The sequence below is a fragment of the Oncorhynchus masou genome, unplaced genomic scaffold (genome assembly GCF_036934945.1).
Source record: "Oncorhynchus masou masou isolate Uvic2021 unplaced genomic scaffold, UVic_Omas_1.1 unplaced_scaffold_722, whole genome shotgun sequence".
In the NCBI taxonomy this organism is placed as follows: domain Eukaryota; kingdom Metazoa; phylum Chordata; class Actinopteri; order Salmoniformes; family Salmonidae; genus Oncorhynchus; species Oncorhynchus masou.
Window position 1 is genome coordinate 205,054 of NW_027013670.1, and position 72,089 is coordinate 277,142.

At 47.1% G+C, this 72,089-nt stretch overlaps 1 protein-coding gene and 1 pseudogene across 1 annotated transcript in view; one reads left to right on the top strand and one right to left on the bottom strand.

Annotated features, from left to right (window-relative positions):
- Positions 1 to 4,348: 4,348 nt before the first annotated feature.
- Positions 4,349 to 27,217, top strand: LOC135537185 (M1-specific T cell receptor beta chain-like; annotated as a pseudogene).
- Positions 27,218 to 55,455: 28,238 nt separating this feature from the next.
- LOC135537194 (papilin-like) overlaps positions 55,456 to 72,089 on the bottom strand; it is a 32,797-nt gene continuing 16,163 nt past the window's right edge. The window contains exons 6-10 of the mRNA XM_064963392.1: positions 64,655 to 64,801; positions 59,786 to 59,913; positions 58,618 to 58,726; positions 56,092 to 56,267; positions 55,456 to 55,730 (exon numbers count right to left, since the gene is read on the bottom strand). Of these exons, the coding sequence (XP_064819464.1) occupies positions 55,558 to 55,730; positions 56,092 to 56,267; positions 58,618 to 58,726; positions 59,786 to 59,913; positions 64,655 to 64,801 (733 nt within the window). The 3' untranslated portion in view covers positions 55,456 to 55,557. The remainder of the gene's footprint in view (positions 55,731 to 56,091; positions 56,268 to 58,617; positions 58,727 to 59,785; positions 59,914 to 64,654; positions 64,802 to 72,089) is intronic.

Genomic DNA, 72,089 nt, shown 5'->3' on the forward strand with positions numbered 1-72,089 from the left:
ATGAGGAGGTCTTTACTCCAGTGAGATTTGCTAAAGCGAACACCGCCATGTTTACAGAAATACGGAAAGTATTCAGACCCCTTCACTTTTCCCACATGCTGTTACATTCCAGCCATATTCTACAATGGATTTAATGAATGTTTGTCCTAATCAATCTACACACAATACCTCATAATGACATCACAATACCCCATAATAATGACATCACAATACCCCATAATAATGACATCACAATACCCCATAATAATGACATCACAATACCCCATAATAATGACATCACAATACCCCATAATGACAAAGCGAAAACAGGTTTTTAGAACAGAAATAGCTTATTTACATAAGTATTCAGACCCTTTGCTGTGAGACTCCAAATTGAGCTCAGGTGCATCCTGTTTCCATTGATCATCCTTGAGATGTTTCTACAACTTGATTGGAGTCCACTGGTGGTAAATTCAATTGATTGGACATGATTTGGAAAGACATACACCTGTCTATATAAGGTCCCATAGTTGACAGTGCATGTCAGAGCAAAAACCAAGCCATGAGGTTCAAGGAATTGTCCGTATTGCTCCGGGACAGGATTGGTCGAGGCACAAATCTGGGGAAGGATACCAAAATATTTCTGCAGCATTGAAGATCCACAAGAACGCAGTGGACTCCATCATTCTTAAATGGAAGAAGTTTTGAACCACCAATACTCTTCCTAGAACTGGCCGCCCGGCCAAACTGAGCAATCTGGGGAGAAAGGCCATGGTCAGGGAGGTGACCAAGAACCCAATGGTCACTCTGACAGAGCTCCAGAGTTCCTCTGTGGAGGTGGGAGAACCTTCCACAAGGACAACCATCTCTGCAGCACTCCACCAATCAGGCCTTTATGGTAGAGTGGCCAGACGGAAGCCACTCCTCAGTAAAAGGCACATGACAGCCCTCTTGGAGTTTGCCAAAAGGCACGTAAAGGACTCTCAGACCATGAGAAACGAGATTCTCTGGTCTGTCAAGCCAAGATTGAACTCATTGGCCTGAATTCCAAGCGTTACGTCTTGAGGAAACCTGGCCCCATCCCTACAGTGAAGCATGATGGTGGCAGCATCATGCTGTGAGGATGTTTTTAGAGGCAGGGTCAGGGAGACTAGTCAGGATCGAGGGAAAGATGAACAGAGCAAAGTACAGTGAGATCCTTGATGAAAACCAGCTAGAGAAGGTGTCCACATAATTTTGATAAGCTGATCTAGTGGTGTCCACTTACCTTTGTAAATATAGTGTATGTTGCGAATTGGTGACCTCTGACTGTTTCATCATAACATAGTTAGTGATGATGTAATGGGTTGAAAACAAAGTAACTAAAAACAGACACCCCTTTATTATAATTTTTTATAAACAATTTGTTTATGTATTTGTCTTAATTAATCTAAATTGTATATATATATATATCACTACATGCTTCAGCAGTAGTGAGGCCATCAAGCCAATAGATGGCGCTGTTGCACTGTGGTAGATGGAGAAACAACAAGTTCTGTTCAATCGCACGCACCATTCTTCAGAATAAAGAAAGTGCCCGAATTGTATCCGTTCTTTTTACAATTACAGGCCACCTCAGCTACAGACTGAGGCCGGTAACACTGAGATGGATGGACAATATCCCTATACCATGATCCTTTACGTCCGTAGGCCTGACCCCTGGTGTGGTAAATTATACACGATCGCTGGATGATTCTTTTTAAGTGGAATATTGCGGGTAATGAAGTCGCCAATGACGAGGGTTTTCAATTTGCCAGCGCTAATGATGGGAGGCTTCTGCGGCTCAGACCCAGTAACCGTGGAGGAACAACTAGTGGGGGAAACCAGTTGAACGTTTCTATCGGCTGAATGAGCTACACCGGTTGACCATGCGATAGCATTTCTTTCCAGAAGTCCGGCTGCAGGGACTGATCATTATTTACTGGGGGCACAGACGTTGTTTCATCTTTTTCTACACTTAAATTGCCCTTGCCTAACGATTACGTCTGAAGTCGAGCTTGCTACTCGGTTATCCTCACCTGTATATTATATACAGGCGATACCTGTACATTACTACTACAGCGACTGTAAAGCGGCTGATAAAATGGTACTTAGTCTTTTGGTCCGGACGAGGTCCTGCCAGATAGTGTCCTGGGTGAAAACGTTTAGTTGGAAACGTCATGTGAGGACAAAACTAAGATGTTGGTAAACTTGTTACATTTATATAAAGAAAAAAGCCAACTAGCGACAAATATCAACTATTATTTTTATATTTATTATTTTTAGCTGCTCTGATATATCTATCATGATGGGGTAGACCTAGAGACTGGTATAAATAAATACAGTATAGTTGGGAACAGTAGAAAGGGAAAATCTCAGAGATCATAACAGAAGAAAGGACTGTGTATTTATTTGCAGACAGTTTGACACAGCACTGAAAACCTCCTCTCTCTACTCAAACCCCTTGGTTCTGATCCACTTCCCTCTCTCTACTCAAACCCCTTGGTTCTGATCCACTTCCCTCTCTCTACTCAAACCCCTTGGTCTGATCCACTTCCCTCTCTCTACTCAAACCCCTTGGTTCTGATCCACTTCCCTCTCTCTACTCAAACCCCTTGGTTCTGATCCACTTCCCTCACTCTACTCAAACCCCTTGGTTCTGATCCACTTCCCTCTCTCTACTCAAACCCCTTGGTTCTGATCCACTTCCCTCTCTCTACTCAAACCCCTTGGTCTGATCCACTTCCCTCTCTCTACTCAAACCCCTTGGTTCTGATCCACTTCCCTCTCTCCCGACTCAAACCCCTTGGTTCTGATCCACTTCCCTCTCTCTACTCAAACCCCTTGGTTCTGATCCACTTCCCTCTCTCCCGACTCAAACCCCTTGGTCTGATCCACTTCCCTCTCCCCGACTCAAACCCCTTGGTCTGATCCACTTCCCTCTCCCCGACTCAAACCCCTTGATCTGATCCACTTCCCTCTCCCCAACTCAAACCCGTTGGTTCTGATCCAGTTGAATCCCTATGTGTACCGATGCTCATTCAAACCACCTGGCTGCTTAACACCATTGTAAATGCCTGTGCTGTAGGATGGTGCTTCTTGTGAACAGGTGAATTCATTCTGTAGTAGTGAGTCCCAAAATGGACCGTATGGGCCCTGGTCTGAAGTAGTGCACTTTATAGGGAGTAGGTGCCAGTTGGTATCCATTTGTGATTCACAATTTCTGTTTTTGTTTCCAGTGGGAGGGATCATTACTGTTACGCCCATGTTTTGGATTGTGATGTCATAGTGTTCTATATCCTCTTCCTGGTGCGTTCCGAATGACATTTTCTCTAAATATTGTTCTTGTTGACAGAGAAATGTTCCCATTTCTCATCCCATTCTCTGTCTCACTTATTTGTCTGACAGGTAATAACATTAGTCTAGGAAATTATGACAAGTATGAGAGTTTCTGTGTACGTATGTTTCAATTTAAAAAAGATATAAAAGTAGCTAAATGTGTTCTCTTCACCCCTTTCCAGGTCTCTCTGTCAGCCTTGAGGTTCACCAGACTCCCTCTGAAGTGTTACTCAAACGCGGAGAAAATGTTCAACTCTTCTGCCATCACAAGAGAACTAACTACAGACTGATGCAGTGGTTCCAGCAGTCACCAGGAGAAACAGAACTAAAACTACTAGCTTATTTATATTTCAAGTCTCAAACCTCATACTTTGAAGAACATCTAAACGTGACTGGGGATTTGGCTCAAAATGAACCAAAGAACGCTTCTCTGAACATGTTCAACCTTAAAGGTCCCGAACACAGTGCAGTGTATTTCTGTGTTGCAAGTGAAGGTGCTGCACTGTGTTGTAGTTTCCCTCTCTCCTACAACAAAAACCCTATGTGACACAGTCTGTCTCACTGTAGTATCCCGTTTAGCAGATTACCTCCCCTCCACCTGCATTGAAGGTTTGGATTTGATTCAGTGCCAATATTGTATAACCACAGAACCAGAACGAGTACAACGGGTCATCCCCGTGATGTCATAATGCTGTGCGCTGGCAGCCGTCCTTTTCTAGAGATTCTATTGGCTATGACTGTAACAGAGTTCTGTCAATTAAAACAACAAATGATGTCACTTCCTGTCTCCTCCTCCACTCCACTATTTACTGACTCCAACGATTGAGCGTTCATATGAACAGCGTGTCGGTAGGAGTGGGGATTTGAGTGGAGGAGGCCCAAAGAGTCTCTCTGAATATGTTCGGCTTGAGACGACCCCAACACAGCGCCGTGTATTTCTGTGCTGCTGGTGAATCACAGTGGGGCTCATTCCCCTCTCTACACTACAAAAAAAAAAACTTCTCTCATTCACTGTCTCAGTCGATTATACTGAAGCAACACCTCCCCTTACAGCTGCGTTTGAGGTCTGCATTCTGTCATTACATCACCGATGAGGTCACTTCCTGGCTCTCCACTCAGTAAAGATGAGATGTCAGTTGGTTTTCAACAGTCATTGAGAGTCAACATGTACAAACCTCTTATCATTATCACAGTCCCCCTCTTCTGGATCACAGGTAATTTAGCTACAGTTATTTATTAGTTTCCTCAAATATTTATTCAATATGAACGTGTAACAATGTGTATTAAATCTGTAACAATAATTACTTCACAGGTTTCATGCAATAATTTGTTATGCATTGTAAAGTTAAAGTAATGTACTCTTCCCATCTTTCACTCTGTCTCTCTCTCCTCTCTCTCACTCTCTCGCTCTCTCTCTCTCTCTCTCTCTCTGTCTCTCTGTCTCTCTCTCTCTCTCTCTCTCTCTCTCTCTCTCTCTCTCTCTCTCTCTCAATCACACTGTCTCTCTCTCATTCTCTCTCGCTCTCTCTCCCTGTCTCTCTCTCCTCTCTCGCTGTCTCACTCTCTCGCTGTCTCGCTCGCTATGTCTCTCTCCCCAGGTGTGTCTCTCAGTAATGTAGTGTACCAGTCTCCCTCTACACTGCTGGTAGAGCCTAATGCGTCTGTCTCTGTCTCTCTCCCCAGGTGTGTCTCTCAGTAACGTAGTGTACCAGTCTCCCTCTACACTGCTGGTAGAGCCTAATGCGTCTGTCTCTGTCTCTCTCCCCAGGTGTCTCTCAGTAACGTAGTGTACCAGTCTCCCTCTACACTGCTGGTAGAGCCTAATGCGTCTGTCTCTGTCTCTCTCCCCAGGTGTGTCTCTCAGTAACGTAGTGTACCAGTCTCCCTCTACACTGCTGGTAGAGCCTAATGCGTATGTCTCTGTCCCACTCAGCTGCAGTCATAAAATCCCTAACTATGACACTATCCTCTGGTACCAGTGTCCTGCGGGAGGCTCTGAAACTCATAGCATATGTATACTATACAGGTCAGACTGTTGAACCCTCATATAAAGGTTACGTTGACGTGAAAGGTGATGGAAGGAACAAAGCCTTCCTTCATCTCCTCTGAGACAAGTTGAAGACAGTGGGGAGTATTTCTGTGCTGCTAGTTATACACAGTGGTACAGAGACACCGTCTACTCTACAAAAACCCCTACCTATCAGACCCATCTGGTACTGTATCTAAACACCTGCATTAAACCACATGAACTAGGAGAGACGTGGACGATGGGGGGAGTTAAAGGGAGGGGGGGGGCATTTATCTGTCAGTGAGGACCAGTCACCATGGTATCACCATGGTATCACATTGTCTCACAGGTACTAAACATATAAACATGTGTAATGCTAAACATCCTCAATGCTAAACATCCTCAACGCTAAACATCCTCACTGCTAAACATCCTCACTGCTAAACATCCCCAATACTAAAACATCCTCAATGCTAAACATCCTCAATGTGAAACATCCTCAATGATAAACATCCTCAATACTAAACATTTGCAATGCTAAACATCCTCAATGCTAAACATCTTCAATACTAAACATCCTAAACATCTTCAATACTAAACATCCTAAACATCTTTTCTTCTCTCCTTCTCTCCTCATCCCTCCCCTTCTTCGCTCCTCCCCTCTCCTCCCCTCCTCATCCCTCCCCTCCTTCTCTCCTCCCCCTCTTCTCTCCTCCCCCTCCCCTCCTCTCCCCTCCTTCTCTCCTCCCCTCTCCTCCCCTCTCCTCCTGGGGAGTTACCATTGAGTTCCTACCTCAGCCTTTTCATTTGTCTTAGTATCTATCCGCACTAAAAAAGTCACCATGTTCAAAGTATTTTCCACGTTCCTCGTTTCTCTCTCCTTCCTCTCAGGTAAGTGTCGCAGAGATACGTTATATTCACTGTGGCGTCTCTGTAATGTCCTCTTGACTGTGTTTTCCTCCCCTCCGTAGAGGAGGTGGTGTTCTCCTCCTCTCTCCTCATCCGCCAGACTCCTCAACACCTCCTGAGGAGGACAACTGAACACAGAGAGGCACACCTGGACTGTCACCACGGCGACAACGACTACCCGTACATGTTGTGGTACCAACATAAGGAGAAGGGAGGACAGAAGACCATGGAACTCATTGGAACACTACACTATACAAACCCAACTCTTGAGAAGAACTATGAAACACGGTTCAACTTAACAGGTCATTCCAAGGCCAAAGCCAGCCTGGTCATCTCTGAGATAAACCCTACAGACAGTGCCGTGTATCACTGTGCAGCCAGTCAGCACAGTGCTGCAAATTCATTCCCTCACTAACCAAAAACTACTGGTCGTATCAACACGACACACCTGCACAACGTTAACTCTAACTGTCTGGTGAACAATGAATGTGTGGTTGTATATTTAGCTGGGTGGGTAGAGAAGGCAGTCCATACACAAGGCAGTCTGTTGTGTCTACACAGTCCACCTCAACATGGGTTATTCGGGTGATAAGTTAGCTTATACTGAATATCACAGCAGCATGTATGTAACGGGATTCTTCCGTTGGAGGAGAGGCGGACCAATACGCAGCGTGGTTGAAGTTCATGGTTTTTTTAATAAGAAAAACTATACATGAACAAACTACAAAACAATAAATGTGAAAACACAAAACCAGTCCCGTGTGGTACAAACACTGACACAGGAGACAATCACCCACAAAACCCAACACCAAACAGGCTACCTAAATATGGTTCCCAATCAGAAACACCTAACACCTGCCTCTGATTGAGAACCATATCAGGGCAAACACTGAAACAGACAAACTAGACATACAACATAGAATGCCCACTCAGATCACATCCTGACCAACCGAAACATAGAAACATACAAAGCAAACTATGGTCAGGGTGTGACAATGTAACTGTCTAGTAATCAGAGGCTACCTCTGGTACATGTAACTGTGGAGGAATTAGAGTCTACCTCTGGTACATGTAACTGTCTAGTAATCCGAGGCTACCTCTGGTACATGTAACTGTGGAGGAATTAGAGGCTACCTCTGGTACAACTAACTGTCTAGTAATCAGAGGCTACCTCTGGTACATGTAACTGTCTAGTAATCCGAGGCTACCTCTGGTACATGTAACTGTGGAGGAATTAGAGGCTACCTCTGGTACAACTAACTGTCTAGTAATCAGAGGCTACCTCTGGTACAACTAACTGTCTAGTAATCAGAGGCTACCTCTGGTACAACTAACTGTCTAGTAATCAGAGGCTACCTCTGGTACAACTAACTGTCTAGTAATCGGAGGCTACCTCTGGTACAACTAACTGTCTAGTAATCAGAGGCTACCTCTGGTACAACTAACTGTCTAGTAATCAGAGGCTACCTCTGGTACAACTAACTGTCTAGTAATCAGAGGCTACCTCTGGTACAACTAACTGTCTAGTAATTAGAGGCTACCTCTGGTTCAACTAACTGTCTAGTATTCAGAGGCTATCTCTGGTACATGTAACTGTGGAGGAATTAGAGGCTACCTCTGGTACAACTAACTGTCTAGTAATCAGAGGCTACCTCTGGTACAACTAACTGTCTAGTAATTAGAGGCTACCTCTGGTTCAACTAACTGTCTAGTAATCAGAGGCTACCTCTGGTACATGTAACTGTGGAGGAATTAGAGGCTACCTCGGGTTCAACTAACTGTCTAGTAATCAGAGGCTACCTCTGGTACAACTAACTGTCTAGTAATCAGAGGCTACCTCTGGTTCAACTAACTGTCTAGTAATCAGAGGCTACCTCTGGTACAACTAACTGTCTAGTAATCAGAGGCTACCTCTGGTACAACTAACTGTCTAGTAATCAGAGGCTACCTCTGGTACAACTAACTGTCTAGTAATCAGAGGCTACCTCTGGTTCAACTAACTGTCTAGTAATCAGAGGCTACCTCTGGTACAACTAACTGTCTAGTAATCAGAGGCTACCTCTGGTACAACTAACTGTCTAGTAATCAGAGGCTATCTCTGGTACATGTAACTGTGGAGGAATTAGAGGCTACCTCTGGTACAACTAACTGTCTAGTAATCAGAGGCTACCTCGGGTACAACTAACTGTCTAGTAATCAGAGGCTACCTCTGGTTCAACTAACTGTCTAGTAATCAGAGGTTACCTCTGGTACAACTAACTGTCTAGTAATCAGAGGCTATCTCTGGTACAACTAACTGTCTAGTAATCAGAGGCTACCTCGGGTACAACTAACTGTCTAGTAATCAGAGGCTACCTCTGGTACAACTAACTGTCTAGTAATCAGAGGCTACCTCTGGTTCAACTAACTGTCTAGTAATCAGAGGCTACCTCTGGTACAACTAACTGTCTAGTAATCAGAGGCTATCTCTGGTACATGTAACTGTGGAGGAATTAGAGGCTACCTCTGGTACAACTAACTGTCTAGTAATCAGAGGCTACCTCTGGTACAACTAACTGTCTAGTAATTAGAGGCTACCTCTGGTTCAACTAACTGTCTAGTAATCGGAGGCTACCTCTGGTACATGTAACTGTGGAGGAATTAGAGGCTACCTCTGGTACATGTAACTGTCTAGTAATCAGAGGCTACCTCTGGTTCAACTAACTGTCTAGTACTCAGAGGCTACCTCTGGTTCAACTAACTGTCTAGTACTCAGAGGCTACCTCTGGTTCAACTAACTGTCTAGTAATCAGAGGCTACCTCTGGTTCAACTAACTGTCTAGTAATCGGAGGCTACCTCTGGTACAACTAACTGTCTAGTAATCGGAGGCTACCTCTGGTACAACTAACTGTCTAGTAATCAGAGGCTACCTCTGGTACAACTAACTGTCTAGTAATCAGAGGCTACCTCTGGTACAACTAACTGTCTAGTAATCAGAGGCTATCTCTGGTACATGTAACTGTGGAGGAATTAGAGGCTACCTCTGGTACAACTAACTGTCTAGTAATCAGAGGCTACCTCGGGTACAACTAACTGTCTAGTAATCAGAGGCTACCTCTGGTTCAACTAACTGTCTAGTAATCAGAGGTTACCTCTGGTACAACTAACTGTCTAGTAATCAGAGGCTATCTCTGGTACAACTAACTGTCTAGTAATCAGAGGCTACCTCGGGTACAACTAACTGTCTAGTAATCAGAGGCTACCTCTGGTACAACTAACTGTCTAGTAATCAGAGGCTACCTCTGGTTCAACTAACTGTCTAGTAATCAGAGGCTACCTCTGGTACAACTAACTGTCTAGTAATCAGAGGCTATCTCTGGTACATGTAACTGTGGAGGAATTAGAGGCTACCTCTGGTACAACTAACTGTCTAGTAATCAGAGGCTACCTCTGGTACAACTAACTGTCTAGTAATTAGAGGCTACCTCTGGTTCAACTAACTGTCTAGTAATCGGAGGCTACCTCTGGTACATGTAACTGTGGAGGAATTAGAGGCTACCTCTGGTACATGTAACTGTCTAGTAATCAGAGGCTACCTCTGGTTCAACTAACTGTCTAGTACTCAGAGGCTACCTCTGGTTCAACTAACTGTCTAGTACTCAGAGGCTACCTCTGGTTCAACTAACTGTCTAGTAATCAGAGGCTACCTCTGGTTCAACTAACTGTCTAGTAATCGGAGGCTACCTCTGGTACAACTAACTGTCTAGTAATCGGAGGCTACCTCTGGTACAACTAACTGTCTAGTAATCAGAGGCTACCTCTGGTTCAACTAACTGTCTAGTAATCAGAGGCTACCTCTGGTTCAACTAACTGTCTAGTAATCAGAGGCTACCTCTGGTTCAACTAACTGTCTAGTAATCGGAGGCTACCTCTGGTACATGTAACTGTGGAGGAATTAGAGGCTACCTCTGGTACAACTAACTGTCTAGTAATCAGAGGCTATCTCTGGTTCAACTAACTGTCTAGTAATCAGAGGCTACCTCTGGTTCAACTAACTGTCTAGTAATCGGAGGCTACCTCTGGTACAACTAACTGTCTAGTAATCAGAGGCTACCTCTGGTACAACTAACTGTATAGTAATCAGAGGCTATCTCTGGTTCAACTAACTGTCTAGTAATCAGAGGCTACCTCTGGTTCAACTAACTGTCTAGTAATCGGAGGCTACCTCTGGTACATGTAACTGTGGAGGAATTAGAGGCTACCTCTGGTACATGTAACTGTGGATTAATACAGGGAAGATAAGAGGAGAGGATAACAGAGCTGAATAAACTTGGAGAGAAAGATCATAATGTCTGTTTATGTTTTGAGTTTGTTTCTTTCCAGCATGGTTTCGGGGTCACAGTTGAGACTGTTCTGAAGTGATTTTGACAGAAACATAAATGTAATGTTTACTTTGAAGTTCTTAGTAAAAACCCATACATGTTGATCGGTCTTCAAAGATGTTATATCTGGCATCCCAGTAGGGGGCATAGTGAGAGCTATGAACCACAACCTCTGTAACTAAAGGTGTACCCTGACTGAAACCGTGAATACACACTCCTTCTCAACAACACAAGCGTCATATTTTGAGGATGAGACTAGAATATTCTGCTCCGTTCAGTTTACGAGACAATCTCTGTTTGTCTGTTGCCAGTTCTTCTTGTCTTGTCAAGCCTACCAGCTTGTTTTTCGTACTCCTTTTTTCTTGAGCCTGTGTTCTAGTTATCACGGTTTTGATCATTCTGCCTGCCCTGAGCCTGACCCTGACCTCTGCCTGCCCTGACCCTGAGCCTGACCCTGACCTCTGCCTGCCCTGACCCTGAGCCTGACCCTGACCCTGACCTCTGCCTGCCCTGACCCTGACCCTGAGCCTGCCTGCCCTGACCCTGAGCCTGACCCTGACCCTGACCCTGACCTCTGCCTGCCCTGACCCTGACCTCTGCCTGCCCTGACCCTGAGCCTGACCCTGACCCTGACCTCTGCCTGCCCTGACCCTGACCCTGACCTCTGCCTGCCCTTGACCTGTTGTTTGCCTGCCCCATGTTTATATAATAAACTAATAAATAATAATAAAAATAATAATAATAAAAATATCTATTTGGAGGGGGGGTAGTTGTGTTGTTTTTCCCAGTGGGAGTAGTTCAGCTAGTGGGGTTGATATCTCTGGGGGGGGGGGTAGTTCAGCTAGTGGGGTTGATATCTCTGGGGGGGGGGGGGGGGGTAGTTCAGCTAGTGGGGTTGATATCTCTGGGGGGGGGGTAGTTCAGCTAGTGTGGTTGATATCTCTAATTTGATAGTATTTTACATTAAACCGTCCTTCAGTTGTTGTTTTTGCATCAGATAACTGATCCTATGAGATAGGAGAGTACAGGTGCCAACCATTATACTGGAGTTGTTGTCCTCGTACCTGCAGTCAGTGGTTCTACACCTTCAAAGATAGATATAACAAACAGTATATGGGTGTTTCTCTGACTGTCTGACTGTCATCCAGGTGTCCCTGGTATATAGGTCTACCCTTGTATCAAATTAAACTATTTGATTAAAAAGGGAGACGTTTGTCAGAGTTGACCTTCCATTGACCTCTGGGGGGTAAATGTCAGATGACACAGAAATGAACCCAGGAGTCTAAACTATCCTGGATTATACACTGACCTCTGGAGGGTAAATTCCATGACTTGAGATATAAAACAAAAAGAAAACATATTTAAGATTCCCTCTAAATACATATTAATCCCTGATTGATATTACATCTTTCTGTTTTTACAAACAAAATGGAACAATATAATGGTACTGTTACTACAGCAGATATGATCAAATGGAAGTTACAAACACCTTAGATGGTTCTGGAAGTTTAGGACTGGGGGGGAGGGGGTAGTTTAGCTAGTGTGGTTGCTAAAAAATTAAAAATTAAAATAAAATAAAAGTATTTCACAAGAATATGATTGTCGCTGTCACATGATACTGCATGGAGGGGGGGTGTTGGGTGAAGAGAGGAGGGGGTTGGGTGAAGAGGGGAGGGGGGTTGGGTGAAGAGGGAGGGGGAGGGGGTTGGGTGAAGAGAGGAGGGGGGTTGGGTGAAGAGAGGAGGGGGTTGTTGGGTGAAGAGGGGGTGTGGTTGGGTGAAGAGGGGAGGGGGGTTGTTGGGTGAAGAGGGGAGGGGGTTGTTGGGTGAAGAGGGGAGGGGGTTGGGTGAAGAGAGGAGGGGGTTGGGTGAAGAGAGGAGGGGGTTGTTGGGTGAAGAGGGGAGGGGGTTGTTGGGTGAAGAGGGGAGGGGGTTGTTGGGTGAAGAGGGGAGGGGGTTGGGTGAAGAGAGGAGGGGGGTTGTTGGGTGAAGAGAGGAGAGGGGAGGGGGGGGTTGGGTGAAGAGAGGGGGGGGGGTTGGGTGAAGAGAGGGGGAGGGGGTTGTTGGGTGAAGAGGGGAGGGGGTTGTTGGGTGAAGAGGGGAGGGGAGGGGGTTGGGTGAAGAGGGGAGGGGGGGTTGTTGGGTGAAGAGAGGAGGGGGGGTTGTTGGGTGAAGAGGGGAGGGGGAGGTTGGGTTGGGTGAAGAGGGGAGGGGGGTTGTTGGGTGAAGAGAGGAGGGGGGTTGTTGGGTGAAGAGGGGAGGGGGGTTGTTGGGTGAAGAGGGGAGAGGGGGTTGTTGGGTGAAGAGGGGAGGGGGTTGTTGGGTGAAGAGGGGAGGGGGTTGTTGGGTGAAGAGAGGAGGGGGGTTGTTGGGTGAAGAGAGGAGGGGGTTGTTGGGTGAAGAGGGGAGGGGGTTGTTGGGTGAAGAGGGGAGGGGGTTGTTGGGTGAAGAGGGGAGGGGGAGGGGGGTTGGGTGAAGAGGGGAGGGGGTTGTTGGGTGAAGAGGGGAGGGGGTTGTTGGGTGAAGAGGGGAGGGGGTTGTTGGGTGAAGAGGGGGGAGGGGGTTGCTGGGTGAAGAGGGGGAGGGGGGTTGTTGGGTGAAGAGGGAGAGGGGGTTGGGGGGTTGGGTGAAGAGGGGAGGGGGAGGGGGGTTGGGTGAAGAGGGGAGGGGGTTGTTGGGTGAAGAGGGGGAGGGGGGTTGTTGGGTGAAGAGGGGAGGGGGTTGTTGGGTGAAGAGGGGAGGGGGTTGTTGGGTGAAGAGGGGAGAGGGGTTGGGGGGTTGTTGGGTGAAGAGGGGGGCGTTTTAGAGACTTAGAGGGAGGCGTCAACTCCCTTATAGGACGAAACAGAAACCAAACATTACCTGTCCCCTCCTGTTCCTCTGTCTTCTCTTCTGCTTCCTCCCCTCTGCTTTTCTCAGCGCTGTTGACAGAAATAGAAAGAGTCCGTTGGGAACAGGATCCCCCGTATCAACACACCTGCTGCTACAGACAGATACTGAGAAGGAGAGATGAGTAGGGAGATAGAGAGAGAGACCGGGGGGGGGAGGAAGGAGGGAAGAGAAAGACGAGAGAATGAGAGAGAATTTGTGTTTTTGTGTGATGCTTTAACACTGTGGGGACAGGGGGCCACGGTGATATATTCACATAGAGACGCCGTACAAAAACAACCTTCTCCCATTCACTTCCGTACAAAAACAACCTTCTCCCATTCACTTCCATACAAAACCCTCCTCCCATTCACTTCCGTAGAAACACAACCTTCTCCCATTCACTTCCATACAAAAACAACCTCCTCCCATTCACTTCCATACAAATCCTTCTCCCATTCACTTCCATACAATAACCTCTTCCCATTCACTTCCATGCAAAAACAACCTCCCATTCAAAACCCTTCTCCCATTCACTTCCATACAAAACCTTCTCCCATTCACTTCCATACAATAACCTCCTCCCATTCACTTCCATGCAAAAACAACCTCCTCCCATTCACTTCCATACAAAACCCTCCTCCCATTCACTTCCATACAAAAACCCTCCCATTCACTTCAATACAAAACAACCTCCTCCCATTCACTCCCATACAAAAACAACCTTCTCCCATTCACTTCCATACAAAACCCTCCTCCCATTCACTTCAATACAAAACAACCTCCTCCCAATCACTTCCATACAAAAACAACCTTCTCCCATTCACTTCCATACAAAACCCTTCTCCCATTCACTTCCATACAAAAACAACCTTCTCCCATTCACTTCCATACAATAACCTCCTCCCATTCAAAACCCTCCTCCCATTCACTTCCATACAAATCCCTCCTCCCATTCACTTCTATACAAAACCCTCCTCCCATTCACTTCCATACAAAAACAACCTTCTCCCATTCACTTCCATACAAAAACAACCTCCTCCCATTCACTTCCATACAATACCCTCCTCCCATTCACTTCCATACAGGATAGGCCTGGGGGCACACATTGAGGAGACTGTTAAGGAGCCTGGAGAGATGCTTGTCAAGAGATCAATAATACTGAACAGGTTTTTCTTCGTAACATCAAGTTAAATTCATTAGATATTGGAGTTTGTTTGATTCCTGCTTGACAACAAAACGTATTCTAAACCAACTAGGTGATGGTGTTTTAAATTCTCCAAGGATGGTCTGTTCATTTTCCCTAGAGGATGAATGACAGAGAGATCTGAGGTAGTGTCTGTTCTCTGTGTCTGTTCATTGTCCCTAGAGGGTGAATGACAGAGAGATCTGAGGTAGTATCTGTTCTCTGTATCTCTGAGTGTCTCTGTTCATTGTCCCTAGAGGATGAATGACAGAGAGATCTGAGGTAGTATCTGTTCTCTGTATCTCTGTTCATTGTCCCTAGAGGGTGAATGACAGAGAGATCTGAGGTAGTATCTGTTCTCTGTATCTCTGAGTATCTCTGTTCATTGTCCCTAGAGGATGAATGACAGAGAGATCTGAGGTAGTATCTGTTCTCTGTATCTCTGTTCATTTTCCCTAGAGGGTGAATGACAGAGAGATCTGAGGTAGTGTCTGTTCTCTGTATCTCTGAGTGTCTCTGTTCATTTTCCCAAGAGGATGAATGACAGAGAGATCTGAGGTAGTATCTGTTCTCTGTATCTCTGAGTATCTCTGTTCATTGTCCCTAGAGGGTGAATGACAGAGAGATCTGAGGTAGTATCTGTTCTCTGTATCTCTGAGTGTCTCTGTTCATTTTACCTAGAGGGTGAATGACAGAGATCTGAGGTAGTATCTGTTCTCTGTATCTCTGAGTGTCTCTGTTCATTTTCCCTAGAGGATGAATGACAGTGAGATCTGAGGTAGTATCTGTTCTCTGTATCTCTGAGTGTCTCTGTTCATTTTCCCTAGAGGATGAATGACAGTGAGATCTGAGGTAGTATCTATTCTCTGAGCATATCTGTTCATTTTACCTAGAGGGTGAATGACAGAGAGATCTGAGGTAGTGTCTGTTCTCTGTATCTCTGTTCATTTTACCTAGAGGGTGAATGACAGAGAGATCTGAGGTATTTTTGGAATAGGAGAGTAGCGATGTGACACTGGAAGTGTGCCCTACTTTGGAAATGGAACAAAGCTCACTGTTTTAGGTAAGTTAACTTCTTAAAGATTCATAATATGTATGTGAATATGTAACCCTGAAGATGTTTCGTTGCCAATAAGAGTCTCCTAAAGTGGTCAAGCTGAACTAAAGGGTTGATGTGAAAACGCTGTGACTTTAAACCAACCAGCCTTCTTTGGCAAAGGAACCAAACTCACTGTTTTAGGTAAATACTTCCTACTTTCTTATCGTGAAATGTATGATTTTTTTATTTTCTTTCTTCTTAAAAACATGAATAATTGACTAAAAGCAAGCATTCTTAAAGTATTTCTGATGCCAAAAGCATAGAACAAGGCAGTAGTAGTTGGTCCATTACTGCTCAGTATGTCCGCACTGTGACAACTATAATCCTGCATTCTTTGGAGCAGGAACCAAACTGACTGTTCTGGGTAAGAGAATATTCCCCACGATGGAACTAATGGGTCTCTATGTGTGGTGTAGTAGCATAGTGATGTGAGGAGTTAGTTGGTTGTGGATTCAGTGCATTAGATTAGTTCATACTAGTGTTACTCCACTCAATGCTTTCTGATGCTAAGCCTGTACACTGTGCCAACTATGAGGCACATTTCGGTTCAGGCACCAAATTAACAGTTCTCGGTAAGTCATCCGTACACTATGTTTGCCTTTACGTGTCGTTTGAGTTAGACAGCATAATTGTGAGAAGAGAGATGTGATATCCTAGTAGATTATAGTATGTTTGTCTCATCTATGTGTTCTAAACCGGTAAGAACAGGGTGTTGGTTGGTATTAGGAGAATAGATTTATCAAAGGTCGTGATCGGGGATGGAAAGTTCTAGAAAACAGCACAGCTAGAGTTTAAATCTATATTAGAGCAGTGTTCCACTGTACTGTGTTAATGGTGCCAGGCTCAGCACGTCTATATATCTATATTAGAGCAGTGTTCCACTGTACTGTGTTAGTGGTGCCAGGCTCAGCACGTCTATATATCTATATTAGAGCAGTGTTCCACTGTACTGTGTTAATGGTGCCGGCCAGGCTCAGCACGTCTATATATCTATATTAGAGCAGTGTTCCACTGTACTGTGCTAATGGTGCCAGGCTCAGCACGTCTATATATCTATATTAGAGCAGTGTTCCACTGTACTGTGTTAATGGTGGCTCAGCACGTCTATATATCTATATTAGAGCAGTATTCCACTGTACTGTGCTGATGGTGCCAGGCTCAGCACGTCTATATATCTATATTAGAGCAGTATTCCACTGTACTGTGTTAATGGTGGCTCAGCATGTCTATATATCTATATTAGAGCAGTGTTCCACTGTACTGTGCTAATGGTGCCAGGCTCAGCACGTCTATATATCTATATTAGAGCAGTGTTCCACTGTACTGTGTTAATGGTGCCGGCCAGGCTCAGCACGTCTATATATCTATATTAGAGCAGTGTTCCACTGTACTGTGTTAATGGTGCCAGGCTCAGCATGTCTACATATCTATATTAGAGCAGTGTTCCACTGTACTGTGTTAATGGTGCCAGGCTCAGCACGTCTATATATCTATATTAGAGCAGTGTTCCACTGTACTGTGCTGATGGTGGCTCAGCATGTCTATATATCTATATTAGAGCAGTGTTCCACTGTACTGTGTTAATGGTGCCAGGCTCAGCACGTCTATATATCTATATTAGAGCAGTGTTCCACTGTACTGTGTTAATGGTGGCTCAGCACGTCTATATATCTATATTAGAGCAATGTTCCACTGTACTGTGTTAATGGTGGCTCAGCATGTCTATATATCTATATCAGAGCAGTGTTCCACTGTACTGTGTTAATGGTGGCTCAGCATGTCTATATATCTATATTAGAGCAGTGTTCCACTGTACTGTGTTAATGGTGGCTCAGCATGTCTATATATCTATATCAGAGCAGTGTTCCACTGTACTGTGTTAATGGTGGCTCAGCATGTCTATATATCTATATTAGAGCAGTGTTCCACTGTACTGTGTTAGTGGTGCCAGGCTCAGCATGTCTATATATCTATATTAGAGCAGTGTTCCACTGTACTGTGTTAATGGTGGCTCAGCATGTCTATATATCTATATTAGAGCAGTGTTCCACTGTACTGTGTTAATGGTGGCTCAGCATGTCTATATATCTATATTAGAGCAGTGTTCCACTGTACTGTGTTAATGGTGCCAGGCTCAGCACGTCTATATATCTATATTAGAGCAGTGTTCCACTGTACTGTGTTAATGGTGGCTCAGCACGTCTATATATCTATATTAGAGCAGTATTCCACTGTACTGTGTTAATGGTGGCTCAGCATGTCTATATATCTATATTAGAGCAGTGTTCCACTGTACTGTGTTAATGGTGCCAGGCTCAGCATGTCTATATATCTATATTAGAGCAGTATTCCACTGTACTGTGTTAATGGTGGCTCAGCACGTCTATATATCTATATTAGAGCAGTATTCCACTGTACTGTGTTAATGGTGGCTCAGCATGTCTATATATCTATATTAGAGCAGTGTTCCACTGTACTGTGTTAATGGTGGCTCAGCACGTCTATATATCTATATTAGAGCAGTATTCCACTGTACTGTGTTAATGGTGCCGGCCAGGCTCAGCACGTCTATATATCTATATTAGAGCAGTGTTCCACTGTACTGTGTTAATGGTGCCAGGCTCAGCATGTCTATATATCTATATTAGAGCAGTGTTCCACTGTACTGTGTTAATGGTGGCTCAGCATGTCTATATATCTATATTAGAGCAGTGTTCCACTGTACTGTGTTAATGGTGGCTCAGCATGTCTATATATCTATATTAGAGCAGTGTTCCACTGTACTGTGTTAATGGTGGCTCAGCATGTCTATATATCTATATTAGAGCAGTGTTCCACTGTACTGTGTTAATGGTGGCTCAGCACATCTATATATCTATATTAGAGCAGTGTTCCACTGTACTTTGTTAATGGTGCCAGGCTCAGCACGTCTATATATCTATATTAGAGCAGTGTTCCACTGTACTGTGTTAATGGTGGCTCAGCATGTCTATATATCTATATTAGAGCAGTGTTCCACTGTACTGTGTTAATGGTGGCTCAGCATGTCTATATATCTATATTAGAGCAGTGTTCCACTGTACTGTGTTAATGGTGGCTCAGCATGTCTATATATCTATATTAGAGCAGTGTTCCACTGTACTGTGTTAATGGTGGCTCAGCATGTCTATATATCTATATTAGAGCAGTGTTCCACTGTACTGTGTTAATGGTGGCTCAGCATGTCTATATATCTATATTAGAGCAGTGTTCCACTGTACTGTGTTAATGGTGGCTCAGCACGTCTATATATCTATATTAGAGCAGTGTTCCACTGTACTGTGTTAATGGTGGCTCAGCACGTCTATATATCTATATTAGAGCAGTGTTCCACTGTACTGTGTTAATGGTGGCTCAGCACGTCTATATATCTATATTAGAGCAGTGTTCCACTGTACTGTGTTAATGGTGGCTCAGCATGTCTATATATCTATATTAGAGCAGTGTTCCACTGTACTGTGTTAATGGTGGCTCAGCACGTCTATATATCTATATTAGAGCAGTGTTCCACTGTACTGTGTTAATGGTGGCTCAGCATGTCTATATATCTATATTAGAGCAGTGTTCCACTGTACTGTGTTAATGGTGGCTCAGCATGTCTATATATCTATATTAGAGCAGTGTTCCACTGTACTGTGTTAATGGTGGCTCAGCATGTCTATATATCTATATTAGAGCAGTGTTCCACTGTACTGTGTTAATGGTGGCTCAGCACGTCTATATATCTATATTAGAGCAGTGTTCCACTGTACTGTGTTAATGGTGGCTCAGCATGTCTATATATCTATATTAGAGCAGTGTTCCACTGTACTGTGTTAATGGTGGCTCAGCACGTCTATATATCTATATTAGAGCAGTGTTCCACTGTACTGTGTTAATGGTGGCTCAGCATGTCTATATATCTATATTAGAGCAGTGTTCCACTGTACTGTGTTAATGGTGCCGACCAGGCTGACTTCAGTGGAGGAACCCCGTTAACTGTTCTAGACAAAACACCAAAATAAAAATAATACAATTAACCAAATGACTGTTGGAGATGGAAACCACTTACATTTCATTCGAAAAATAGTCACAATAATGTATTTGTTTATAATTTAGATTATACCCGTTGCTGAGTTACTGTGAAAAGTATTTGAATGTACTTCTGACAGAGTAACAAAGGTTGAGAAAGTCCAGAGTCCTTGTCAGAACTAGAGACGTTAGGATGCAGCCTTGTCGCTCTGCGCATGTATGCGTGAAGCATACTTTGGAGCTGGCACCAAACTCACCGTTTTAGGTAAGAAAATATACTACCAAATGTTACGTACTAGCATGGAGAAAACATGTACAATATTCTGCAATATAAAAACAATTACGCTTTAAACTAAAAGGTTATTTTAATGTAACTGGATCACAGTAAAAACATCAGTTATCTTCCTCTAACATTTTACACAACAAGGTCTCAGAACCAGTATTGAGGTATACAGTGGTCTGGTTCTATGTTAGACCCAGTCTACATCTCTCATGGTATTGAGAAGTGGTCTGGCTCTATGCCCAGACCCAGTCTACATCTCTCATGGTATTGAGAAGTGGTCTGGCTCTATGTCCAGACCCAGTCTACATCTCTCATGGTATTGAGAAGTGGTCTGGCTCTATGCCCAGACCCAGTCTACATCTCTCATGGTATTGAGAAGTGGTCTGGCTCTATGCCCAGACCCAGTCTACATCTCTCATGGTATTGAGAAGTGGTCTGGCTCTATGCCCAGACCCAGTCTACATCTCTCATGGTATTGAGAAGTGGTCTGGCTCTATGCCCAGACCCAGTCTACATCTCTCATGGTATTGAGAAGTGGTCTGGCTCTATGCCCAGACCCAGTCTACATCTCTCATGGTATTGAGAAGTGGTCTGGTTCTATGCCCAGACCCAGTCTACATCTCTCATGGTATTGAGAAGTGGTCTGGCTCTATGTCCAGACCCAGTCTACATCTCTCATGGTATTGAGAAGTGGTCTGGCTCTATGCCCAGACCCAGTCTACATCTCTCATGGTATTGAGAAGTGGTCTAGCTCTATGCCCAGACCCAGTCTACATCTCTCATGGTATTGAGAAGTGGTCTGGTTCTATGTCCAGACCCAGTCTACATCTCTCATGGTATTGAGAAGTGGTCTGGCTCTATGCCCAGACCCAGTCTACATCTCTCATGGTATTGAGAAGTGGTCTGGTTCTATGCCCAGACCCAGTCTACATCTCTCATGGTATTGAGAAGTGGTCTGGCTCTATGCCCAGACCCAGTCTACATCTCTCATGGTATTGAGAAGTGGTCTGGCTCTATGCCCAGACCCAGTCTACATCTCTCATGGTATTGAGAAGTGGTCTGGCTCTATGTCCAGACCCAGTCTACATCTCTCATGGTATTGAGAAGTGGTCTGGCTCTATGCCCAGACCCAGTCTACATCTCTCATGGTATTGAGAAGTGGTCTGGTTCTATGCCCAGACCCAGTCTACATCTCTCATGGTATTGAGAAGTGGTCTGGCTCTATGCCCAGACCCAGTCTACATCTCTCATGGTATTGAGAAGTGGTCTGGTTCTATGCCCAGACCCAGTCTACATCTCTCATGGTATTGAGAAGTGGTCTGGCTCTATGCCCAGACCCAGTCTACATCTCTCATGGTATTGAGAAGTGGTCTGGCTCTATGTCCAGACCCAGTCTACATCTCTCATGGTATTGAGAAGTGGTCTGGTTCTATGCCCAGACCCAGTCTACATCTCTCATGGTATTGAGAAGTGGTCTGGTTCTATGCCCAGACCCCGTCTACATCTCTCATGGTATTGAGAAGTGGTCTGGTTCTATGCCCAGACCCAGTCTACATCTCTCATGGTTCTAGTTGTTATCAGCTCTGTTATGAGCGGTGAGACACAGACTTACTACGACAATGGAACTAGACTCACAGTCTGGGGTAAAGGCAAGACTCTGCCAGTGTTGAGAGAAGCACATTAGGGTGTATATAACTAGACTCTGCTAGTGTTGAGAGAAGCACATTAGGGTGTATATAACTAGACTCTGCTAGTGTTGAGAGAAGCACATTAGGGTGTATATAACTAGACTCTGCTAGAGTTGAGAGAAGCACATTAGGGTGTATATAACTAGACTCTGCTAGTGTTGAGAGAAGCACATTAGGGTGTATATAACTAGACTCTGCTAGAGTTGAGAGAAGCACATTAGGGTGTATATAACTAGACTCTGCTAGTGTTGAGAGAAGCACATTAGGGTGTATATAACTAGACTCTGCTAGAGTTGAGAGAAGCACATTAGGGTGTATATAACTAGACACTGCTAGAGTCGTGAGGAGCACATTAGGGTGTATATAACTAGACTCTGCTAGAGTCGTGAGGAGCACATTAGGGTGTATATAACTAGACTCTGCTAGTGTTGAGAGAAGCACATTAGGGTGTATATAACTAGACACTGCTAGAGTCGTGAGGAGCACATTAGGGTGTATATAACTAGACTCTGCTAGAGTCGTGAGGAGCACATTAGGGTGTATATAACTAGACTCTGCCAGTGTTGAGAGAAGCACATTAGGGTGTATATAACTAGACTCTGCTAGTGTTGAGAGAAGCACATTAGGGTGTATATAACTAGACTCTGCTAGAGTTGAGAGAAGCACATTAGGGTGTATATAACTAGACACTGCTAGAGTCGTGAGGAGCACATTAGGGTGTATATAACTAGACTCTGCTAGAGTCGTGAGGAGCACATTAGGGTGTATATAACTAGACTCTGCTAGTGTTGAGAGAAGCACATTAGGGTGTATATAACTAGACACTGCTAGAGTCGTGAGGAGCACATTAGGGTGTATATAACTAGACTCTGCTAGTGTTGAGAGAAGAACATTAGGGTGTATATAACTAGACTCTGCCAGTGTTGAGAGAAGCACATTAGGGTGTATATAACTAGACTCTGCCAGTGTTGAGAGAAGCACATTAGGGTGTATATAACTAGACTCTGCTAGAGTTGTGAGGAGCACATTAGGGTGTATATAACTAGACTCTGCTAGAGTCGTGAGGAGCACATTAGGGTGTATATAACTAGACTCTGCTAGAGTTGTGAGGAGCACATTAGGGTGTATATAACTAGACTCTGCTAGAGTCGTGAGGAGCACATTAGGGTGTATATAACTAGACTCTGCTAGAGTCGTGAGGAGCACATTAGGGTGTATATAACTAGACTCTGCTAGAGTCGTTAGGAGTACATTAGGGTGTATATAACTAGACTCTGCTAGAGTTGTGAGGAGCACATTAGGGTGTATATAACTAGACTCTGCTAGAGTCATGAGGAGCACATTAGGGTGTATATAACTAGACACTGCTAGAGTCGTGAGGAGCACATTAAGGTGTATATAACTAGACTCTGCTAGAGTTGTGAGGAGCACATTAAGGTGTATATAACTAGACTCTGCTAGAGTTGTGAGGAGCACATTAGGGTGTATATAACTAGACTCTGCTAGAGTCGTTAGGAGCACATTAGGGTGTATATAACTAGACTCTGCTAGAGTCGTTAGGAGTACATTAGGGTGTATATAACTAGACTCTGCTAGAGTTGTGAGGAGCACATTAGGGTGTATATAACTAGACTCTGCTAGAGTCGTGAGGAGCACATTAGGGTGTATATAACTAGACACTGCTAGAGTCGTGAGGAGCACATTAAGGTGTATATAACTAGACTCTGCTAGAGTTGTGAGGAGCACATTAGGGTGTATATAACTAGACTCTGCTAGAGTCGTGAGGAGCACATTAGGGTGTATATAACTAGACTCTGCTAGAGTCGTGAGGAGCACATTAGGGTGTATATATAACTAGACTCTGCTAGAGTCGTTAGAGTACATTAGGGTGTATATAACTAGACTCTGCTAGAGTTGTGAGGAGCACATTAGGGTGTATATAACTAGACTCTGCTAGAGTCGTGAGGAGCACATTAGGGTGTATATAACTAGACACTGCTAGAGTCGTGAGGAGCACATTAAGGTGTATATAACTAGACTCTGCTAGAGTTGTGAGGAGCACATTAAGGTGTATATAACTAGACTCTGCTAGAGTCGTTAGGAGTACATTAGGGTGTATATAACTAGACTCTGCTAGAGTTGTGAGGAGCACATTAGGGTGTATATAACTAGACTCTGCTAGAGTCGTGAGGAGCACATTAGGGTGTATATAACTAGACTCTGCTAGAGTCGTGAGGAGCACATTAGGGTGTATATAACTAGACTCTGCTAGAGTCGTGAGGAGCACATTAAGGTGTATATAACTAGACTCTGCCAGTGTTGAGAGAAGAGGGCTCTTTCTGTAACCTTGTATCAGTGTCAACCTCAACCAGCCGTACTTCAGAAGGAGATAGACAGGACCAGTTTATAGAAGGAGAAAGACAGGACCGGTTTATAGAAGGAGATAGACAGGACCGGTTTATAGAAGGAGATAGACAGGACCGGTTTATAGAAGGAGAAAGACAGGACTGGTTTATAGAAGGAGAAAGACAGGACTGGTTTATAGAAGGAGATAGACAGGACCGGTTTATAGAAGGAGAAAGACAGGACCGGTTTATAGAAGGAGATAGACAGGACCGGTTTATAGAAGGAGAAAGACAGGACCGGTTTATAGAAGGAGATAGACAGGACCGGTTTATAGAAGGAGAAAGAGGACCGGTTTATAGAAGGAGAAAGACAGGACCGGTTTATAGAAGGAGATAGACAGGACCGGTTTATAGAAGGAGATAGACAGGACCGGTTTATAGGTGTCATTTCTGTCTCGTTTCTTTTAAAGCACTCAGGTTCAGGTCTTAGTGAACAACAAACAGAGCCATGGATTGAATGTTGAAGGTTAAAGCTTCTTCTATTTCCTCCCTGCAGAGGCAGACATCCCTGTCACTCCACCCAAAGTCAAAGTCCTTCCACCCTCCACTAAGGAGTGTGAAGATAGAAACAAGAAGAAGAAGAAGACCTTGGTGTGTGTGGCCACCGACTTCTACCCCGACCACGTCACTGTGTTCTGGCAGTTAAATGGAGGCGCCAACATCACCGATGGAGTGGGGACCGACAACACTGCCTTGAGGGATGAAAACAGACGCTACAGTATCACCAGCAGACTGAGAGTCCCAGCCAAGACATGGAACACGGCCTCGAACAGATTCACCTGCACCGTCCGCTTCTTCAATGGGACCCATGACATATATGTTGCAGATCACATTGACGGAGAAGAAGGTATGGTCAAATTATGAACTAAAACACTGTCCTTGTTTATGAGAAGAAACAGGTTTTATTGAACGACAATAGTATGCTTCTCTTTGTTTGTCATTCTCTAGTAAAACCGTAAGTCAACTAGTGAGCTTCTCTACATCGTTATGCAGAACTAGGATGTACATTCGCCTGTGTCATGGGAAACACTGCTTTTGTTTCTTCCATGTCAAGGTGGTGATGGAGGGATGACGACAGGTAAATGTGCCCATTCTATACTGAACTACTTATTGTTCATGCCAAATACATGGAATACATAGAACCTATACTTTACATAATACTGTTTACAATACTGTCATATTTAGTCATGCCTAATCTGCGGAACAATATTAACCTGACACCATCTTAGTCAAGGTCATTTCAATGTCTTATTGTCCTTGTAGAGTACTACGTGAAGAGCACCCAGACTGCCAAGCTGGCCTACAGCATCTTCATCGCTAAGAGTACCTTCTACGGCCTGGTCGTCATGGCTCTGATTTGGAAGTTTCAGGTGAGTTCACTGCTACTATGATGATGGACATCACACTGCCTTCTCTCTCTTCTTCAATCTATGTCTTGTGCCAGCTAGCCTGGTTCCAGATCTGTTTGTGCTGTCTTGCCAACTCTTATGGTCGGCATGACAACGACATACTGTAGGAGTTGGCAGGAAAGCATGAACAGATCTGGGACCAGGCTAGCTTTGTGCTAATAAAGGATCTAAGAGGGCACCATACTGTCTTTATCCTGTATCTCTGTGTTTCCATACAGACACCATACAGACACCATACTGTCTTTATCCTGTATCTCTGTGTTCCCCATACATTTACATTTACATTTAAGTCATTTGGCAGACGCTCTTATCCAGAGCGACTTACAAATTGGTGAATTCACCTTATGACACCATACAGACACCATACTGTCTTTATCCTGTATCTCTGTGTTTCCGTACAGCGCTCCTCAGACAAACAGATGTAGTTGATCCCTGACCGAGACCCGGCCACCCGTGGAAGCTGAGCTCGGTGGACTGGAGGGCGTCATGTGTGGCATAAAGCTCTGGTGAAATGTAGTGCACTATAAAGTAGTGCACTAAATAGTAGTGCTCTATAAAGTAGTGCTCTATAAAGTAGTGCTCTATAAAGTAGTGCTCTATAAAGTAGTGCTCTATAAAGTAGTGCACTATAAAGTAGTGCTCTATAAAGTAGTGCTCTATAAAGTAGTGCACTATAAAGTAGTGCACTATAAAGGGAATAGGATGCCATTTGGGACGAAGGACAAACCCATTTCTATCATGTGATTACAATGTAGTGTGCTGTCTATTATCTGTCACTTCCTATACAATGTGAGGATGTATTTTATCATCCCCAATAAACAGTATCTTTCTTCATGTATTCACTGAGTGTACAAAACATTAAGAACACCTTCCTCATCCTCCCCCTTGAATTCGTCGGCGTCATGGACTCTACAAGGTGTTGAAAGCGTTCCACAGGGATGCACAGGCTGGCACAGTTGTGTCAAGTTGGCTGGATGTCCTTTGGGTGGTGGACCATTATTGATAAACACGGGAAAATGTTGAGCGTGAAAAACCCAGCAGCGTTGCAGTTCTTGACACAACCAGTGTGCCTGGCACCTACTACCATACCCCGTTCAAAGACACTTAAATATTTAGTCTTGCCCATTCACCCTCTGATTGACACACACACACAATCCATGTCTCTATTGTCTCAAGGCTTAAAAATCCTTATTTAACCCGTCTCCTCCCCTTCATCTACACTGACTGGATTTAACAATCATAGCTTTCACCTGGATTCACCTGGCCAATTTATGTCATGGAAAGAGCAGGTGTTCATAATGTTTTGTTCACTCAGTGTATATGAGTTAATTCAGGAAGTGTGTCAAAAAAACATTTACATTTTCCATTAACTTACAAAACCTCCATTTATGTTCATTTTTGTATGATTTTTGCTGCAGGAATGACGTCATAGTGTGTACAATATAAATATATGTTGCTTTCCAATTTCAATGTTTTCCTGATGAACAAAACATTCAATAATGTGCAAATAGAGGCGTCCGGGTTTGGCCCCGGCAGGCCGACATTATAAATAAGAATTTGTTTTTTAACTGACTTGCCGAATTAAATAAAGGTTAAATAAAATATATATATAATTTGTCTGTTCAAGTGTCATTTTATCAGTCTGAGTTGTCAGGTAACGCTTTCTTTAACACGTTGTGACATCTGCTACAGTAGAGAAGGGCTTCCTAAAATACATTTGGTTGATTTTCATCATCACTTGTTACTATATACTCACTTGTTACTATATACTCACTTGTTACTATTTACTCACTTGTTACTATATACTCACTTATCACTATATTACTCACTTGTTACTATATACTCACCTGTTACTATATTACTCACTTGTTACTATATTACTCACTTGTTACTATATCACTCACTTGTTACTATATTACTCACTTTTTACTATATTACTCACTTGTCACTATATTACTCACTTGTTACTATATACTCACTTGTTACTATATTACTCACCTGTTACTACATTACTCACCTGTTACTATATTACTCACTTGTTACTATATTACTCACTTGTTACTATATACTCACTTGTTACTATATTACTCACTTGTTACTATATTACTCACTTGTTACTATATACTCACTTGTTACTATATACTCACTTGTTACTATATACTCACTTGTTACTATATACTCACATGTTACTATATTACTCACTTGTTACTATATTACTCACTTGTTACTATATTACTCACATGTTACTATATACTCACCTGTTACTATATTACTCACTTGTTACTATATTACTCACTTGTTACTATATACTCACTTGTTACTATATACTCACTTGTTACTATATACTCACTTGTTACTATATACTCACTTGTTACTATATTACTCACTTGTTACTATATTACTCACTTGTTACTATATTACTCACTTGTTACTATATTACTCACTTGTTACTATATTACTCACTTGTTACTATATTACTCACTTGTTACTATATTACTCACTTGTTACTATATACTCACTTGTTACTATATCACTCACTTGTTACTATATTACTCACTTGTTACTATATTACTCACTTGTTACTATATACTCACTTGTTACTATATACTCACGTGTTACTATATACTCACGTGTTACTATATACTCACGTGTTACTATATTACTCACTTGTTACTATATTACTCACATGTTACTATATACTCACCTGTTACTATATTACTCACTTGTTACTATATTACTCACTTGTTACTATATACTCACTTGTTACTATATTACTCACTTGTTACTATATTACTCACTTGTTACTATATTACTCACTTGTTACTATATTACTCACTTGTTACTATATACTCACTTGTTACTATATCACTCACTTGTTACTATATACTCACTTGTTACTATATTACTCACTTGTTACTATATTACTCACTTGTTACTATATTACTCACTTGTTACTATATACTCACTTGTTACTATATACTCACTTGTTACTATATACTCACTTGTTACTATATACTCACTTGTTACTATATACTCACTTGTTACTATATTACTCACTTGTTACTATATACTCACTTGTTACTATATACTCACTTGTTACTATATTACTCACTTGTTACTATATACTCACTTGTTACTATATCACTCACTTGTTACTATATACTCACTTGTTACTATATTACTCACTTGTTACTATATTACTCACTTGTTACTATATACTCACTTGTTACTATATCACTCACTTGTTACTATATACTCACTTGTTACTATATTACTCACTTGTTACTATATTACTCACTTGTTACTATATTACTCACTTGTTACTATATACTCACTTGTTACTATATACTCACTTGTTACTATATACTCACTTATTACTATATTACTCACTTGTTACTATATTACTCACTTGTTACTATATACTCACTTGTTACTATATACTCACTTGTTACTATATACTCACTTGTTACTATATTACTCACGTGTTACTATATTACTCACTTGTTACTATATACTCACTTGTTACTATATTACTCACGTGTTACTATATTACTCACTTGTTACTATATACTCACTTGTTACTATATCACTCACTTGTTACTATATACTCACTTGTTACTATATTACTCACGTGTTACTATATTACTCACTTGTTACTATATACTCACTTGTTACTATATTACTCACTTGTTACTATATACTCACTTGTTACTATATTACTCACGTGTTACTATATTACTCACTTGTTACTATATACTCACTTGTTACTATATACTCACTTGTTACTATATACTCACCTGTTACTATATTACTCACTTGTTACTCAATAATAAAGTTGGAAATGTGACTATTTGACTGACACTTTTTTCCACCTGAGAGAAGTTGGTAATGTTGAAACCTTTGAATGATTCATTACGACTGACTTCTCTCAAAGAGCTCATTTCATGACTCAATACCCAGTCATTATCAGGCTCTTTAAAACACATACTGGCAAGTAGTCCTGTTTACAGTCCCTCCCAGCATGTGGGTGATGACTGAACATGATACACTGTTTGTGACATTACCCAGATACAGGAAATGACACCTGAAATAAGGTCAAGACATGGTAAATATATAACTTCACCTGATGTGACGGTTCTCTTCCTCTTCTGATGAGGAATAGGAAGGATCGGACCAATGAGCAGCGTGGTAAATGTTCATATTATATTCATTGGAACAGAAACACTAAACAAAATAACAAAGAGAGTGAAACGAAAACAAAACAGTTCTGTATGGTGAAACACAGAAAATAACTACCCACAACCCATAGCGGGAAAACAGGCTGCCTAAGTATGGTTCTCAATCAGAGACAACGATCGACAGCTGCCTCTGATTGGGAACTATACCAGGCCAAACACAGAAATACAAAACCTAGAACACACAACACAGAATGCCCACCCCAACTCACTGACCAAACTAAAACAGAGACATAAAAAAGGAACTAAGGTCAAGACGTGACACCTGAAATGAGACAGACTCTTTCTACCATGTCTTGGCCTTTTTGGAGCAGAAACTCTCTACAATTTTGATTTCAACTGTTTCTTTCCATCGAGGGAGTATATTGTGATGTTTATGTCTGTATCACGCCCGATTTCTGAGAAACACACCGCTTCCTGCTTTCCTGCCCACACAGAGAGGAAGTTTCCGTGACACTCTGCAGCGCTGCAGTGCATCATGGTCTCAGACCTACCGACGCTCAGGTGGAACAGATATACATCGCCTTCAGAAAGTATTCCGTGTTATTTTGTTGTTACAGCCTGGATTAAAAACATTTTTATTCAAAATGGATTAAATATAAACACATTTACCCATCTACACACAATACCCCATAATGACAAAGGGAAAACATGTTTTTAGACATTTTTATGAATTCATCTGAGTCACATCTTATTTTTCCACAAATAAGGGAGTTGCGTTCACAACAGTTCAAAACTTTCAGTTGATGTCTAAAATCATGCAAGTTGAACACTGAGCGAAACATTAGTAACACTTGTTACAGTATTTACAGTACCAGTCAAAGGTTTGGACACTCATTCAAGGGTTTTTCTTTATTTTTACTATTTTCTACAATGTAGAATAATAGTGAAGACATCAAACCTATGAAATAACACATATGGATTCATGTAGTAACCAGAAAAGTGTTACACAAATCAAAATATATTTTAGATTTTAGATTCTTCAAAGTAGCCACCCTTTGTCTTGATGACAGCTTTGGACACTCTCGGCATTCTCTCAACCAGCCTCATGAGGTAGTCACCTGGATTTTATTGAAATTAACAGGTCTGCCTTGTTAAAAGTTCATTTGTGGAATTTCAATATATAAAAAAATAATCATTGTTTTTTTTCCATTTTGTTAATGATTGCAGATTGATTGACTTCGAAGCTTTTAGTTTGACGAAGACGGATGAGATGAGAATCGCCCATTGGGTACGGTGCATTCAGGAAGTATTCAGATTCAATTTCTTGTTACTTTACAGCCTTGTTCTAAAATCTAATCATAATACCCCATAATGACAAATCAAAAACAGGTTTTTAGAAATGTTAGCAAATTTATAAAATATTAAAAAACAGAAATATCACATTTACATAAGTATTCAGGCCCTTTACTCAATACCTTGTTGAACCACGTTTGGCAGTGAGGCTACAAGCTTGGCACACCTGTATTTGGGGAGTTTCTCCCATTCTTCTCTGCAGATCCTCTCAAGCACTGTCAGTTTGGATGGGGAGCGTCGCTGCACAGCTATTTTCAGGTCTCTCCAGAGATGTTCGATCAGGTTCAAGTCCGGGTTCTGGCTGAGCCACTCAAATCAAATCAAATTTTATTTGTCACATACATATGGTTAGCAGATGTTAATGGTCACATACACATGGTTAGCAGATGTTATTGGTCACATACACATGGTTAGCAGATGTTATTGGTCACATGGTTAGCAGATGTTAATGCGAGGGTAGCAAAATGCTTGTGCTTCTAGTTCCGACAGTGCAGTAATATCTAACTAAGTAATCTAACAATTTCCCAACAACTACCTAATACACACAAATCTAAAGGGGTAAATGAGAATATGTACATATAAATATATGGATGATCGATGGACGAGCAGCATAGGGAGGATGCAGTAGATGGTGTAGAATACAGTATGTACATGTGAGATGAGTAATGTAGGGTATGTAAACATTATTAAAGTGACATTGTTTAAAGTGACGAGTGATCCATTTATTAAAGTGGCCAGTGAGTGGGTCTCAATGTAGGCAGCAGCCTCTCTGAGTTAGTGGTGGCTGTTTAACAGTCTGATGGCCTTGAGATAGAAGGTGTTCTTCAGTCTCTCGGTCCCAGCTTTGATGCACCTGTACTGACCTCGCCTTCTGGATGATAGCGGGGTGAACAGGCAGTTCGGGTGGTTGTTGTCCTTGATGATCTTTTTGGCCTTCCTGTGACATCGGGTGGTGTAGGTGTCATGGAGGACAGGTAGTTTGCCCCCGGTGATGCATTGTGCAGACCGAACCACCCTCTAGAGCGCCTTGCTCAAGGACATTCAGGGACTTGTCCCAAAGCCACTCCTGCGTTGTCTTGGCTGTGTGCTTGGGGTTGTTGTCCTGTTAGAAGGTGAACCATTGCCCCAGTCTGAGGTCCTGAGCGCTTTTCATTAAGGATTTCTCTGTACTTTGCTCTGTTCATCTTCCCCTCAATCCTGGCTAATCTCCCAATCCCTGCCGCTGAAAAACCTCCCCACAGCATGATGCTGCCACCACCATGCTTCATCGTAGGGATGGTGCAAGGTTTCCTCCAGACGTGCCGCTTGGCATTCAGGCCAACGAGTTCAACCTCCTGACCAAGGCCCTTCTCCCCCAAATGATCAGTTTGGCCGGGTGGCCAACTCTAGGAAGAGTCTTGGTGGTTCTAAACTTCTTCCATTTAAGAATGATGGAGGCCACTGTGTTCTTGGGGACCTTCAATGCTACATAAATGTTTTGGTACCCTTCCCCAGATCTGTGCTACGACACAATCCTGTCTCGTAGAGCTACAGATAATTCCTTCAACCTCATGGCTTGGTTCTTGCTCTGACATGCACTGTGGGACCTTATATAGACAGGTGTGTGCCTTTCCAAATCATGTCCCATCAATATAATTTACCACAGGTGGACTCCAATCAAGTTGTAGAAACATCTCAAGAGGGGTGAGTGGAGGCCCCACGCAAACCTCAGAGAAGTGTCTGATAAACTCTCAGTCACCCCATCCCAGTCACCCCATCCCAGTCACCCCAGAGAAGTGTCTGATACCCTCCCAGTCACCCCATCCCAGTCACCCCAGAGAAGTGTCTGATACCCTCCCAGTCACCCCATCCCAGTCACCCCATCCCAGTCACCCCATCCCAGTCACCCCAGAGAAGTGTCTGATACCCTCCCAGTCACCCCATCCCAGTCACCCCATCCCAGTCACCCCATCCCAGTCACCTCAGAGAAGTGTCTGATACCCTCCCAGTCACCCCATCCCAGTCACCCCAGAGAAGTGTCTGATAAACTCTCAGTCACCCCATCCCAGTCACCCCATCCCAGTCACCCCAGAGAAGTGTCTGATACCCTCCCAGTCACCCCATCCCAGTCACCCCAGAGAAGTGTCTGATACCCTCCCAGTCACCCCATCCCAGTCACCCCAGAGAAGTGTCTGATACCCTCCCAGTCACCCCATCCCAGTCACCCCAGAGAAGTGTCTGATACCCTCCCAGTCACCCCATCCCAGTCACCCCATCCCAGTCACCTCAGAGAAGTGTCTGATACCCTCCCAGTCACCCCATCCCAGTCACCTCAGAGAAGTGTCTGTTACCCTCCCAGTCACCCCATCCCAGTCACCCCAGAGAAGTGTCTGATACCCTCCCAGTCACCCCATCCCAGTCACCCCAGAGAAGTGTCTGATACCCTCCCAGTCACCCCATCCCAGTCACCCCATCCCAGTCACCTCAGAGAAGTGTCTGATACCCTCCCAGTCACCCCATCCCAGTCACCCCATCCCAGTCACCTCAGAGAAGTGTCTGATACCCTCCCAGTCACCCCATCCCAGTCACCTCAGAGAAGTGTCTGTTACCCTCCCAGTCACCCCATCCCAGTCACCTCAGAGAAGTGTCTGATACCCTCCCAGTCACCCCATCCCAGTCACCCCATCCCAGTCACCTCAGAGAAGTGTCTGATGCCCTCCCAGTCACCCCATCCCAGTCACCCCAGAGAAGTGTCTGATGCCCTCCCAGTCACCCCATCCCAGTCACCTCAGAGAAGTGTCTGATGCCCTCCCAGTCACCCCATCCCAGTCACCTCAGAGAAGTGTCTGATGCCCTCCCAGTCACCCCATCCCAGTCACCCCAGAGAAGTGTCTGATACCCTCCCAGTCACCCCATCCCAGTCACCCCAGAGAAGTGTCTGATACCCTCCCAGTCACCCCATCCCAGTCACCCCAGAGAAGTGTTTGATACCCTCCCAGTCACCCCATCCCAGTCACCCCAGAGAAGTGTCTGATACCCACCCAGTCACCCCATCCCAGTCACCTCAGAGAAGTGTCTGATACCCTCCCAGTCACCCCATCCCAGTCACCTCAGAGAAGTGTCTGATACCCTCCCAGTCACCCCATCCCAGTCACCCCATCCCAGTCACCTCAGAGAAGTGTCTGATACCCTCCCAGTCACCCCATCCCAGTCACCCCATCCCAGTCACCTCAGAGAAGTGTCTGATACCCTCCCAGTCACCCCATCCCAGTCACCCCAGAGAAGTGTCTGATACCCTCCCAGTCACCACATCCCAGTCACCTCAGAGAAGTGTCTGATACCCTCCCAGTCACCCCATCCCAGTCACCTCAGAGAAGTGTCTGATGCCCTCCCAGTCACCCCATCCCAGTCACCCCAGAGAAGTGTCTGATACCCTCCCAGTCACCCCATCCCAGTCACCCCAGAGAAGTGTCTGATATCCTCCCAGTCACCCCATCCCAGTCACCTCAGAGAAGTGTCTGATACCCTCCCAGTCACCCCATCCCAGTCACCCCATCCCAGTCACCTCAGAGAAGTGTCTGATACCCTCCCAGTCACCCCATCCCAGTCACCCCAGAGAAGTGTCTGATACCCTCCCAGTCACCCCATCCCAGTCACCTCAGAGAAGTGTCTGATACCCTCCCAGTCACCCCATCCCAGTCACCTCAGAGAAGTGTCTGATACCCTCCCAGTCACCCCATCCCAGTCACCCCATCCCAGTCACCTCAGAGAAGTGTCTGATACCCTCCCAGTCACCCCATCCCAGTCACCCCATCCCAGTCACCTCAGAGAAGTGTCTGATACCCTCCCAGTCACCCCATCCCAGTCACCCCATCCCAGTCACCCCAGAGAAGTGTCTGATACCCTCCCAGTCACCCCATCCCAGTCACCTCAGAGAAGTGTCTGATACCCTCCCAGTCACCCCATCCCAGTCACCCCAGAGAAGTGTCTGATACCCTCCCAGTCACCCCATCCCAGTCACCCCAGAGAAGTGTCTGATACCCTCCCAGTCACCCCATCCCAGTCACCCCAGAGAAGTGTCTGATACCCTCCCAGTCACCCCATCCCAGTCACCCCAGAGAAGTGTCTGATACCCTCCCAGTCACCCCATCCCAGTCACCCCAGAGAAGTGTCTGATACCCTCCCAGTCACCCCATCCCAGTCACCTCAGAGAAGTGTCTGATACCCTCCCAGTCACCCCATCCCAGTCACCCCATCCCAGTCACCTCAGAGAAGTGTCTGATACCCTCCCAGTCACCCCACCCCAGTCACCTCAGAGAAGTGTCTGATACCCTCCCAGTCACCCCATCCCAGTCACCCCATCCCAGTCACCCCATCCCAGACACCCCAGAGAAGTGTCTGATACCCTCCCAGTCACCCCCTCCCAGTCACCCCACCCCAGTCACCCCATCCCAGACACCCCATCCCAGACACCCCAGAGAAGTGTCTGATACCCTCCCAGTCACCCCAGAGAAGTGTCTGATACCCTCCCAGTCACTCCACCCCAGTCACCCCATCCCAGACACCCCATCCCAGACACCCCAGAGAAGTGTCTGATACCCTCCCAGTCACCCCATCCCAGTCACCCCAGAGAAGTGTCTGATACCCTCCCAGTCACCCCATCCCAGTCACCCCAGAGAAGTGTCTGATACCCTCCCAGTCACCCCATCCCAGTCACCTCAGAGAAGTGTCTGATGCCCTCCCAGTCACCCCATCCCAGTCACCTCAGAGAAGTGTCTGATACCCTCCCAGTCACCCCATCCCAGTCACCCCATTCCAGTCACCTCAGAGAAGTGTCTGATACCCTCCCAGTCACCCCATCCCAGTCACCTCAGAGAAGTGTCTGATACCCTCCCAGTCACTCCATCCCAGTCACCCCATTCCAGTCACCCCATCCCAGTCACTCCATCCCAGACACCTCAGAGAAGTGTCTGATACCATCCCAGTCACCCCATCCCAGTCACCTCAGAGAAGTGTCTGATACCATCCCAGTCACCCCATCCCAGTCACCTCAGAGAAGTGTCTGATACCCTCCCAGTCACCCCATCCCAGTCACCCCAGAGAAGTGTCTGATACCCTCCCAGTCACCCCATCCCAGTCACCCCATCCCAGTCACCTCAGAGAGTTGTCTGATACCCTCCCAGTCACCCCATCCCAGTCACCCCAGAGAAGTGTCTGATACCCTCCCAGTCACCCCATCCCAGTCACCTCAGAAAAGTGTCTGACACCCTCCCAGTCACCCCATCCCAGTCACCCCATCCCAGTCACCTCAGAGAAGTGTCTGACACCCTCCCAGTCACCCCATCCCAGTCACCCCATCCCAGTCACCTCAGAGAAGTGTCTGATACCCTCCCAGTCACCCCATCCCAGTCACCCCATCCCAGTCACCCCATCCCAGTCACCCCATCCCAGTCACCTCAGAGAAGTGTCTGATACCCTCCCAGTCACCCCATCCCAGTCACCTCAGAGAAGTGTCTGATACCCTCCCAGTCACCCCATCCCAGTCACCCCAGAGAAGTGTCTGATACCCTCCCAGTCACCCCACCCCAGTCACCCCATCCCAGACACCCCATCCCAGACACCCCAGAGCAGTGTCTGATACCCTCCCAGTCACCCCATCCCAGTCACCCCATCCCAGTCACCTCAGAGAAGTGTCTGATACCCTCCCAGTCACCCCATCCCAGTCACCCCAACCCAGTCACCTCAGAGAAGTGTTTGATACCCTCCCAGTCACTCCATCCCAGTCACCCCATTCCAGTCACCCCATCCCAGTCACCCCATCCCAGACACCTCAGAGAAGTGTCTGATACCCTCCCAGTCACTCCATCCCAGTCACCCCATTCCAGTCACCCCATCCCAGTCACCCCATCCCAGTCACCTTAGAGAAGTATCTGATACCATCCCAGTCACCCCATCCCAGTCACCCCAGAGAAGTGTCTGATACCCTCCCAGTCACCCCATCCCAGTCACCCCATCCCAGTCACCTCAGAGAAGTGTCTGATACCCTCCCAGTCACCCCATCCCAGTCACCTCAGAGAAGTGTCTCATACCCTCCCAGTCACTCCATCCCAGTCACCCCATTCCAGTCACCCCATCCCAGTCACCCCATCCCAGTCACCTCAGAGAAGTGTCTGATACCCTCCCAGTCACCCCATCCCAGTCACCTCAGAGAAGTGTCTGATACCCTCCCAGTCACCCCATCCCAGTCACCTCAGAGAAGTGTCTGATACCCTCCCAGTCACCCCATCCCAGTCACCCCATCCCAGTCACCTCAGAGTAGTGTCTGATACTCTCCCAGTCACCCCATCCCAGTCACCTCAGAGAAGTGTCTGTTACCCTCCCAGTCACCCCATCCCAGTCACCCCATCCCAGTCACCTCAGAGAAGTGTCTGATACCCTCCCAGTCACCCCATCCCAGTCACCCCATCCCAGTCACCTCAGAGAAGTGTCTGATACCCTCCCAGTCACCCCATCCCAGTCACCCCATCCCAGTCACCCCATCCCAGTCACCTCAGAGAAGTGTCTGATACCCTCCCAGTCACCCCACCCCAGTCACCCCATCCCAGACACCCCATCCCAGACACCCCAGAGCAGTGTCTGATACCCTCCCAGTCACCCCATCCCAGTCACCCCATCCCAGTCACCTCAGAGAAGTGTCTGATACCCTCCCCAGTCACCCCATCCCAGTCACCCCAACCCAGTCACCTCAGAGAAGTGTTTGATACCCTCCCAGTCACTCCATCCCAGTCACCCCATTCCAGTCACCCCATCCCAGTCACCCCATCCCAGACACCTCAGAGAAGTGTCTATTACCCTCCCAGTCACTCCATCCCAGTCACCCCATTCCAGTCACCCCATCCCAGTCACCCCATCCCAGTCACCTTAGAGAAGTGTCTGATACCATCCCAGTCACCCCATCCCAGTCACCCCAGAGAAGTGTCTGATACCCTCCCAGTCACCCCATCCCAGTCACCCCATCCCAGTCACCTCAGAGAAGTGTCTGATACCCTCCCAGTCACCCCATCCCAGTCACCTCAGAGAAGTGTCTCATACCCTCCCAGTCACTCCATCCCAGTCACCCCATTCCAGTCACCCCATCCCAGTCACCCCATCCCAGTCACCTCAGAGAAGTGTCTGATACCCTCCCAGTCACCCCATCCCAGTCACCTCAGAGAAGTGTCTGATACCCTCCCAGTCACCCCATCCCAGTCACCCCATCCCAGTCACCTCAGAGTAGTGTCTGATACTCTCCCAGTCACCCCATCCCAGTCACCTCAGAGAAGTGTCTGTTACCCTCCCAGTCACCCCATCCCAGTCACCCCATCCCAGTCACCCCAGCCCAGTCACCTCAGAGTAGTGTCTGATACCCTCCCAGTCACCCCATCCCAGTCACCCCATCCCAGTCACCCCATCCCAGTCACCCCATCCCAGTCACCCCATCCCAGTCACCCCATCCCAGTCACCTCAGAGAAGTGTCTGTTACCCTCCCAGTCACCCCATCCCAGTCACCCCATCCCAGTCACCCCAGCCCAGTCACCTCAGAGTAGTGTCTGATACCCTCCCAGTCACCCCATCCCAGTCACCCCATCCCAGTCACCCCATCCCAGTCACCCCATCCCAGTCACCCCATCCCAGTCACCCCATCCCAGTCACCTCAGAGAAGTGTCTGATACCCTCCCAGTCACCCCATCCCAGTCACCTCAGAGAAGTGTCTGATACCCTCCCAGTCACCCCATCCCAGTCACCCCATCCCAGTCACCTCAGAGAAGTGTCTGATACCCTCCCAGTCACCCCATCCCAGTCACCCCATCCCAGTCACCCCATCCCAGTCACCCCATCCCAGTCACCTCAGAGAAGTGTCTGCTACCCTCCCAGTCACCCCATCCCAGTCACCCCATCCCAGTCACCTCAGAGAAGTGTTTGATACCCTCCCAGTCACTCCATCCCAGTCACCTCAGAGAAGTGTTTGATACCCTCCCAGTCACTCCATCCCAGTCACCTCAGAGAAGTGTCTGTTACCCTCCCAGTCACCCCATCCCAGTCACCCCATCCCAGTCACCCCATCCCAGTCACCCCATTCCCAGTCACCCCATCCCAGTCACCCCATCCCAGTCACCTCAGAGAAGTGTTTGATACCCTCCCAGTCACCCCACCCCATCCCCCAGATAAAGCCCCTCTCTTTTCTCACCAATAACCACCATTAAATCTGAGTTACTATGAGGAACAATACAGATTCCTAATCTGTCAAGAACTCTTATTCATTTTACAATGGATTTGCAAATTCACACAAATATTGAATACATTTACATTGTAGAATAATGAAGTCCTTCATTCTCCCCTCCCAAACTAAATCCATCCCTCTCCACCAGCCCCTCCCAGTTACCCCCCTTTACCTCTACCAAGCCAAGCTTATCCCAACCTCACATCTTTATACACCCTTGCCCCCCCCCCCCCCATGCTAATCTTATCACCACCTTCCAGCCCTATTTTAAGGAACACCTTATCACCCCCTCTGCCCTCTGGACAGCCTCATTTCGTTGGGACATGGACTCTCCAAGGTGTCAAAAGCGTTGGGTGGTGGACCGTTCTCGATACACACGGAAAACCCAGCAGTGTTGCAGTTCTTGACACAACCAGTGTGATCTTAAGAATAACTTAATAATTATTAAATTTGACTGATGCTTGCTGCCAAAAGGCATATAATATGATAAGTGGTTGAGCAACGAAACAACGGCAAGGTGACAGGAAGTTTGATGCTCTCTCCATCACATAGAGGAGTGGGGGGGGTGTGGGGGGTGTTAGCAGTTAAGGTGAAACTGAGCCCTAGAGGCCTGCAGCTTTGTGGAGGTGGGGGTGGAGGAGGAGAGAGAGAGAGAGAGAGAGAGAGAGAGAGAGAGAGAGAGAGAGAGAGAGAGAGAAACAGCCGATGAGAGGATGTGGTGTGAGAGAGAGAGAGAGAGAGAGAGAGAGAGAGAGAGAGAAACAGCCGATGAGAGGATGTGGTGAGAGACACAGCACCCTGAGAGCTGAAACACAGGCAGGATGATGAGAAACAACGAACGTGTACCCTTCCATCTCACCACAACCCAAACCACCCCTCTGCTCTGCTCAGGTTTCTGCAAACACAACCGTTTGTCACAGGGGTGTTTGACGCGGGAGAATGTTCCATTTCTATCTGTGTCACACATGTTGTCACAGTCACATACACAGCTGTTTCTGTTGAATCTGGTGCAAAGAAATGACAAGTAGTGTAGCCTATCTAGTTTAGTATAGTGCCCAATGCACATACTGTGTAGTATCTCTCCTGGGTCATGTCTCTATGTTCTATGAATGTAGTTGTACATTATATACAGCTCCCTATACTGTTCTGAAATCAAGGAGATTCTGAGACTCACGTCTCCACTAATGTTACTGTGAGTCCCTGGGAATATAGTGTTCCAGCTTCAGCAACGCTCATGATGCCATCTGTTGATTTGGAAAGTGGAGAAGATAATGATTCCTGTAACCAACTCACTGTAAATAGCAGCACCGCATTTAAACACGTGCTGAAACATGTTGTCCCTGTGAGAGTTAATGACTCTTAATGATAGTTTGTGTTTGTGATGGTTGGTTTTCGTACAGCGCCCTTTGCTGATCTGTCATAGAGTGGGCGCTGGCAGCTCAGTACCAGACAGTACCAGACAGTACTATACAGACCAGACAGACCATAGAGTACCAGACAGACCAGACAGACCAGACAGACCAGACAGTACGAGGCAGACCAGACAGTACTAGACAGACCAGACAGACCAGACAGTACGAGGCAGACCAGACAGACCAGACAGACCAGACAGTATGAGGCAGACCAGACAGACCAGACAGTACCAGACAGACCAGACAGACCAGACAGACCAGACAGTACTATACAGACCAGACAGACCAGACAGACCAGACAGTACCAGACAGACCAGACAGACCAGAGGGTACTAGACGGACCAGACAGTACCAGACAGACCAGACAGTACTAGACAGACCAGACAGACCAGACAGTACCAGACAGACCAGAGGGTACTAGACAGACCAGACAGTAGCAGACAGACCAGACAGTACTAGACAGACCAACAGACCAGACAGACCAGACAGTACCAGACAGTACCAGACAGACCAGACAGACCAGACAGACCAGACAGACCAGACAGTACCAGACAGACCAGACAGACCAGACAGACCAGACAGTACCAGACAGACCAGACAGACCAGACAATACCAGACAGACCAGACAGTACCAGACAGACCAGACAGACCAGACAGTACCAGACAGACCAGAGGGTACTAGACAGACCAGACAGTACCTGACAGTACCAGACAGACCAGACAGACCAGACAGACCAGACAGACCAGACAGTACTATACAGACCAGACAGACCAGACAGACCAGACAGACCAGACAGTACCAGACAGACCAGACAGACCAGACAGACCAGACAGTACCAGACAGTACCAGACAGACCAGACAGACCAGACAGACCAGACAGACCAGACAGTACTATACAGACCAGACAGACCAGACAGACCAGACAGACCAGACAGTACCAGACAGACCAGACAGACCAGACAATACCAGACAGACCAGACAGTACCAGACAGACCAGACAGACCAGACAGTACCAGACAGACCAGAGGGTACTAGACAGACCAGACAGTACCTGACAGACCAGACAGACTAGACAGTACCAGACAGTACCAGACAGACCAGACAGACCAGACAGACCAGACAGACCAGACAGACCAGACAGTACCAGACAGACCAGACAGTACCAGACAGACCAGACAGACCAGACAGTACCAGACAGACCAGACAGACCAGACAGACCAGACAGACCAGACAGTACTATACAGACCAGACAGACCAGACAGTACCAGACAGTACCAGACAGACCAGACAGACCAGACAGACCAGACAGACCAGACAGACTAGACAGTACCAGACAGTACCAGACAGACTAGACAGACCAGACAGTACCAGACAGACCAGACAGACCAGACAATACTAAACAGACCAGACAGACCAGACAGACCAGACAGACCAGACAGACCAGACAGACCAGACAGACCAGACAGACCAGAGGGTACTAGACAGACCAGACAGTACCAGACAGACCAGACAGTACTAGACAGACCAGACAGACCAGACAGTACCAGACAGACCAGAGGGTACTAGACAGACCAGACAGTACCAGACAGACCAGACAGTACTAGACAGACCAGACAGTACTAGACAGACCAGACAGACCAGACAGACCAGACAGTACCAGACAGACCAGACAGACCAGACAGACCAGAGGGTACTAGACAGACCAGACAGTACCTGACAGACCAGACAGACCAGACAGACCAGACAGTACCAGACAGACCAGACAGTACCAGACAGACCAGACAGACCAGACAGTACCAGACAGACCAGACAGTACCAGACAGACCAGACAGACCAGACAGTACCAGACAGACCAGAGGGTACTAGACAGACCAGACAGTACCTGACAGACCAGACAGACCAGACAGACCAGACAGTACCAGACAGACTATACAGTACCAGACAGACCAGACAGACCAGAGGGTACTAGACAGACCAGACAGTACCAGACAGACCAGACAGTACTAGACAGACCAGACAGTACTAGACAGACCAGACAGACCAGACAGTACCAGACAGACCAGAGGGTACTAGACAGACCAGACAGTACCAGACAGACCAGACAGTACTAGACAGACCAGACAGACCAGACAGTACCAGACAGACCAGACAGACCAGACAGACCAGACAGACCAGACAGTACTATACAGACCAGACAGACCAGACAGACCAGACAGACCAGACAGTACCAGACAGACCAGACAGACCAGACAGTACCAGACAGACCAGACAGTACCAGACAGACCAGACAGTACCAGACAGACCAGAGGGTACTAGACAGACCAGACAGTACCTGACAGACCAGACAGACTAGACAGTACCAGACAGTACCACACAGACCAGACAGACCAGACAGTACCAGACAGACTAGACAGTACCAGACAGACCAGACAGACCAGACAGACCAGACAGACCAGACAGACTAGACAGTACCAGACAGTACCAGACAGACTAGACAGACCAGACAGTACCAGACAGACCAGACAGACCAGACAGTACTAAACAGACCAGACAGACCAGACAGACCAGACAGACTAGACAGTACCAGACAGACTAGACAGACCAGACAGACCAGACAGACTAGACAGACCAGACAGACAGTACCAGACAGACTAGACAGACCAGACAGTACTAAACAGACCAGACAGACCAGACAGACCAGACAGACCAGACAGTACCAGACAGACCAGACAGACCAGACAGTACTAAACAGACCAGACAGACCAGACAGACCAGACAGACTAGACAGTACCAGACAGTACCAGACAGACTAGACAGACCAGACAGTACCAGACAGACCAGACAGACCAGACAGTACTAAACAGACCAGACAGACCAGACAGACCAGACAGACTAGACAGTACCAGACAGACTAGACAGACTAGACAGACCAGACAGTACCAGACAGTACCAGACAGACCAGACAGTACCAGACAGACCAGACAGTACCAGACAGACCAGACATTACCAGACAGACCAGAGGGTACTAGACAGACCAGACAGTACCAGACAGACCAGACAGTACCTGACAGACCAGACAGACTAGACAGTACCAGACAGTACCAGACAGACCAGACAGACCAGACAGTACCAGACAGACTAGACAGTACCAGACAGACCAGACAGACCAGACAGACCAGACAGACCAGACAGACTAGACAGTACCAGACAGACTAGACAGACTAGACAGACCAGACAGTACCAGACAGACCAGACAGACCAGACAGTACTAAACAGACCAGACAGACCAGACAGACCAGACAGTACTATACAGACCAGACAGACCAGACAGACCAGACAGACCAGACAGACCAGAGGGTACTAGACAGACCAGACAGTACCAGACAGACCAGACAGTACTAGACAGACCAGACAGACCAGACAGTACCAGACAGACCAGAGGGTACTAGACAGACCAGACAGTACCAGACAGACCAGACAGTACTAGACAGACCAGACAGACCAGACAGTGCCAGACAGACCAGACAGACCAGACAGACCAGACAGACCATACAGACCAGACAGTACCAGACAGACCAGACAGACCAGACAGTACCAGACAGACCAGACAGTACCAGACAGACCAGACAGTACCAGACAGACCAGAGGGTACTAGACAGACCAGACAGTACCTGACAGACCAGACAGACTAGACAGTACCAGACAGTACCAGACAGACCAGACAGACCAGACAGACCAGACAGTACCAGACAGACTAGACAGTACCAGACAGACCAGACAGACCAGAGGGTACTAGACAGACCAGACAGTACCAGACAGACCAGACAGTACTAGACAGACCAGACAGTACCAGACAGACCAGACAGACCAGACAGACCAGACAGACCAGACAGTACCAGACAGACCAGACAGACCAGACAGTACCAGACAGACCAGACAGTACCAGACAGACCAGACAGACCAGACAGTACCAGACAGACCAGAGGGTACTAGACAGACCAGACAGTACCTGACAGACCAGACAGACTAGACAGTACCAGACAGTACCAGACAGACCAGACAGACCAGACAGTACCAGACAGACTAGACAGTACCAGACAGACCAGACAGACCAGACAGACCAGACAGACCAGACAGACTAGACAGTACCAGACAGTACCAGACAGTACCAGACAGACTAGACAGACCAGACAGTACCAGACAGACCAGACAGACCAGACAGTACTAAACAGACCAGACAGACCAGACAGACTAGACAGTACCAGACAGACTAGACAGACCAGACAGACCAGACAGACTAGACAGTACTAGACAGACCAGACAGTACCAGACAGTACCAGACAGACCAGACAGTACCAGACATACCAGACAGTACCAGACAGACCAGACAGTACCAGACAGACCAGAGGGTACTAGACAGACCAGACAGTACCAGACAGACCAGACAGTACCTGACAGACCAGACAGACTAGACAGTACCAGACAGACCAGACAGACCAGACAGACCAGACAGACCAGACAGACCAGACAGACTAGACAGTACCAGACAGTACCAGACAGACTAGACAGACCAGACAGTACCAGACAGACCAGACAGACCAGACAGTACTAAACAGACCAGACAGACCAGACAGACCAGACAGACTAGACAGACCAGACAGACCAGACAGACTAGACAGTACTAGACAGACCAGACAGTACCAGACAGTACCAGACAGACCAGACAGTACCAGACAGACCAGACAGTACCAGACAGACCAGACAGTACCAGACAGACCAGAGGGTACTAGACAGACCAGACAGTACAGACAGTACCTGACAGACCAGACAGACTAGACAGTACCAGACAGTACCAGACAGACCCAGACAGACCAGACAGACTAGACAGTACCAGACAGTACCAGACAGACTAGACAGACTAGACAGTACCAGACAGACCAGACAGTACAGACAGTACCTGACAGACCAGACAGACTAGACAGTACCAGACAGTACAAGACAGACCCAGACAGACCAGACAGACCAGACAGACTAGACAGTACCAGACAGACCAGACAGACACACTGACTCCTGCATCATCCCCAGACTATCTGGTATTATAGCTAATCTCCTTTTGCCAAGAGGCTCAGAGAAAATGCTACTGTTTAAGAGCTCAGGGATTGCTGGAAAAAAAACGGGACAATCTCAACTTTTTTTCCTCACACAAATACGTTTTGCGGAGTTGACAAAAATTGCATTTTTCTTCTTCATTCAAGGGGTATAAACAGTGGACATTTAGTTTCTCCTCAGTTGATTTATGACTCTTAAACCTAATTAAAATAAACATATTTGAAACAAAATTAATATCTTAATCTATAAAAGGAGATGGAGTTGACAGTTTATGGTTGTGACCATGGTGATTCCAATATTGTTTGTTTAAATCTATCAACAATAGAGAACATTCCGGACCATGAGGGGTCTTATTGCTCTAGATGTAATGAGGACAGGAATAAGGGGTCCTTATGGTATAGGTGACCCTGCACATTCCTGATTCATTTAGGATTTTAGACCAATCTGACTGTTTATTTTATAAAAACATTTTAGGCGGTAGAGCAGCTTTAATATTGCAGATAGATTGTGGCTTCCATCAATGTAATTGTCTGCATCATTTCCGATCCCCCATATATATTTTTTCTAAGAAATATACATATTATTTTAAATATATATTATTTTAAATATACATATTATTTTAAATATATTTTTTAAAATATACATATTATTTTAAATATATATATATTTTTAAACATACATATTATTTTAAATATACATATTATTTTAAATATACATATTATTTTAAATATACATATTATTTTAAATATATTTTTTTAAATATACATATTATTTTAAATATATATATTTTTTTAAATATACACATTATTTTAAATATACATATTATTTTAAATATACATATACATTTAAATATACATATTATTTTAAATATACATATTAATTTAAATATATATTATTTAAATATACATATTATTTTAAATATATATTTTTAAATATACATATGAATTTAAATATATATTATTTTAAATATATATTTTTAAATATACCTATTATTTAAATATACATATTATTTTAAATATATATTTTTAAATATACATATTATTTTAAATATATATATCATTTTAAATATATCTATATATTTTTAAATATATTCCTTTACTATTTTTTGCTTTTAGTCCCAAACTTCGGCTCCACTAAACCCATCTATTATTATTTTTTATTTTCTCCCATCTCCACTAAACCCCTCCCATCTATCTCCTAACACCATCCAGGTTACCCCTCCCATCTCTACTAAACCCCTCCCATCTATCTCCTAACACCATCCAGGTTACCCCTCCCATCTCCACTAAACCCCTCCCATCTATCTCCTAACACCATCCAGGTTATCCCTCCCATCTCCACTAAACCCCTCCTATCTATCTCCTAACACCATCCAGGTTACCCCTCCCATCTCCACTAAACCCCTCCCATCTATCTCCTAACACCATCCAGGTTACCCCTCCCATCTCCACTAAACCCCTCCCATCTATCTCCTAACACCATCCAGGTTACCCCTCCCATCTCTACTAAACCCCTCCCATCTATCTCCTAACACCATCCAGGTTACCCCTCCCATCTCCACTAAACCCCTCCCATCTATTTCCTAACACCATCCAGGTTATCCCTCCCATCTCCACTAAACCCCTCCTATCTATCTCCTAACACCATCCAGGTTACCCCTCCCATCTCCACTAAACCCCTCCCATCTATCTCCTAACACCATCCAGGTTACCCTCCCATCTCCACTAAACCCTCCCATCTATCGCCTAACACCATCCAGGTTACCCCTCCCATCTCCACTAAATCTCTCCCATCTATCTCCTAACCCCATCCAGGTTACCCCTCCCATCTCCAATAAACCCCTCCCATCTATCTCCTAGCACCATCCAGGTTACCCCTCCCATCTCCACTAAACCCCTCCCATCTATCTCCTAACACCATCCAGGTTACCCCTCCCATCTATCTCCTAATACCATCCAGGTTACCCCTCCCATCTCCACTAAACCCCTCCCATCTATCTCCTAACACCATCCAGGTTACCCCTCCCATCTATCTCCTAATACCTTCCAGGTTACCCCTCCCATCTATCTCCTAACACCATCCAGGTTACCCCTCCCATCTATCTCCTAACACCATCCAGGTTACCCCTCCCATCTCCACTAAACCCCTCCCATCTTTCTCCTAACCCCATCCAGGTTACCCCTCCCATCTATCTCCTAACACCATCCAGGTTACCCCTCCCATCTCCACTAAACCCCTCCCATCTATCTCCTTACACCATCCAGGTTACCCCTCCCAGCTCCACTAAACCCCTCCCATCTATCTCCTAACACCATCCATGTTACCCCTCCCATCTCCACTAAACCCCTCCCATCTATCTCCTAACCCCATCCATGTTACCCCTCCCATCTCCACTAAACCCCTCCCATCTTTCTCCTAACCCCATCCAGGTTACCCTCCCATCTATCTCCTAACACCATCCAGGTTACCCCTCCCATCTCCACTAAACCCCTCCCATCTATCTCCTTACACCATCCAGGTTACCCCTCCCAGCTCCACTAAACCCCTCCCATCTATCTCCTAACACCATCCAGGTTACTCCTCCCATCTCCACTAAACCCCTCCCATCTATCTCCTTACACCATCCAGGTTACCCCTCCCATCTATCTCCTAACACCATCCAGGTTACTCCTCCCATCTCCACTAAACCCCTCCCATCTATCTCCTTACACCATCCAGGTTACCCCTCCCAGCTCCACTACACCCATCTATCTCCTAACAACATCCATTTCAACTGTGATGTTTCACAAAAGTTCTGAAAATCTCTATTCTCACAGATTCTACATATTGTAAATTAAAGATACATTTTTTTGCTAAGATCATTAATATATTATTGATCGATTAACTGTGACTTTTTAAATCACCCAGCAGTGCTATTTGCAGAGTTCCAGTTAAATGATTCAATTCTTCAGCCATTCCTGATCTTGCGTCCAAAAACAAGCTACATATAGACAAATAACACAAATAATTCAGCAAAATCTGCAGAGCTGGGAAGGTTGTTTCCCCTATATATATATATATACACATACATTCTATTGGTTGCAAGGATTTCGATTTATAATTTCAATTGAAAACTCAAAGTTTTAAATCCAGTGTTGTTTTGTATACCTGTTCATAAACCATGTGTAATGAAAATAGGTACATCGGAACTCTATTCCCAACTATTTTGCGATCTAGAAATCTGACGGAGTGGCCTCATCTCCTGAAATATCTTTAAGAAATCACAGTTTTGAGATAAATATTATGTAAAGTAATAGAGGGCAAGAAACAACATATGAACATTATTTAGTTAATATCCATTATTGCCAGTTTTTAGAATTTTAAACACTTTTTTTTGGAGATTAAAATTGGGATCCTTTTCTCCGGACAAGGGCATTTCCAGGCATAGAGGCAACATGGAAATGTAAAAAAAAAATTGAAAATATTTAGAAGAATTACAAAAATAAAATGTTTTCCTAATAAAATTCCCTGAATGATAATTGATAAGTTTAAATAATGCAACAAAAGAAAGTACATTTTCCTTCTATTCTACACACTTTGCCATGAGACTGGGAGAAAAAAATGTTTTAAAGCTAATTTCCAGTCATCCCCCCATTCCCACACACAATGAAACACGTAACAGATCCAGTGATAGCACCAGTCAGGTTTAGCCTGACCTCTAGTGGTTATGAGTGGTAGTACACCAGTCCCAGGTTTAGCCTGACTTCTAGTGGTTATGAGTGGTAGTACACCAGTCCCAGGTTTAGCCTGACTTCTAGTGGTTATGAGTGGTAGTACACCAGTCCCAGGTTTAGCATGTCCTCTAGTGGTTATGAGTGGTAGTACACCAGTTTCAGGTTTAGCCTGACCTCTAGTGGTTATGAGTGGTGGTACACCAGTCCCAGGTTTAGCCTGACCTCTAGTGGTTATGAGTGGTAGTACACCAGTCCCAGGTTTAGCCTGACTTCTAGTGGTTATGAGTGGTAGTACACCAGTCCCAGGTTTAGCCTGACCTCTAGTGATTATGAGTGGTAGTACACCAGTCTCAGGTTTAGTATGTCCTCTAGTGGTTATGAGTGGTAGTACACCAGTCTCAGGTTTAGTATGTCCTCTAGTGGTTATGAGTGGTAGTACACCAGTCCCAGGTTTAGCCTGACCTCAAGTGGATTTATGAGTGGTAGTACACCAGTCCCAGGTTTAGCCTGACCTCTAGTGGTTATGAGTGGTAGTACACCAGTCCCAGGTTTAGCCTGACCTCTAGTGGTTATGAGTGGTAGTACACCAGTCCCAGGTTTAGCATGTCCTCTAGTGGTTATGAGTGGTAGTACACCAGTCCCAGGTTTAGCATGTCCTCTAGTGGTTATGAGTGGTAGTACACCAGTCTCAGGTTTAGCCTGACCTCTAGTGGTTATGAGTGGTAGTACACCAGTCTCAGGTTTAGCCTGACCTCTAGTGGTTATGAGTGGTAGTACACCAGTCCCAGGTTTAGCCTGACCTCAAGTGGATTTATGAGTGGTAGTACACCAGTCCCAGGTTTAGCCTGACCTCTAGTGGTTATGAGTGGTAGTACACCAGTCCCAGGTTTAGCCTGACCTCTAGTGGTTATGAGTGGTAGTACACCAGTCCCAGGTTTAGCATGTCCTCTAGTGGTTATGAGTGGTAGTACACCAGTCCCAGGTTTAGCATGTCCTCTAGTGGTTATGAGTGGTAGTACACCAGTCTCAGGTTTAGCATGTCCTCTAGTGGTTATGAGTGGTAGTACACCAGTCCCAGGTTTAGCATGTCCTCTAGTGGTTATGAGTGGTAGTACACCAGTTTCAGGTTTAGCCTGACCTCTAGTGGTTATGAGTGGTGGTACACCAGTCCCAGGTTTAGCCTGACCTCTAGTGGTTATGAGTGGTAGTACACCAGTCCCAGGTTTAGCCTGACTTCTAGTGGTTATGAGTGGTAGTACACCAGTCCCAGGTTTAGCCTGACCTCTAGTGATTATGAGTGGTAGTACACCAGTCTCAGGTTTAGTATGTCCTCTAGTGGTTATGAGTGGTAGTACACCAGTCTCAGGTTTAGTATGTCCTCTAGTGGTTATGAGTGGTAGTACACCAGTTTCAGGTTTAGCCAGACCTCTAGTGGTTATGAGTGGTAGTACACCAGTCCCAGGTTTAGCCTGACTTCTAGTGGTTATGAGTGGTAGTACACCAGTCTCAGGTTTAGTATGTCCTCTAGTGGTTATGAGTGGTAGTACACCAGTCCCAGGTTTAGCCTGACCTCTAGTGGTTATGAGTGGTACGGCCTATTTTCTTTCCTGCCAATGCTTCTATGGAGAATCTTGAGTTGTTCAAGCTGATGACTATTCTGTAGGGACTTGGTGAGAGTGAAGAGGCATTGTTCAAGAGGTTCTGATAGACTCAGCCACAACATATTTAATCAAAATCACATTTTTTTATTTATCACAATAATTACAAACAGTAGAATGAAACAAAAATTAATAAAATGAGTCGATACGATACAGCAGCAACAGTGATTAAGAGTGGAGTTTATCTGGTACAGCAGGAAGACAATTTGTCAGTGGAAGAACAATGGAGTGGCTGTTGAATTGACTCAGTTTCAATAAAAATCTACCTGTAGCTGACTACAAGAAAAGAAGAACCCTGACCTCACAGATGCTTGTGTCTGTTTCTCTGTGGGAGGGGAGGGGGGGGGTCCTCATATCCACAGCAACCAGTCCCTCAGCTCCACAACAACCAGTCCCTCTTAGCTCCACAACAACCAGTCCCTCTTCGCTCCACAATATATATATATATATATCCCATTTAGCAGACGCTTTTGTCCAAAGCGACTTACAAGTCGGCTGGGGCCACTACTTTTACATATGGGTGGCCCCAGCGGGAATCGAACCCACGACGCTTGGCGTTGCAAGCGCCATGCTCTACCGAACAACCAGTCCCTCAGCTCCACAACAACCAGTCCCTCTTAGCTCCACAACAACCAGTCCCTCTTAGCTCCACAACAACCAGTCCCTCTTAGCTCCACAACAACCAGTCCCTCTTAGCTCCACAACAACCAGTCCCTCTTAGCTCCACAACAACCAGTCCCTCAGCTCCACAACAACCAGTCCCTCTTAGCTCCACAACAACCAGTCCCTCTTAGCTCCACAACAACCAGTCCCTCTTAGTTCCACAACAACCAGTCCCTCTTCACTCCACAACAACCAGTCCCTCTTAGTTCCACAACAACCAGTCCCTCTTCACTCCACAACAACCAGTCCCTCTTAGTTCCACAACAACCAGTCCCTCTTAGTTCCACAACAACCAGTCCCTCTTCACTCCACAACAACCAGTCCCTCTTAGTTCCACAACAACCAGTCCCTCTTCACTCCACAACAACCAGTCCCTCTTAGTTCCACAACAACCAGTCCCTCTTAGTTCCACAACAACCAGTCCCTCAGCTCCACAACAACCAGTCCCTCTTAGCTCCACAACAACCAGTCCCTCTTAGTTCCACAACAACCAGTCCCTCAGCTCCACAACAACCAGTCCCTCTTAGTTCCACAACAACCAGTCTCTCTTAGTTCCACAACAACCAGTCCCTCAGCTCCACAACAACCAGTCCCTCTTAGCTCCACAGCAACCAGTCCCTCTTAGCTCCACAACAACCAGTCCCTCTTCGCTCCACAACAACCAGTCCCTCTTAGTTCCACAACAACCAGTCCCTCTTAGCTCCACAACAACCAGTCCCTCTTAACTCCACAACAACCAGTCCCTCTTAGCTCCACAACAACCAGTCCCTCTTAACTCCACAACAACCAGTCCCTCTTAGTTCCACAACAACCAGTCTCTCTTAGTTCCACAACAACCAGTCCCTCAGCTCCACAACAACCAGTCCCTCTTAGCTCCACAGCAACCAGTCCCTCTTAGCTCCACAACAACCAGTCCCTCTTAGCTCCACAACAACCAGTCCCTCTTCACTCCACAACAACCAGTCCCTCTTAGCTCCACAACAACCAGTCCCTCTTAGTTCCACAGCAACCAGTCCCTCTTAGTTCCACAACAACCAGTCCCTGTTAGTTCCACAACAACCAGTCCCTGTTAGTTCCACAACAACCAGTCCCTCTTCACTCCACAACAACCAGTCCCTCTTAGCTCCACAACAACCAGTCCCTCTTCACTCCACAACAACCAGTCCCTCTTAGCTCCACAACAACCAGTCCCTCTTAGTTCCACAGCAACCAGTCCCTCTTAGTTCCACAACAACCAGTCCCTGTTAGTTCCACAACAACCAGTCCCTGTTAGTTCCACAACAACCAGTCCCTCTTCACTCCACAACAACCAGTCCCTCTTAGCTCCACTACAACCAGTCCCTGTTAGCTAAGACAGTACGTTCCCAATAAAACCATGATTCCACCTTGACATTATGGGGTAGATCAGTGACAAAACAATCTTAATTTCAATCCATTTCAAATTCAGGCTGTAAACACAACAAACATTAGGATAAAGTCAACGGGTGTGAAGGCACAGAGTGAACAAAACATTAAGAACACCTGCTCTTTCCATGACAGACTGACCAGGTGAATCCAGGTGAAAGATATGATCCCTTATTGATGTTACCTGTTGAATCCACTTCAATCAGTGTAGATGAAGGGGAGGAGACGGGTTAAAGAAGGATTTTTAAGCCTTGAGACAATTGAGACATGGATTGTGTGTGTGTGTCCTTCAGAGGGTGAATGGACAAGACAAAATATTTAAGTGTCTTTGAACGGGGTATGGTAGTAGGTGCTAGGCACACCAGTTTGAGTCAAGAACTGCAACGCTGCTGGGGTTTTCACACTCAACAGTTTCCTGTGTGTATCGAGAATGGTCCACCACCCAAAGGACATCCAGCCAACTTGACACAACTGTGGGAAGCATTGGAGTCAACACACTTTGTAGAGGGGGGTGGAGCAACTCAAAATTAGGAAGCTGTTCTTAATGTTTTGTTCACTCAATATAGATTGTGAAGTATAGTACATTCCCTGAACAAAAGCAGGATCTAGATTATACAGCTCTATCTGAACAGATGCTGCTAAACCTAAAGAGTCAGTCCATTTGATTCTTGATGACAGTCCCTGATGCTGCTAAACCTAAAGAGTCAGTCCATTTGATTCTTGATGACAGTCTCTGATGCTGCTAAACCTAAAGAGTCACTCCATTTGATTCTTGATGAAAGTCCCGTCGATTCTTACACAGTGAATGATTGAAACATGTCGACAGTGCCTTTGATTTTTACAGTGAATGATTGAAACATGATGACAGTCCCTTTTCATAGAAAGGTATGTTGGAGTCTGTTTGCCAGTTTAGTTCGGAGTTAGTTGTCCCGGTACTAAACTCCAGGCCCTCCACATGATAGCCTGTTCTCAGATCTTCATGTGATGTCTAGCCAACTCCTAACGTCCATAAGAGTTGAGACAGCACAGGCATATCTGGGACCAGGCTATCCACAGTGCCCCAGCCAGGACCGTTACCTTCCCACAGTCTATCCACAGGGCCCCTTTCAGCCCACTGGTCCCCATTCAGCCCCTTGGTCCCCTCGATCCCATTCAGCCCCCTGGTCCCCTGGTTCCCATTCAGCCCCCTGGTCCCCTGGTTCCCATTCAGCCCCCTGGTCCCCATTCAGCCCCTTGGTCCCCTCGATCCCATTCAGCCCCCTGGTCCCCTGGTTCCCTTTCAGCCCCCTGGTCCCCATTCAGCCCCTTGGTCCCCTCGATCCCATTCAGCCCCCTGGTCCCCTGGTTCCCATTCAGCCCCTTGGTCCCCTGGTCCCCATTCAGCCCCCTGGTCCCCTCGATCCCATTCAGCCCCCTGGTCCCCTGGTTCCCATTCAGCCCCCTGGTCCCCTGGTTCCCATTCAGCCCCCTGGTCCTCCTTGCCCCCTGGTCCTCCTTGCCCCCTGGTCCCATTCAGCCCCCTGGTCCCCATTCAGCCCCCTGGTCCCCTGGTTCCCACTCAGTCCCTTGGTCCCCATTCAGCCCCCTGGTCCCCTGGTTCCCATTCAGTCCCCTGGTCCCCTGGTTCCCATTCAGTCCCCTGGTCCCCTGGTTCCCATTCAGTCCCCTGGTCCCCTGGTTCCCATTCAGCCCCCTGGTCCCCTCATTCCCATTCAGCCCCCTGGTCCTCCTTGCCCTCTGGTCCTCCTTGCCCCCTGGTTCTCCTTGTGCCCTGGTCCTCCTTGCCCCCTGGTCCTCCTTGCCCCCTGGTCCTCCTTGCCTCCTGGTCCTCCTTGCCTCCTGGTCATCCTTGCCCCCTGGTCCTCCTTGCCCCCTGGTCCTCCTTGCCCCCTGCTCCTCCTTATCCCCTGCTCCTCCTTGCCCCCTGGTCCTCCTTATCCCCTGGTCCTCCTTGCCCCCTGGTTCTCCTTGCGCCCTGGTCCTCCTTGCCCCCTGGTCCTCCTTATCCCCTGGTCCTCCTTGCCCCCTGGTTCTCCTTGCGCCCTGGTCCTCCTTATCCCCTGGTCCTCCTTATCCCCTGCTCCTCCTTATCCCCTGCTCCTCCTTGCCTCCTGGTCCTCCTTGCCCCCTGGTCCTCCTTGCCCCCTGGTCCTCCTTATCCCCTGGTCCTCCTTGTCCCCTGGCCCATACCCTAGCAGGCCATGACCTCGTTGCCCCCCTGGGCCTTACCCTATCTGGCCGTATCTGTCCTCTCCCTTGGCGTGCCTGGCACAGCTGGCACAGCAGAAACTAGAGTAGTACTGGCTGTTACACAGACGGGCGTACACTATCAGCTCACAGTTAGCCAGCTCTGGCTGGTCCACACACTCAGCTGGCACACCAAGACCTGTATCCAGCTCTACATGGGTAGAGAAAGAGAGGGAGAGAGAGACACAGAGAAAGAGAGAGAAAGAGAGAGAGAGGGAGAGAGAGACACAGAGAAAGAGAGGGAGAAAGAGAGAGAGAGAGAGAAATAAAGAGAGACAGAGAACGAGAAATAGAGAGACAGAGAGACAGAGAGAGACAGAAAGAGAGAGAGAAAGAGAGAGAAAGAGAGAGCGACAAAGAGAGAGACAGAGAGAGACAGAGAGAGAGAGAGAGAGAGAGAAAGAGAGAGAATAAAAAGAGAGAGTGTTTAACACTGTTTCATATGTTGTGAATGGACTTTTAGGACAGTTTGAGAATGAGGGTTAGATGAGTGGTCATCATCAGTTAGTCACCTTGCCGTGAGGCCTTGCTGATACGCACTTCAGCTGTGGCGCTGACAGAGTATGTTCCAGTGTAGGCATTACAGGTGTAGGAACCCTCGTCTGTCGGCTGCACGTTATTCACGATCAGACTACCATCTGATGACATCTGAACACGCCCACCATCTGGTCGCACAGGGACACCATTCCTACAGGAGGGATGAGGGATAGAGGGGTGGAGGCATGGAGGGTGGAGGGTTGGAGGGGTGGAGGGATGGAGGGATAGAGGGATGGAGGGGTGGAGGGTTGGAGGGGTGGAGGAGTGGAGGAGTGGAGGGATAGAGGGATGGAGGGATGGAGGGTGGAGGGTTGGAGGGGTGGAGGGATGGAGGGATAGAGGGATGGAGGGGTGGAGGGTTGGAGGGGGTGGAGGGTGGGGGAGTGGAGGGGGTGGAGGGTTGGAGGGGTGGAGGGATAGAGGGGTGGAGGGTGGGGGAGTGGAGGGGTGGAGGGTTGGAGGGTGGAGGGATAGAGGGGTGGAGGGATCGAGGGATGGAGGGGTGGAGGGATGGAGGAGTGGAGGAGTGGAGGAGTGGAGGGATGGAGGGATAGAGGGGTGGAGGGATGGAGGGTGGAGGGGTGGAGGGATGGAGGGATAGAGGGGTGGAGGGATGGAGGGATGGAGGGGGTGGAGGGATGGAGGGGTGCAGGAGTGGAGGAGTGGAGGGATGGAGGGATAGAGGGGTGGAGGGATGGAGGGTGGAGGGGGTGGAGGAGTGGAGGGATGGAGGGATAGAGGGGTGGAGGGGTGGAGGGATGGAGGAGTGGAGGGGTGGAGGGATAGAGGGGTGGAGGGGTGGAGGGATGGAGGAGTGGAGGGGTGGAGGGATGGAGGGGTGGAGGAGTGGAGGGGTGGAGGGATGGAGGGATGGAGGGGTGGAGAGATGGAGGGGTGGAGGGGTGGAGGGGTGGAGGAGTGGAGGGGTGGAGGAGTGGAGGGGTGGAGGAGCGGAGGGGTGGAGGGAGGGCGAGTGGAGGGATGGAGGGATGGAGGGGTGGAGGGATGGAGGAGGGAGGGGTGGAGGGGTGGAGGGATGGAGGGATGGAGGGGTGGAGGGATGGAGGAGTGGAGGGGTGGAGGAGTGGAGGGATGGAGGGATGGAGGGATGGAGGAGTGGAGGGGTGGAGGGGGTGGAGGAGTGGAGGGGTGGAGGAGTGGAGGGTGGAGGGATGGAGGGGTGGAGGAGGGAGGGGTGGAGGAGTGGAGGGTGGAGGGATGGAGGGGTGGAGGAGTGGAGGGTGGAAGGATGGAGGGGTGGAGGAGTGGAGGGATGGAGGAGTGGAGGGTGGAGGGATGGAGGGGTGGAGGAGTGGAGGGTGGAAGGATGGAGGGGTGGAGGAGTGGAGGGATGGAGGAGTGGAGGGTGGAGGGATGGAGGGGTGGAGGAGGGGAGGGTGGAAGGATGGAGGGGTGGAGGGTGGAGGGATGGAGGTATGGAGGGTGGTGGGATGGAGGGTGGAGGGATGGAGGGGTGGAGGAGTGGAAGGATGGAGGGGTGGAGGAGTGGAGGGGTGGAGGAGTGGAGGAGTGGAGGGGTGGAGGAGTGAAGGAGTGGAGGGGTGGAGGAGTGGAGGGGTGGAGGAGTGAAGGAGTGGAGGGTGGAGGGTGGAGGAGTGGAGGAGTGGAGGGTGGAGGAGTGGAGGGGTGGAGGGGTGGAGGAGTGGAGGGGTGGAGGAGTGGAGGGTGGAGGGTGGAGGAGTGGAGGGTGGAGGAGTGGAGGAGTGGAGGGTGGAGGAGTGAAGGAGGGAGGGTGGAGGGTGGAGGAGTGGAGGAGTGGAGGGTGGAGGAGTGGAGGAGTGGAGGGGTGGAGGAGTGAAGGAGTGGAGGGTGGAGGGTGGAGGAGTGGAGGAGTGGAGGGGTGGAGGGTGGAGGGTGGAGGAGTGGAAGGGTGGAGGAGTGGAGGGTGGAGGAGTGGAGGAGTGGAGGGGTGGAGGGGTGGAGGAGTGGAGGAGTGGAGGGGTGGAGGGTGGAGGAGTGGAGGGGTGGAGGAGTGGAGGGTGGAGGGGTGGAGGGGTGGAGGAGTGGAGGGGGTGGAGGGGTGGAGGGTGGAGGAGTGGAAGGGTGGAGGAGTGGAGGGTGGAGGGGTGGAGGAGTGGAGGAGTGGAGGGGTGGAGGGGTGGAGGGTGGAGGAGTGGAGGAGTGGAGGGTGGAGGAGTGGAGGGGTGGAGGGGTGGAGGGGTGGAGGGTGGAGGAGTGGAGGAGTGGAGGGTGGAGGAGTGGAGGGGTGGAGGGGTGGAGGGGTGGAGGGTGGAGGAGTGGAGGAGTGGAGGGGTGGAGGGCAGACATAAGTTAGGGAAAACTGGGAAAACACTTCTGGTCTATTCATTCCCATTCCTGAGAAGCTACAACATATTCAGCTATTAATTAAGGTTCTATGTTCTAGTTCTAGTTCTATGTTCTAGTTCTATGTTCATCATACTGTGTATTATAATATCTGCCGTGTGTATGATGACACTGCTCCAATGGAGAGCAGAACCGTTCACAGCTCCATATCTCACCTGGACCAGCCGACGCTGACGTTGTCCCCAGACACCACACAGGGGAGCTGGGCCGTGCCGCCCTGAGACACCTGCACATTGTTAGGGGGCATGGTGATCCTCAGGTCTCCTTGGAAATACATACCATACAACAACACAGGTGAGACAGGTCTAACACAGGTGAGACAGGTGTAACAGAGGTGAGACAGGTGTAACAGAGGTGAGACAGGTGTAACAGAGGCGAGACAGGTGTAACAGAGGCGAGACAGGTGTAACAGAGGTGAGACAGGTGTAACAGAGGTGAGACAGGTGTAAGAGAGGTGAGACAGGTGTAACAGAGGCGAGACAGGTGTAACAGAGGTGAGACAGGTATAACAGAGGTGAGACAGGTGTAACACAGATGAGACAGGTGTAACAGAGGTGAGACAGAGGTGAGACAGAGGTGAGACAGGTGTAACAGAGGTGAGACAGGTGTAACAGAGGTGAGACAGGTGTAAGAGAGGTGAGACAGGTGTAACATAGGTGAGACAGGTGTAACAGAGGTGAGACAGAGGTGAGACAGAGGTGAGACAGGTGTAACAGAGGTGAGACAGGTGTAACAGAGGTGAGACAGGTGTAACAGAGGTGAGACAGGTGTAACATAGGTGAGACAGAGGTGAGACAGGTGTAAGAGAGGTGAGACAGGTGTAACAGAGGTGAGACAGGTGTAACAGAGGTGAGACAGGTGTAAGAGAGGTGAGACAGGTGTAACATAGGTGAGACAGAGGTGAGACAGGTGTAACAGTGGTGAGACAGGTGTAACAGAGGTGAGACAGGTGTAAGAGGTGAGACAGGTGTAACATAGGTGAGACAGAGGTGAGACAGGTATAACAGAGGTGAGACAGGTGTAACACAGGTGAGACAGGTGTAACAGAGGTGAGACAGAGGTGAGACAGAGGTGAGACAGGTGTAACAGAGGTGAGACAGGTGTAACAGAGGTGAGACAGGTCTAACAGAGGTGTAACAGAGGTGAGTCAGATGAGACAGAGGTGAGACAGGTGTAACAGAGGTGAGACAGGTGAGACAGAGGTGAGACAGGTGTGTCCTAGTAAGTCACATTTGTAATACAGGTGTGAAAGACAGATGTGTACTAGTGAGACAGGTATGGCCAAGTCAGGTATGTGAGACAGGTGTATCTGAAGCCAATCACCTTGTACTTTGAGCGTGAGCTGTCTCTGCTCCAGTTGACTGTGGGTGGAGCCTGTACAGGTGTAGACACCTGAGTCATCTGACCTCAACTGGCCAATCACAAGGGTGCCGTCCGCATGCTGTGCATGTCTACATAGCAACAACCAATCACATTTACGCACGGGGCAGAAACAACCAATCACATTTACACACGGGGCGGAAACAACCAATCACAGTCACATTTATGGCATGAGAGTTGTACTTATCCAAACAGTAATAAGACAAGGCATAAGAAAACATCGCCCTCTACATTTTCCTAAAATGGGCATGTTCTCTTTAGATTCTGGCTTAGAGTAGAAAGGGAACAGATGTCTTGCTGTGGGCCACATTGGGATGTGTAGTGCAACACTGACTGACTAAAGCAACTGACTGAATGTAGTTTAACACGGACCTAAAACATAAAGTAAGCTACAAAATGGTTGACTAGAACAAGCTGAGCCACAGTTTAGAGAGTTGGCACAACTTTTAGAATGTTGAATATATTGTTTTAAATTCTAGACATTCAGTGACATAGCATTGTTTAAATATTCTCCATGTAATGTTAATGGGGGAGATAACATGGCTGTTATAGAATGTTGTAGTGTCATGTTAATGGGGGAGATAATGTCTGTTATAGAATGTTGTAGTGTCATGTTAATGTATTCTAACATGGCTGTTATAGAATGTTGTAGTGTCATGTTAATGGAGAGATAACATGGCTGTTATAGAATGTTGTAGTGTCATGTTAATGGAGAGATAACATGGCTGTTATAGAATGTTGTAGTGTCATGTTAATGGGGGAGATAACATGGCTGTTATAGAATGTTGTAGTGTCATGTTAACGGGGAGATAACATGGCTGTTATAGAATGTTGTAGTGTCATGTTAATGGAGAGATAACATGTCTGTTATAGAATGTTGTAGTGTCATGTTAATGGGGAGATAATATGGCTGTTATAGAATGTTGTAGTGTCATGTTAACGGAGAGATAACATGGCTGTTATAGAATGTTGTAGTGTCATGTTCACGGAGAGATAACATGGCTGTTATAGAATGTTGTAGTGTCATGTTCACGGAGAGATAACATGGCTGTTATAGAATGTTGTAGTGTCATGTTAATGGGGAGATAACATGGCTGTTATAGAATGTTGTAGTGTCATGTTCATGGAGAGATAACATGGCTGTTATAGAATGTTGTAGTGTCATGTTAATGGAGAGATAACATGTCTGTTATAGAATGTTGTAGTGTCATGTTAATGGGGAGATAATATGGCTGTTATAGAATGTTGTAGTGTCATGTTAACGGAGAGATAACATGGCTGTTATAGAATGTTGTAGTGTCATGTTCACGGAGAGATAACATGGCTGTTATAGAATGTTGTAGTGTCATGTTAATGGGGAGATAACATGGCTGTTATAGAATGTTGTAGTGTCATGTTCATGGAGAGATAACATGGCTGTTATAGAATGTTGTAGTGTCATGTTAATGGAGAGATAACATGGCTGTTATAGAATGTTGTAGTGTAATGTTAATGGGGAGATAACATGGCTGTTATAGAATGTTGTAGTGTCATGTTAATGGAGAGATAATATGGCTGTTATAGAATGTTGTAGTGTCATGTTAATGGGGTTCTAACATGGCTGTTATAGAATGTTGTAGTGTCATGTTTACGGGGTTCTAACATGGCTGTTATAGAGTGTTGCAGTGTCATGTTAATGGGGTTCTACCATGGCTGTTATAGAATGTTGTAGTGTCATGTTAATGGGGTTCTAACATGGCTGTTATAGAATGTTGTAGTGTCATGTTAATGGGGTTCTAACATGGCTGTTATAGAATGTTGTAGTGTCATGTTAATGGGGTTCTAACATGGCTGTTATAGAGTGTTGCAGTGTCATGTTAATGGGGTTCTAACATGGCTGTTATAGAATGTTGTAGTGTCATGTTAATGGGAGATAACATGGCTGTTATAGAATGTTGTAGTGTAATGTTAATGGAGAGATAACATGGCTGTTATAGAATGTTGTAGTGTCATGTTAATGGAGAGATAACATGGCTGTTATAGAATGTTGTAGTGTAATGTTAATGGGGAGATAACATGGCTGTTATAGAATGTTGTAGTGTCATGTTAATGGAGAGATAACATGGCTGTTATAGAATGTTGTAGTGTCATGTTAATGGAGAGATAACATGGCTGTTATAGAATGTTGTAGTGTCATATTAATGGGGTTCTAACATGGCTGTTATAGAATGTTGTAGTGTCATGTTAATGGAGAGATAACATGGCTGTTATAGAATGTTGTAGTGTCATGTTAATGGGGAGATAACATGGCTGTTATAGAATGTTGTAGTGTCATGTTAATGGGGAGATAACATGGCTGTTATAGAATGTTGTAGTGTCATGTTAATGCAGAGATAACATTGCTGTTATAGAATGTTGTAGTGTCATGTTAATGTGTTCTAACATGGCTGTTATAGAATGTTGTAGTGTCATGTTAACAGGGGAGATAACATGGCTGTTATAGAATGTTGTAGTGTAATGTTAATGGGGAGATAACATGGCTGTTATAGAATGTTGTAGATTCATGTTAATGAGGTTCTAACATGGCTGTTATAGAATGTTGTAGTGTCATGTTAATGGGGAGATAACATGGCTGTTATAGAATGTTGTAGTGTCATGTTAATGTGTTCTAACATGGCTGTTATAGAATGTTGTAGTGTCATGTTAATGGGGAGATAACATGGCTGTTATAGAATGTTGTAGTGTCATGTTAATGAGGTTCTAACATGGCTGTTATAGAATGTTGTAGTGTCATGTTAACGGGGAGATAACATGGCTGTTATAGAATGTTGTAGAGTCATGTTAATGGGGGAGATAACATGGCTGTTATAGAATGTTGTAGTGTCATGTTAATGTATTCTAACATGGCTGTTATAGAATGTTGTAGTGTCATGTTAATGCAGAGATAACATTGCTGTTATAGAATGTTGTAGTGTAATGTTAATGTGTTCTAACATGGCTGTTATAGAATGTTGTAGAGTCATGTTAATGAGGTTCTAACATGGCTGTTATAGAATGTTGTAGTGTCATGTTAATGGGGAGATAACATGGCTGTTATAGAATGTTGTAGAGTCATGTTAATGGGGGAGATAACATGGCTGTTATAGAATGTTGTAGTGTCATGTTAATGGGGAGATAACATGGCTGTTATAGAATGTTGTAGAGTCATGTTAATGGGGGAGATAACATGGCTGTTATAGAATGTTGTAGTGTCATGTTAATGGGGAGATAACATGGCTGTTATAGAATGTTGTAGTGTCATGTTAACAGGGGAGATAACATGGCTGTTATAGAATGTTGTAGTGTCATGTTAATAGGGTTCTAACATGGCTGTTATAGAATGTTGTAGTGTCATGTTAATGCAGAGATAACATTGCTGTTATAGAATGTTGTAGTGTCATGTTAATGTGTTCTAACATGGCTGTTATAGAATGTTGTAGTGTCATGTTAACAGGGGAGATAACATGGCTGTTATAGAATGTTGTAGTGTCATGTTAAAGGAGAGATAACATGGCTGTTATAGAATGTTGTAGTGTCATGTTAATGGGGGAGATAACATGGCTGTTATAGAATGTTGTAGTGTCATGTTAATGGAGATAACATTGCTGTTATAGAATGTTGTAGTGTCATGTTAATGGGGGAGATAACATGGCTGTTATAGAATGTTGTAGTGTCATGTTAATGGAGATAACATTGCTGTTATAGAATGTTGTAGTGTCATGTTAATGTGTTCTAACATGGCTGTTATAGAATGTTGTAGTGTCATGTTAACGGGGAGATAACATGGCTGTTATAGAATGTTGTAGTGTCATGTTAACGGGGAGATAACATGGCTGTTATAGAATGTTGTAGTGTCATGTTAATAGGGGAGATAACATGGCTGTTATAGAATGTTGTAGTGTCATGTTAATAGGGGAGATAACATGGCTGTTATAGAATGTTGTAGTGTCATGTTAATGGGGGAGATAACATGGCTGTTATAGAATGTTGTAGTGTCATGTTAACGGGGAGATAACATGGCTGTTATAGAATGTTGTAGTGTCATGTTAATGCAGAGATAACATTGCTGTTATAGAATGTTGTAGTGTCATGTTAATGTGGAGATAACATGGCTGTTATAGAATGTTGTAGTGTCATGTTAACGGGGAGATAACATGGCTGTTATAGAATGTTGTAGTGTCATGTTAATGGGGGAGATAACATGGCTGTTATAGAATGTTGTAGTGTCATGTTAATGGAGAGATAACATGGCTGTAATAGAGTGTTGCAGTGTCATGTTAACGGGGAGATAACATGGCTGTTATAGAATGTTGTAGTGTCATGTTAATGGGGGAGATAACATGGCTGTTATAGAATGTTGTAGTGTCATGTTAATGGAGAGATAACATGGCTGTTATAGAATGTTGTAGTGTCATGTTAATGGGGAGATAACATGGCTGTTATAGAATGTTGTAGTGTCATGTTAATGGGGAGATAACATGGCTGTTATAGAATGTTGTAGTGTCATGTTAATGGGGAGATAACATGGCTGTTATAGAATGTTGTAGTGTCATGTTAAAATGCATCAGATTATAGAAACCTTAAATGTCCCAGCTCTCTAAATCAAATCAAATGTATTTATATCGCACATTTCAGACATGAATGAAACGCAATGAACTTCACAGAAGAAGACAAAAAATACTGAAAGAATAACAATAAAAACTGTATGGAAAGGAAAGCTCAAAAGGTCTTAAATCTCTCTGAATCCGTGGCTCTGACCCCAAACTGGGTTTTGTTACAGGACTTCACAGTTACCTGAGAGAGTTGAGTGTCTGTCCTTCTCTGGTCCACTGGAGGCTGACCGAAGAGAGCGCTGACGTTGGGATGATCTTACAGGCTAGTCTGACCGTCTGTCCTGCTTTCCCCTCCACAGACGACAAACCTGAACGGTCTATACTGAACCTGAACCATCAGAGAGGAGGGGTTGGTGGACGGGGCTATGTAGAGAGGAGGAGTTGTAGGTGGGGCTATGTAGAGAGGAGGGGTTGTGGACGGGACTATGTAGAGAGGAGGGGTTGGTGGACGGGGCTATGTAGAGAGGAGGGGTTGTGGATGGGACTATGTAGAGAGGAGGGGTTGTAGGTGGGGCTATGTAGAGAGGAGGGGTTGTGGATGGGACTATGTAGAGAGGAGGGGTTGTAGGTGGGGCTATGTAGAGAGGAGGGGTTGTGGATGGGACTATGTAGAGAGGAGGGGTTGTAGGTGGGGCTATGTAGAGAGGAGGGGTTGTAGGTGGGGCTATGTAGAGAGGAGGGGTTGTGGATGGGACTATGTAGAGAGGAGGGGTTGTAGGTGGGGCTATGTAGAGAGGAGGGGTTGGTGGATGGGACTATGTAGAGAGGAGGGGTTGTAGGTGGGGCTATGTAGAGAGGGAGGGGTTGTAGGTGGGGCTATGTAGAGAGGAGGGGTTGGTGGACGGGACTATGTAGAGAGGAGGGGTTGGTGGACGGGGCTATGTAGAGAGGAGGGGTTGGTGGACGGGGCTATGTAGAGAGGAGGGGTTGTAGGTGGGGCTATGTAGAGAGGAGGGGTTGTAGGTGGGGCTATGTAGAGAGGAGGGGTTGTAGGTGGGGCTATGTAGAGAGGAGGGGTTGTAGGTGGGGCTATGTAGAGAGGAGGGGTTGTAGGTGGGGTTATGTAGAGAGGAGGAGTTGGTGGACGGGACTATGTAGAGAGGAGGAGTTGGTGGACGGGACTATGTAGAGAGGAGGGGTTGTAGGTGGGGCTATGTAGAGAAGAGGGGTTGTAGGTGGGGCTATGTAGAGAGGAGGGGTTGGTGGACGGGCTATGTAGAGAGGAGGGGTTGTGGATGGGACTATGTAGAGAGGAGGGGTTGTAGGTGGGGCTATGTAGAGAGGAGGGGTTGTGGATGGGACTATGTAGAGAGGAGGGGTTGTAGGTGGGGCTATGTAGAGAGGAGGGGTTGTGGATGGGACTATGTAGAGAGGAGGGGTTGTAGGTGGGGCTATGTAGAGAGGAGGGGTTGTAGGTGGGGCTATGTAGAGAGGAGGGGTTGTGGATGGGACTATGTAGAGAGGAGGGTTGTAGGTGGGGCTATGTAGAGAGGAGGGGTTGGTGGATGGGACTATGTAGAGAGGAGGGGTTGTAGGTGGGGCTATGTAGAGAGGAGGGGTTGTAGGTGGGGCTATGTAGAGAGGAGGGGTTGGTGGATGGGACTATGTAGAGAGGAGGGGTTGGTGGACGGGGCTATGTAGAGAGGGAGGGGTTGGTGGACGGGGCTATGTAGAGAGGAGGGGTTGTAGGTGGGGCTATGTAGAGAGGAGGGGTTGTAGGTGGGGCTATGTAGAGAGGAGGGGTTGTAGGTGGGGCTATGTAGAGAGGAGGGGTTGTAGGTGGGGCTATGTAGAGAGGAGGGGTTGTAGGTGGGGCTATGTAGAGAGGAGGAGTTGGTGGACGGGACTATGTAGAGAGGAGGAGTTGGTGGACGGGACTATGTAGAGAGGAGGGGTTGTAGGTGGGGCTATGTAGAGAAGAGGGGTTGTAGGTGGGGCTATGTAGAGAGGAGGGGTTGGTGGACGGGGCTATGTAGAGAGGAGGGGTTGTGGATGGGACTATGTAGAGAGGAGGGGTTGTAGGTGGGGCTATGTAGAGAGGAGGGGTTGTGGATGGGACTATGTAGAGAGGAGGGGTTGTAGGTGGGGCTATGTAGAGAGGAGGGGTTGTGGATGGGACTATGTAGAGAGGAGGGGTTGTAGGTGGGGCTATGTAGAGAGGAGGGGTTGTAGGTGGGGCTATGTAGAGAGGAGGGGTTGTGGATGGGACTATGTAGAGAGGAGGGGTTGTAGGTGGGGCTATGTAGAGAGGAGGGGTTGGTGGATGGGACTATGTAGAGAGGAGGGGTTGTAGGTGGGGCTATGTAGAGAGGAGGGGTTGTAGGTGGGGCTATGTAGAGAGGAGGGGTTGGTGGACGGGACTATGTAGAGAGGAGGGGTTGGTGGACGGGGCTATGTAGAGAGGAGGGGTTGGTGGACGGGGCTATGTAGAGAGGAGGGGTTGTAGGTGGGGCTATGTAGAGAGGAGGGGTTGTAGGTGGGGCTATGTAGAGAGAAGGGGTTGTAGGTGGGGCTATGTAGAGAGGAGGGTTGTAGGTGGGGCTATGTAGAGAGGAGGGGTTGTGGATGGGACTATGTAGAGAGGAGGGGTTGTAGGTGGGGCTATGTAGAGAGGAGGGGTTGTAGGTGGGGCTATGTAGAGAGGAGGGGTTGTGGATGGGACTATGTAGAGAGGAGGGGTTGTAGGTGGGGCTATGTAGAGAGGAGGGGTTGGTGGATGGGACTATGTAGAGAGGAGGGGTTGTAGGTGGGGCTATGTAGAGAGGAGGGGTTGTAGGTGGGGCTATGTAGAGAGGAGGGGTTGGTGGACGGGACTATGTAGAGAGGAGGGGTTGGTGGACGGGGCTATGTAGAGAGGAGGGGTTGGTGGACGGGGCTATGTAGAGAGGAGGGGTTGTAGGTGGGGCTATGTAGAGAGGAGGGGTTGTAGGTGGGGCTATGTAGAGAGGAGGGGTTGTAGGTGGGGCTATGTAGAGAGGAGGGGTTGTAGGTGGGGCTATGTAGAGAGGAGGGGTTGTAGGTGGGGCTATGTAGAGAGGAGGAGTTGGTGGACGGGACTATGTAGAGAGGAGGGGTTGTAGGTGGGGCTATGTAGAGAGGAGGGGTTGTAGGTGGGGCTATGTAGAGAGGAGGGGTTGTAGGTGGGGCTATGTAGAGAGGAGGGGTTGTAGGTGGGGCTATGTAGAGAGGAGAGGTAGGTTGTGTAGGAGGGGGGTTGGTGGAGGGGCTAGTAGAGAGGGGGGTTGGTGGACGGGGCTATGTAGAGAGGAGGGGTTGTAGGTGGGGCTATGTAGAGAGGAGGGGTTGTAGGTGGGGCTATGTAGAGAGGAGGGGTTGGTGGATGGGGCTATGTAGAGAGGAGGGGTTGGTGGATGGGGCTATGTAGAGAGGAGGGGTTGTAGGTGGGGCTATGTAGAGAGGAGGAGTTGGTGGACGGGACTATGTAGAGAGGAGGGGTTGTAGGTGGGGCTATGTAGAGAGGAGGGGTTGTAGGTGGGGCTATGTAGAGAGGAGGGGTTGTAGGTGGGGCTATGTAGAGAGGAGGGGGTTGGTGGACGGGACTATGTAGAGAGGAGGGGTTGGTGGACGGGGCTATGTAGAGAGGAGGGGTTGGTGGACGGGACTATGTAGAGAGGAGGGGTTGTAGGTGGGGCTATGTAGAGAGGAGGGGTTGTAGGTGGGGCTATGTAGAGAGGAGGGGTTGTAGGTGGGGCTATGTAGAGAGGAGGGGTTGTAGGTGGGGCTATGTAGAGAGGAGGGGTTGGTGGATGGGACTATGTAGAGAGGAGGGGTTGGTGGACGGGGCTATGTAGAGAGGAGGGGTTGTAGGTGGGGCTATGTAGAAAGGAGGGGTTGTAGGTGGGGCTATGTAGAGAGGAGGAGTTGGTGGACGGGACTATGTAGAGAGGAGGGGTTGTAGGTGGGGCTATGTAGAGAGGAGGGGTTGTAGGTGGGGCTATGTAGAGAGGAGGGGTTGTAGGTGGGGCTATGTAGAGAGGAGGAGTTGTAGGTGGGGCTATGTAGAGAGGAGGGGTTGTAGGTGGGGCTATGTAGAGAGGAGGGGTTGTAGGTGGGGCTATGTAGAGAGGAGGGGTTGGTGGATGGGGCTATGTAGAGAGGAGGGGTTGTAGGTGGGGCTATGTAGAGAGGAGGAGTTGTAGGTGGGGCGATGTAGAGAGGAGGAGAGTTGGTGGACGGGACTATGTAGAGAGGAGGGGTTGTAGGTGGGGCTATGTAGAGAGGAGGGGTTGTAGGTGGGACTATGTTGAGAGGAGGGGTTGTAGGTGGGGCTATGTAGAGAGGAGGGGTTGGTGGATGGGGCTATGTAGAGAGGAGGGGTTGGTGGATGGGGCTATGTAGAGAGGAGGGGTTGTAGGTGGGGCTATGTAGAGAGGAGGGGTTGTAGGTGGGGCTATGTAGAGAGGAGGGGGTTGTAGGTGGGGCTATGTAGAGAGGAGGAGTTGTAGGTGGGGCTATGTAGAGAGGAGGGTTGTAGGTGGGGCTATGTAGAGAGGAGGGGTTGTAGGTGGGGCTATGTAGAGAGGAGGGGTTGGTGGATGGGGCTATGTAGAGAGGAGGGGTTGTAGGTGGGGCTATGTAGAGAGGAGGAGTTGTAGGTGGGGCGATGTAGAGAGGAGGAGTTGGTGGACGGGACTATGTAGAGAGGAGGGGTTGTAGGTGGGGCTATGTAGAGAGAGGGGTTGTAGGTGGGACTATGTTGAGAGGAGGGGTTGTAGGTGGGGCTATGTAGAGGAGGAGGGGTTGGTGGATGGGGCTATGTAGAGAGGAGGGGTTGGTGGATGGGGCTATGTAGAGAGGAGGGGTTGTAGGTGGGGCTATGTAGAGAGGAGGGGTTGTAGGTGGGGCTATGTAGAGAGGAGGGGTTGTAGGTGGGGCTATGTAGAGAGGAGGGGTTGTAGGTGGGACTATGTAGAGAGGAGGGGTTGTAGGTGGGGCTATGTAGAGAGGAGGGGTGGTGGATGGGACTATGTAGAGAGGAGGGGTTGGTGGACGGGGCTATGTAGAGAGGAGGGGTTGGTGGACGGGGCTATGTAGAGAGGAGGGGTTGTAGGTGGGGCTATGTAGAGAGGAGGGGTTGTAGGTGGGGCTATGTAGAGAGGAGGGGTTGTAGGTGGGGCTATGTAGAGAGGAGGGGTTGTAGGTGGGGCTATGTAGAGAGGAGGGGTTGTAGGTGGGGCTATGTAGAGAGGAGGGGTGGTGGATGGGACTATGTAGAGAGGAGGGGTTGGTGGACGGGGCTATGTAGAGAGGAGGGGTTGGTGGACGGGGCTATGTAGAGAGGAGGGGTTGTAGGTGGGGCTATGTAGAGAGGAGGGGTTGTAGGTGGGGCTATGTAGAGAGGAGGGGTTGTAGGTGGGGCTATGTAGAGAGGAGGGGTTGTAGGTGGGGCTATGTAGAGAGGAGGAGTTGGTGGACGGGACTATGTAGAGAGGAGGGGGGTTGTAGGTGGGGCTATGTAGAGAGGAGGGGTTGTAGGTGGGGCTATGTAGAGAGGAGGGTTGTAGGTGGGGCTATGTAGAGAGGAGGGGTTGTAGGTGGGGCTATGTAGAGAGGAGGAGTTGTAGGTGGGGCTATGTAGAGAGGAGGGGTTGGTGGACGGGGCTATGTAGAGAGGAGGGGTTGGTGGACGGGGCTATGTAGAGAGGGGGGGTTGTAGGTGGGGCTATGTAGAGAGGAGGGGTTGTAGGTGGGGCTATGTAGAGAGGAGGGGGTTGTAGGTGGGGCTATGTAGAGAGGAGGGGTTGTAGGTGGGGCTATGTAGAGAGGAGGAGTTGGTGGACGGGACTATGTAGAGAGGAGGGGTTGTAGGTGGGGCTATGTAGAGAGGAGGGGTTGTAGGTGGGGCTATGTAGAGAGGAGGGGTTGTAGGTGGGGCTATGTAGAGAGGAGGCGTTGTAGGTGGGGCTATGTAGAGAGGAGGGGTTGTAGGTGGGGCTATGTAGAGAGGAGGAGTTGGTGGACGGGACTATGTAGAGAGGAGGGGTTGTAGGTGGGGCTATGTAGAGAGGAGGGGTTGTAGGTGGGGCTATGTAGAGAGGAGGGGTTGTAGGTGGGGCTATGTAGAGAGGAGGGGTTGGTGGATGGGACTATGTAGAGAGGAGGGGTTGTAGGTGGGGCTATGTAGAGAGGAGGAGTTGGTGGACGGGACTATGTAGAGAGGAGGGGTTGTAGGTGGGGCTATGTAGAGAGGAGGGGTTGTAGGTGGGGCTATGTAGAGAGGAGGGGTTGTGGTGGGCTATGTAGAGAGGAGGGGTTGGTGGATGGGACTATGTAGAGAGGAGGGGTTGGTGGACGGGGCTATGTAGAGAGGAGGGGTTGGTGGACGGGGCTATGTAGAGAGGAGGGGTTGTAGGTGGGGGCTATGTAGAGAGGAGGGGTTGTAGGTGGGGCTATGTAGAGAGGAGGGGTTGTAGGTGGGGCTATGTAGAGAGGAGGGGTTGTAGGTGGGGCTATGTAGAGAGGAGGAGTTGGTGGACGGGACTATGTAGAGAGGAGGGGTTGTAGGTGGGGCTATGTAGAGAGGAGGGGTTGTAGGTGGGGCTATGTAGAGAGGAGGGGTTGTAGGTGGGGCTATGTAGAGAGGAGGGGTTGTAGGTGGGGCTATGTAGAGAGGAGGGGTTGTAGGTGGGGCTATGTAGAGAGGAGGAGTTGTAGGTGGGGCTATGTAGAGAGGAGGGGTTGTAGGTGGGGCTATGTAGAGAGGAGGGGTTGTAGGTGGGGCTATGTAGAGAGGAGGGGTTGGTGGATGGGGCTATGTAGAGAGGAGGGGTTGTAGGTGGGGCTATGTAGAGAGGAGGAGTTGTAGGTGGGGCGATGTAGAGAGGAGGAGTTGGTGGACGGGACTATGTAGAGAGGAGGGGTTGTAGGTGGGGCTATGTAGAGAGGAGGGGTTGTAGGTGGGACTATGTTGAGAGGAGGGGTTGTAGGTGGGGCTATGTAGAGAGGAGGGGTTGGTGGATGGGGCTATGTAGAGAGGAGGGGTTGGTGGATGGGGCTATGTAGAGAGGAGGGGTTGTAGGTGGGGCTATGTAGAGAGGAGGGGTTGTAGGTGGGGCTATGTAGAGAGGAGGGGTTGTAGGTGGGGCTATGTAGAGAGGAGGGGTTGTAGGTGGGACTATGTAGAGAGGAGGGGTTGTAGGTGGGGCTATGTAGAGAGGAGGGGTGGTGGATGGGACTATGTAGAGAGGAGGGGTTGTAGGTGGGGCTATGTACAGAGGAGGGGTTGTAGGTGGGACTATGTAGAGAGGAGGGGTTGTAGGTGGGGCTATGTAGAGAGGAGGGGTGGTGGATGGGACTATGTAGAGAGGAGGGGTGGTGGACGGGACTATGTAGAGAGGAGGGGTGGTGGATGGGACTATGTAGAGAGGAGGGGTGGTGGATTGGACTATGTAGAGAGGATGGGTGGTGGATGGGACTATGTAGAGAGGAGGGGTTGGTGGATGGGGCTATGTAGAGAGGAGGGGTTGGTGGACGGGCTATGTAGAGAGGAGGGGTTGGTGGACGGGACTATGTAGAGAGGAGGGGTTGGTGGACGGGACTATGTAGAGAGGAGGGGTTGGTGGACGGGACTATGTAGAGAGGAGGGGTTGTAGGTG